The sequence below is a fragment of the Microcaecilia unicolor genome, unplaced genomic scaffold (genome assembly GCF_901765095.1).
Source record: "Microcaecilia unicolor unplaced genomic scaffold, aMicUni1.1, whole genome shotgun sequence".
Classification (NCBI taxonomy): Eukaryota; Metazoa; Chordata; class Amphibia; order Gymnophiona; family Siphonopidae; genus Microcaecilia; species Microcaecilia unicolor.
In genome coordinates this window covers 1,978-71,541 of record NW_021963612.1, presented here as the reverse complement: position 1 = coordinate 71,541, position 69,564 = coordinate 1,978, and the positions used below count along the sequence as shown (strand labels likewise).

The following is a 69,564-nucleotide window of genomic DNA, read 5'->3' as shown; positions in this document are numbered from 1 at the left end:
GCAGAAAGGGCTACAAGTCTCTTTTTAGTCAGAGGATAAGTAGAATTGATATACTGGAGGGCTAATTCATCGCCTCATCCTCTGTGGCAACGGAGGAGGGTAAGACAAGGCCTCTCGCTTAGAGCGGTGCGGGGATGGTGGTTTGAGAAGAGGAATAACTTTAGGAAAATAATTCAAGGTTACCAATACACAAAATCATATGTGGGGGGAAGAATCATGTGGAGGACATTATCACAGAGCCAGTAATGACCAAGGAGAGGGCGACGAAAGTTCCCAATAAATGTAGGCACAGGATGGAGATTAGGATGCCCATAATGCGAGCCCCTATCCCAGGGGGAACGAAGAAGAAATGGAGACTTTGTACACCATAGGTGCCATCCCCAATTGTGACAGACCGCTCATATGATGCAACCCCTTCATACCCCGGGGACTTATGAAAGTATAAAATAGGATGGGACACTATAGTCTTCTCAGTAGTATAGTTAGGAGCCGATAATCACCTGGTCATAATCTGCAGGTATGGTAGTAGGGCACATAGGAGTACCTGGAGAAACTACCCACACAGGTTCCTCCTTCTCTGGGAGAACATTAGTATAGTTACAGGGAATGGGAAGAACAGTTGAGATGTCTCTTGTTAAACAAAACACTCCAGAAGCTGGATAGGGAGACATAAAGACTGGCCTTAGAGAAGAGTCAGAGGGGGAAGTAGCATTATAAAAGGACCACCAAGTATAATCCTGGCTCCAAGGGCCTGAACTCGAAAAGTAGGGAGGTATAAGAGCTGGGAGCTGCACAGGAACAGGAACAGCTGGGACATCTGTAGTATAAGGAGAAAATCGGGAACACACAATACAAGGGGAAGTAATCTTTGCCTGGCTAATTAGTTCCTGGACAGAGTGTAACCAAAGGTTGGAACGAGTTGGGGTTTTAGGAACAAGGAGGCAAGGAGTAGAAAACAACAAAAGCATCCAAACTACTAACATTTCTTTCTTCCTAATCTAAAACAAATACAGCAAACTAATTAAGCAATAATATTTCAACAGTCTGTGCTAATCACAGATTACTCTAATATAGTGTTCTCAGTCTTTGAGTTCTTATACCAGTTGGGATAGACCCTCAACTGACAAGGATCAAGCTTTCAAATTCCAAGAAAGCCAGAATCTGGACAGAAAGAGTCTCAGTGTGAAGCCGAAGTTCAGCAGCTCCTGCAGTATGCAGTTGACCCTTCTTTTCAGCTAGTAGATTCTTTGGTTCGGGTCAAGCGCAACTTCAATGGCTCCGCTGGATCTCTTTCTGCTCTCCACTGTCTAGGCTCCGTCTGATCCTTGCTGGGCTCAGTCTGGTCAGCAGACTTAATTCGAGACCAATGGACCCATGGAGTTATCCCTGCGACCTTCACAGCTGCAGGGGTAGAAAGCAAAACAGTAAAAGGTCCTTTCCATCGGGGCCCCAAAGGCTGGAGCCTCCAGTCTTTCACCCAAACTCTATCCCCTGGCAGGAAGGAATGTACCTGAGCCTGGAAGGGGACAGGGTTTATTTCTCTCACATAAGACTGAAGCTCAGAAATTATCCTGCCCAAGAGGGCTACCTGCTCCTGCACCTGGGCAGACCCTAGAATCCCTATGTCTCCCTTAATTCCCTGCAAAATGGCTGGGGGCTTCCCATACACAATTTCAAAGGGAGAGAGGGCTGTTCCTTTAGTTGGAGTGCATCGGAGGCGGGAGAGGGCTAGTGGCAGTGCCTGTGGCCATTTCAGTTGGGTTTCCTGACAAATCTTTGCTAGGCTATTTTTCAAGGTTCTGTTTGCCCGCTCAACCTGCCCTGAACTCTGGGGACGATAGGCACAATGCAATTTCCAGGTAATGCGCAATGCGCGGGACAGGGCCTGAAGTGTAGCTTCAACAAAGGCGGGACCATTATCTGAACCTATGGCAAGGGGCAGTCCATACCTGGGGATGACATCCCTAAGGAGGGCTCGAGCTACTTCTGTGGCTTTCTCAGTGACTGTAGGATATGCTTCCACCCACCCAGAAAAGGTACAGACCATGACCAAGAGGTATCGGAACCTACCGCTCCTGGGCATTTCTGTGAAGTCTATAACTAAAGACTCAAAGGGTGTTAGTCCCCTAGACTGAACTCCTGGTGGAATACGGGGTCCCTGACGAGCATTATTCTGGGCACAAAGAGTACATCGGGCAGAGGCAGTGGCAACCAGACTATCCAATCCTTCCAGCACCACTACTCGACTGAGTAGGCGGGCTAGTGCTGTTTTCCCTAGTGCGATAGGTCATGAGCTTGAGACACTACAGGCCAAGCTAGGTGGCGTGGGCACCAGAACTCTGGTATCAGGGAGATGTAACCAGCCATCAGGTCTCCTTACTGCACCTTCCTCTTGAGCCCATTTTCTCTCCATTTGGGTATACATAGGCGTCCATTCTTGCAGTCGAATTTGGAACAGGGGAGTCACAGTACTTGCTGGGGGTCCTCGAGCAGCTTCCTTAGCCACCCGATCAGCATGGCGGTTCCCTCGGGCCACTGGAGTATCTATCCTTTGGTGTCCCCTGCAGTGAATGACAGCTACCTTCTTAGGGGCCCACACAGCCTCTAGCAGCTGAAGTATTTCGGGTCCATACTTAACAGGTTGGCCTGCAGCATTTATGAGTCCCTTTCCTTATACAAAGCTCCATGAGCATGTAGAGTTGTAAAGGCATACTTGGAATCAGTATAAATGTTGGTTACCAGTCCTGCTGCTAGCTCCAGAGCTCATATGAGGGCCACAAGTTCTGCTTTCTGGGCTGAAGTTCCTTGGGGCAGGGCTCTTGCTTCTATCACCTTGTCTTCTGTCACCACAGCATAGCCTGCCAATCGCTTGGAGTTCTCCACGTAACTGCTTCCATCTGTGAAATAAATTACATCTGGGTCCCTCCACGGAACATCTTTAAGATCTGGTCGACTGGAGTACACTTCATCCATGGTTTGGATACAATCATGATCCGGTGGTCCCTCAGATGCTGGCAAAAGAGTGGCGGGATTGAATGTAGCCACTGTTTCCAGGTGTATCCGTGGATTCTCACACAAGCTAGCTTGGTACTTAACCATGCGGTTATTTGTAAACCAGTGGTTGCCCTTATACTCCATGAGGGTAAGAACTGCGTGGGGGACTTTAACAACCAGTTCTTGCCCCAAGGTCAGCTTATCAGCTTCCTGGACCAGTAAGGCTGTTGCTGCAATGGCCCTCATGCAGGCTGGCCATCCTTTAGCCACTCCATCCAGCTGTTTAGACAGGTATGCAACAGGCCTCTGCCAGGATCCCATCATCTGGGTCAGCACACCCAGAGCAACCCCCTGTCGCTCATGGACATACAATGAGAAAGGTTTCTCCACATCAGGAAGGCCTAACGCAGGGGCTTGGAGTAGGGCTTTCTTTATGGCAATGAAGGATTGTTGAGCTGTAGGTCCCCATTCAAATGGTTCCTTTTCACCCCCCCTTTGTGGCCTGGTAAAGGGGTTTCGCCATCAATGCAAAATTTGGAATCCAAATTCTGCAGAATCCAGCTGCTCCCAGAAACTCCCTAACTTCCCTTCTGGACTTGGGTTGGGGAATTGCAGCAACTGCTTGCTTCCTACTGACATCCAGTCTCCGACTTCCCTGGGAAATACAAAAACCCAGATACTTCACTTCTGACTGACAAAGTTGGGCCTTTGAGCGTGAGACCTTATAGCCTGCATCCAAGAGTAGCTCCAGCAATTCTCTGGTAGCCTCAAAACACTCTTCCTGAGTCACTGCTGCAATCAGGAGGTCATCTACATACTGGAGTAAAACTCGCCTGGAAGGCTCAGATTTAAAAGTCTTAAGGTCTTGTCCTAGGGCTGTCCCAAAAATAGTGGGGGAATTCTTGAACCCCTGTGGCAGGCGGGTCCATGTATACTGAAGCTTCCTTCCTGTTACTGGGTTTCCCATTGAAAGGCAAAAGCAGTTGACTGGCGGGGGCCACCCGAATACAAAAGAAGGCATCTTTTAGATCTAGTGTCGTGAAATGGGTAGCTCCAGAAGGTATCAATCCTAGCAGGACATATGGGTTAGGCACTACAGGGTGTAATGAGATAGTAGATTTGTTGACCACTCGTAAGTCTTGGACTGGCCGGTAGTCCTCAGTCCCTGGCTTCTGAACTGGCAACAGTGGCGTATTCCATGGAGACTGGCAAGGTCGAATAATTCCATGGGATAACAAACGATTCAGGTGTGCTTGGATCCCTTCCAGAGCCTTTCGGGGAATTGGGTATTGGCGAAGATGGATTGGCCGGGCACTTGGAAGTAAGTCTACATGGACAGGAGGAATATTTCGGGCCAACCCTGGGGGATTATCTTCTGCCCATACCCCTCTGACCTGAAAGCTATCTGCCAGGGGTAGGTCAACTTGGCCCTGTGACTGATGCAGCCGCCATTCTTCTTCAAGGGGGCAGCAGAAACTCAATATACCCTTAGGGCTGGATATCGGGGGCCGAAAGGAGACCGAAGTCTGGCCATCAGAGTCAAAAGAAATTTGGGCCCTAAGCTTGGACAGCAGGTCTCGACCTAACAAAGGGATTGGACAGTCTGGCATATACAAGAATTCATGAGTGACTGTGTGTGAGCCTAATTGGCATCTACGGGTCGTCATGAAGGGCCTCCGGTTCTGCACCCCCGTGGCTCCCACCACTCGGACAGTTTTTCCAGACACAGGCGCTAATCGCTCCGTCACAACAGAATGTTCAGCTCCTGTATCAATCATGAATGGAATTGAGCGGCTCCCTATAGTTAACTTGACCATAGGTTCCTGGGAGCCCAGTTTGTAGGAACCCGGTCTGTCCTATTCGTCCCATTCTGCCATCTCGGCTATCCCGATGATGTCAGATTCAGGAGGCTCATATCTTCCCTCTCGAACTCGGCCTCGGCTTCCTCGATCTCCTGGTCCCCTTCTCAGTCCCTGGCGCCTCTGGGGGCATTCATCTTTCCAGTGCCCTCTTTCCTTACAGTAGGCACACTGATCCCTCTCCAATCTTGGTCTGGGATTCTCCCCCCTTGGCCGGGATTGATTGAAGGAATCTCGGGGCCTGGCTGGTGGTCCGGGGTCCCACTTTGGCTTCCCATTAGCTAGAGGTCGACCTCGATTAAGGGTGGAATTAGTAATGGCTGCCGCTAAAAGGTCGGCCTTCTTCTGCATCTTCCGGTCAGCCTCTCGGCGCACCTCCTGATCTCTATTAATGAAAACCTTGGTTGTGATCTCAATTAGCTGGGTGGTATTCATCCCTGCGAATCCCTCCTGATGCTGCAACTTCTTCCGGATATCTGGCATACTCTGGGCCACCAATGCGCTATTCACCATTCTCTGGTTTTCTAGGGCTTCAGGGTCAAATGGGGTGTATGTTCTGTAGGCTTCAATTAGTCGCTCTAAAAAGGCCCCAGGGGATTCAGTTGCCCCTTGGAGAATTTCAGAGACCTTTGCCAGATTAATGGGCCTCTTTATGCCTTTCCTCATACCTTCCAGCAAGTCCCGGCAATAGCCAGACAACAGTTCATAGTGCTGCCCATCATTTGGATCCCAAACTGGAGCTGTGCGAGGAAACCGAGCTCTAACCCATTCCTCTAGGTTCTGTGTCCCCTCGGGGGCACGTGCTCGCGTGATGGCCTCAGCATTTTGCAAAATCTTCCGCCTCTCCTCAGTTGTGAAGAGGGTCAGGAGAAGTTGTTGACAATCAGTCCAGGTTGGGTTATGGGTGGCCATAATGCTAGCCACTAGGTCCACCACTGCCTGAGGCTTTTCAGTATAAGAGGGGTAATGCGTCTTCCAATTCAGAAGATCGGTGGTTGTGAAGGGTACATACTGATAGGCCTGTGCCTGTATAACCTGACCCTGATTATTAGGATCCGGTCGAGTGGTAGTTACCTGACGGAGTGGCAGAACTCTCGAGGAGGTGGGAATGGAATCTGAGGTAGAGCTAGGAGCTACCCTCCTATCATGCTCAAAAGTGATTGCAGCGGGTCTAACCCATTCAGGGGAGGTAGGTTGAAACCCTGAGGGATGGGGAGGGGTACTCATAGACTGAGAGGTGGTCACAGGTGAGTCAGTCCATTGAAAGGGATGCCGGGCCCCTGATGAGTGGGGAGGGGTATTAGAAGGAGAGGCTGGGCTGTCAGGAGTTGAGGAGTCAGGGAGTGGAGCCCAAAGCGGGTCTTCGGAGGTTAACAGGGAAGGATGTGGCAGAGGAGGGTAGAGACTAGCTGAAAAGTCCAACCTAGGATGTGGTGGGGTTCGCACAGTGGGGGAGGAACTATCCGGAGAAGCCTGTACTGGAGAAGCTTGGGCTGGGCGGCGTGGATCTCTAGGGGCGGCACGGAACCCCAACAATGGGCCATAAGGTGGTGGCTCAAGATCTGAGGGGTCATCAGAGAGTATGGGTTTCTCAGGCAGGGTAGGGGCGGAAGCCACCGATTGGGTGGTAGGCTTCCTGGGGCTCTTTCCCTCTTCTAGTTTAGATTTTCTAATCTTTCTTTGAGCTCGGCCTAACATGAATTTTACTGGGGATCCCATATAAGTTTTCAACCAAGAGGGAGGATCAGTCACAAGGCTGTCCCAGGAATCTATATAAGGGAGTTGTTCAGAATATTCTGGTTCTCCTACAACTATGCTGTAGACCTTCCGGATTACTTCAATATCTAAGCTGCCACTAGGGGGCCACCCCACTCCCATAGATGGCCACTCAACTTCACACAAGGTTCTTAAAGTACTTGAGCTTAAAGTCTGTCCATAGTCATTAATTAAAAATCCTTTTTTGAAATTCTTAAGCATACAATCTAGGGGAGTATCAATTTGTCTAGACGATTTCCCTCCCATAATGCTTACAGTTACAACACACAAAGAGGGGGGGGGAATTTTTGAAAGTGCAGTAAGGGGTCCGCACTCTCGAGACACTAGGTAGACAGACAGCAATCGCTTCCTTCCGTTGCTGGCCAATTGAACTCGCGTTAATTGGAAACGCAGCTATAAGAAGTCCGCACTCAGTTAATCATTCACGCATCACACATTCCATACAGAAAATCCCACCCAACAATTTCAAATTTCTCAGATACAGATAAGCTCAAGCGTTTTCGCTTCTAGTCCCCACGACTAGAAGGTACTAGGGCCTTCGCTGAGAGTTGATCAGGCTCTCCTTCCCCCAATTTTTGAGGGGCTGGTTTACAACTTTCTAGCTAGAATTATAATACAGAATACATACCCGGCGAATGTTCTCCAGTCAGTTGGGTGCTGGGATTAATGCAGGATTCAGGATCCCACCGCTGCCACCAAGAATTGTTGCAGGAATTGATGCATGAATTTATGATACTTCAGGAGTCAGACAGCACACCAGAATGAGAGAGAAATCTTCTTTATTTGCCAGCAAACACAGTAGGACATCAGTTCTAGCTCTTTTCTTCTCTTTCTCAGCTCTCTTTGTCTCTCTCTCAGCTCTCTGTGTCTTTGTGGCTTCTGTCTCAGCTGCTTCTCTTCTTATGCTGTCTTCTCCTTCTTCTGTCTGTTCCTTCTGTCCTTCTCTTTCTTCTGAGCTCCTTCTGACGTAAACTGCTTCTTCTCCCACTTAATACAGTTCTATCTAGCCTAGCCTAGCCCCCTTACTCTCCAATTGGTTAAGGAATAGATTGATTACCTTGCCTCAACCAATCAGCTCCATACAAATATCAGTTACATAGGTTCCAGACATCCTAAACTGACCTGTGACCTGGGGCCCCTTACACCAGACATTTGGGCTCCAGTCTCTTACATGTTATTATGATTGATTTCTCATATTCCTAGTACTAACTGCTAACTAAACTCTGGCATTCATTAAAGGGGTCAAGGGCCAATCTTACTTAATGGCATACATATCGGGTTATTACTTTCAAGACCATTTCTACATTTTACCTATAATTAATCAAGGAGAAGAGAGCTGACTAGTCCTGACCTCTTTCACCTATCAGCTTATACATTGAACCAGCCAGAACTGCAGATAAGTCAAAACACATGTTTGACCTCTTCACTGCAGTCCTTGCTTGACCTCTCAAACAGCAGACAAAGAGTAATACAGAATTTAACAGACATTCTACACAGAATTATTAATTTACACAGAATACAGCATATTCTAAAATAAGCATCCTTATAAGACATATTCTACATACTTATAATGGTCTATACTGTATATCTATATCTAAGCTATCTCCTTATAACAAAATCTACATATCAAGAACTTCTGAAATTATTTCAGCTTTAAACTACAGCATGTCTGGCTCATTCCTTTGTTCATTCATAATAATATCCCCTCAAGATTTAATAGTATACAGATGTGCCAGCTAGCATTGGCAATTCACAAAGGACAGAGTTTCATTTCTCACTGACCTTTCTAACCTTTGGCTCGGCAAGCTAGATCTAAACCATCTGGCATTCCTTCACTTTAGTTGCAAGGTAGAAAATTGAACTTTTTAAACACCAGACCTTTAATATCATTTCTTTGTCCACTGCCTCAGCATAACAGATGCTAGATAGTGTTACAAAAAAAAACCTTAAAATTCTGAGAGGCATTAAATCCCGGGCACCAGTGTGCAATTTCTAGGCCCCATGGTGACCTGGCGCCCGAGATTTGTCAAGCCCTGTCTGTCTGTCTATCTATCTATCTATCTATCTATCTATCTACTGTATCTATCTAAAAGGGGAAACAACAGAGTTGCCCCCCCCCCTCCTTCCTCGAATCTAGAGAACACTCCGGAGGGGGTGTTACACTTACTTGCAGGAAAAGACTTACTAAACATTGCCCTCTATCAATAAGTGTAAGAGTACTCATGTTGTTACCAACATGGGTACTTTTCTCCATGGTTGATAATGGGTGAGGTTAGGTCAGGGGCAGGGCTGGCCCAACCATTAGCCGTGACCAGTCAGTTACCTAGGGCTGCAGCTTCTTGGGAGGGGGCAACAAAGAGCTGCGGGGGGGATTTCATTTGGAAGCCTCATTCCTTTGGGTATATTTGCAGCTGCAAATGTACATGCTGATGAGCAAGTCCTGTTCCTGCGGCTGCCTGCATTTTCAAAGGAAAACGCCACAGCAGGTTGGGGATCTCTCTGAAACTGCGATTGCAGTTTTGCTGGAATTATGTACTCGTTGGACTGCAAACCCTGCAGAGGTTTCAAAATTGCCCTTTCTAATGCATGATGCCTTGAACTATTTGCTTAATGTTTTCCTTGATTTAATTGTTTATAGAGAGCCTTATGGACAAATGCAAATGGTCACCGAAAATAAGGAGGAAATGGGATCTAGTCAAGCTATCCCACTCATTGCAGAGCAGCTGCTTTTGGAGGTGAACATATTGCTTATTTTGCACTTATACCTTATAAAGCTGCTAATACCTGTGTCTAGAAATCCTGTTTATCAATGTAATTACTTTTATTAGGCAGCATAGAAAAGCAGGGTCAGCAAACTATGCCCTATAGATGTAAGGGGGAAATTTTGAATAGCACATATAGGGCCATTTTACTAAATTATGTCAAGCAGTTACCACAGGACCTAGCATGCATTAACCATTAGCACTGGACTGTGCTAACAGTTACTGCATAATAAAAACAGTCAGAGAGCTAAAACTCCCATGCTAACTGCTAAACGTGGGATGGGGTGGAGCCTGGGTGGGGTCTGGGCAGAGATTGGGCTGGATTGCACATTGCAGTTAGCACAAGGTAATTAATGCATGCTAGCTGCCACTTATGCATTATCGCCTCATTCTATAACATGGGATTTAAAATTATGTGTCGATTGCTTGTGTAAATATATAGAGTACTAGCACTAAGAGGCAGATGCAGCAACCAAACGTAAAAAAATCAAAATCGTTAAAGTCCCTAACGATTTTTAAAAAACGAAGAATGCACCAAAAAAAAAAGTCACACATGCTCAGATCGGTATTCAAACGTACAATGTATCAAAGAATCACAATACACATCGGTAATCGGCCCCTAAATCATGCGCAGAGCAGCCAAGCGTTTTGCTGGCTGCTCTGCGCATGCTGCAAACGTAAAAACAAACAAACAAAAAAGCCACAACACATACACGTGGCTACCCGGTCAGCAAAATCCAAAAACAAAGGATCGGGAGGGGGCAAGGGCGCTCATCAGGAGCGTCCTGTATGGACGGCCTTGCCCCCCCCCCCCCCGCTGCTCCCCACTTTCCGCCGCTCCCCCCCCCCGAAAAAGCAAAATGCTAGCTGCCCCGGTCCCCCTCCCTTCCCTTCCTGTTCCTGTGTTCTGCAGAGCTAACTCCGCCTCCCGTCATTCTTTCGCCCCGTGCCCCGCCCCCGCTGCCCCCTGAGGTCGACTACGCCGCTCCCCCCCTCCACCGAGACCCCCCTCCCTATTAACGACCCGAGCAGCGCCTCTCACCTCTTTCTGAAGCGCTGCACGGGCAGGAAGATCTATTGTGTTGGTTGTAGAGTCTCCATGACGTCTCTTCTTCCCTGGCCCAGGCCCCGCCTCCTTCTGACGTAGGTTACTTACGTCAGAAGGAGGCGGGGCCTAGGCCAGGGAAGAAGAGAAGTCATGGAGACTCTACAACCAACACAATAGATCTTCCTGCCCGTGCAGCGCTTCAGAAAGAGGTGAGAGGCGCTGCTCGGGTCGTTAATAGGGAGGGGGGTCTCGGTGGAGGGGGGGAGCGGCGTAGTCGACCTCAGGGGGGGCACGGGGCAGAAGAATGACGGGAGGTGGAGTTAGCTCTGCAGAACACAGGAACAGGAAGGGAAGGGAGGGGGACCGGGGCAGCTAGCATTTTGCTTTTTCGGGGGGGGGGGGGGGGAGCGGCGGAAAGTGGGGAGCAGCGGGGGGGGGCAAGGCCGTCCATACAGGACGCTCCTGATGAGCGCCCTTGCCCCCTCCCGATCCTTTTTTTATTTTTTTTATTTGATGTGTTTTCTGACGTCCTTTGGACCAATCACAGCGCTTTTAGCTCTGCTAATGCGCTGGGATTGGCTCAAAGTTTGTTTATTTTTTCACTTAATGATTTTTCCTGGCACAGAGCTGTCCTAACGAGAGGTCCAGACCTCTCGTTAGATTTCCTGCCTTTTTCCTGCGTAAAGTCAATCGGAAAAGGTTAGTGCATGTCGTTTCAATGGGGTTTTCACACTAATTGCTCATCTCCATTCCGTTTTCGTTAGCTGCTGGCTTCCTCGGTAAAAGCCCTTTGATGCATGCAACGGATCAAATTTTCCTCGTTGGAGGGTCATTAAAGGCTCATTTAGCTTTAGTGCATCTGCCTCTTAGGCTGGTAAATGCTTGCTGAGCATTCAGCACTGGTCTGTAAATGATTAATGCAAGGGCATTCACAGGGGAGCAGCATGGTCTCTATTCTATCCTTATCCTTCTTGATCTATCTGCTGCTTTTGACACTGTTGATCACCACCTAGTCCTTGATATGCTGTCCTCACTTGGATTTCAGAGCTTTGTTCTTTCCTGGTTTTCTTCCCATCTCTCCCATCACACTTTTAGTGTATGCTCTAGTGGATCCTCCTCCACTTCTTTCCCACTATCAGTTGGTGTACTTCAGGGCTCTATCTTGGGACCTTTTCTTTTCTCCATCTATACTTCTTCCCTTGGTGCTCTGATCTCCTCCCATGGTTTTCAGTATCACCTTTATGCTGATGACTCCCAGATCCATCTCTCCACACCAGAAATTTCAGCAGGAATTCGGGCCCAAGTGTCAACCTAACTGTCTAACATTGCTGCTTTGATTTCTCACCACCATGTGAAACTAAACATGACCAATCCTGAGCTTCTTATCTTTCCCCCTAAACACACCTCTCCTCTTCCCCCATTCCCCATCTCTGTGGATAACACTCTCATCCTCTCTGTCTCATGAGCTTGTAACCTTGGGGTCATATTTGACTCCTCTCTCTCTTTCTCTGCACATATCCAACAGACTGCTAAAACCTGTCGTTTCTTTCTCTATAAAATCACCAAAATTCATCCCTTCGTTTCTGAGCACACTACCAAAACCCATATCCACACTCTTTTCACCTCTCGCTTAGACTACTGCAACTTGCTTCTCACAGGTCTCCCATTAACCATTTCTCTCCCCTTCAATCTGTTCAAAATTCTGCTGCACGACTTATATTCCACCAGTGTTGCTATGTTCATTTTAGCCCTCTCTTCAAATCACTTCATTGGCTCCCTTTCCATTTCCGCATACAGTTCAAACTTCTCTTATTGACTTACAAGTGCATTCACTCTGCAGCTCCTCAGTACCTCTCTACTCTCATCTCTCCCTACACTCCTGGGAACTCTGTTCATTGGGTAAATCTCTCTTATCTGTACTCTTCTTCTCCATTGCCAACTCCAGACTCTCTTCCTTTATCTTGTTGCACCATATACCTGGAATAGACTTCCTGAGTCAGTACATCAAACGCCATCTCTGGCTTTCTTGAAATCCTGTTTGTCTGTCCTAATTAGATTGTAAGCTCTGTCGAGCAGGGACTGTCTCTTCATGTTCAAGTGTACAGCGCTGCGTACGTCTAATAGCGCTATAGAAATGATAAGTAGTAGTAGTAGCTAAAAGCCCACCTTTTTAAGGCTACTTTTAACTCCTAAAATAAGAACATAAGCATTGCAATTTTTTGTATTTTGGAATTTCAAAATCATTGCAATCTCATTTGCAATAGCTACAAAATCATTGTGCAGAAAACCAAATATGAGAGGGTCACCTCTTTACACAAGGAGCTTTGCAGGCTGTCAGTTGTTACCAGAGTTGACTTTAAGATTTATCTAGAGTAGATTAACACAGCTACAACATTACTTTATCCTAAATTAAAAATAAAACTCTTTTTTCTACCTTTGCTTTCTGGCCATTTAATTCTTCTAATTGTGGTGGTCCCAGTCCTTGATTTCTGCTTTCCACCTTTCCTTTCTTCTCTTAACTCTCTTAACAGGGATTCCTGTCCTTTTGTCATTTTTTAGCATCCTCCAGTCTTCTTCATCTTCTCCACTATATCCACCTGCAACATTGATCTTTCCATTTATTTTTCTGCCTCTTGGTACAGATTTCATTTATTCTTGCTATCCAGTCTTCAATTTCCCTTTTTTTAATACATCAATCTACAGATTTCTATGTCTTTCCCTCAATCCGGCTCTCTCATTCCCCTTTTTCTTCCTCTTGTTTTCCAGTCTTTCACTTTTCTGTCCCTCTTCCATTCATCATCTCCCCTCTTCTCTCTACTCCACTTTCATCCAGCATCTCTTCTCTCCCCTCAGCATCTTGTCCCCTTCCATCCTACATCTGCTCACTTTCTACCCCCTTCCATCCAGAATTTCTTCTCTCTCTTCCCTCTTCCATCCAGCATCCCACTCTCCCTTCCAGTTTAGATTGTCTCTCTTCTTTCTATTCAGCATCTCCCCTCTCTATCTTCACCTCATCTATCCAACATCAGCCTTCTCTTTCTTCCTTTTCTAGTCATCATTTCTGCTATCCAGCATCTGCCTTCTCTACCCCTTTCTATGCATCATGTCCCCTCCCTACTCTCAATTCCATCCAGTAGCTTCCTCCTCTCTCTCTCCACCCTTTCCATCCAGAATTTTCCCATCTGTTTCCACCCTTTCCAGCTAGTGTCTTCTCCCCCTCTCTCCCCCTTTCTGCCAGTGTCTCTCCTTTTCCAGCAAGCATTTATTTTTTCTTCCCTCTTATATCCAACATCTCCCCTCCCTCCCCCTATCCATGCAGCAAATTCCCCTCTCCAGTCAGGTTTTCTCTCTGTTTCTGCCCCCTTCCAGCCTAAATGTAGGCATGTTGATGCTGATTTATACTAATATTCTATATTGGAATATTAGCATTCAGATTCTGTTAGGGCCCCTTTTACCAAGCTGCGGCAAGGGGGCCGGTGCATGTTTTACATGCGCACCGAGGCCTTCTTTTATCACAGCTGGTAAAAGGGAAGTCTCGCCTTCCTGCAGGAAATGGCCATGCGACAAGTAAAGCACTTGCCGCGCGGCCATTTCGGGGATGGGGGGAGCCCTTACCACCATTGAGGTGATGGTAAGGGTTCCCACGTTAACCCGGTGGTAAATGGGCAGCATGTGGCACTGCCCAATTACCACTGGGTACACTCCGGCACTACAAAAATACATTTTTGTAGCGCCAAAAATGACGGTGCACTAGGGGTGGGAGTTAGGGCTCAGAACCTTCCTGAACCCTTACGCCAAGCCCCCTCCCTGCCCGTTTTCAAGTCTTTGCTTAAAGCCCACCTCTTCAATGCTGCGTTCGGCACCTAACCCTTATCGTTCAGTGAATCCAGACTGCCCCAATTTGACTGCCCCTATCGGACCGACCGTTCACTTGTCTATTAGATTGTAAGCTCTTTCAGCAGGGACTGTCTCTCTTTGTTAAATTGTACAGCGCTGCGTAACCCTAGTAGCGCTCTAGAAATGTTAAGTAGTAGTAGTAGAACACAAAACTTAGGCAATTAAATTGTGGCACCTGGTTATAGAATTGTCTCCTTAACATGGGTGCACTTATATGTCTCCTCAAAAGGTGGCATTAAGTGCATTCATGCTAATTGCAAATGAACTTCATGTGTGATAATGAACTTTTCTGTGCAGTAACTGCAGGGTAAATGCTGATCATGATCCCAACAACTATAAGTGCTAAAATTAACACACAGTCCCCCGGATTCTACATAGTGCAACTTATGTTATGTGCACAAATCCTGTTGTATTCTGGATTTGCGCATGCAAATTAATTAGCTAACAAGCCAATCAGCACAGATAATTGCCAATTAACAAGCAATTATTAACACTAATGGGCATTAATTAGAATTTACGTGCACAACTGTCTAAGCATATTCTGTAAAATAATGCATGCAAATTCTAAGGTGCATAGTTGAAAAAAGGAGCATGGCCATGGGTGTGGAATGTGCAGATCGTGGACATTTCTAAAAAATGTGCATGTTGTTATTGAATACACCCAGTCCGTACCTAATTAAGGCATAGGCATTTACACCAAGTTTTACTTGGCATAACTGCCCATGACTAAATTTAGTCATGCAGATGGGCGCTAGACATATTCTATAAACCGCACCTAAATTTAGGCATACTTTATAGAATACACCTAGGTATATTTTTGGGGCCATTTTTTTTTTACGCGTGATATATAGAATCTATCCCAGTAAGTGCAAAGGTTGGGCAGTTGTTGCTTTTAGAGGTTAAAGCAATAACCTTTGGGATCATGGCTGACATGTCCCCTGAAGCTACTGCCCAGAAAAGTTCCTTACCACACATTAAGTTCATTTGCAATTAGGAGAGGATCCTGCCTGCTTAAATTGCCCTTAGCAGATCGGCCAGTGATGTTCAGTGGCACTGAACTGGACAGTGCTGCTGAATATTGACACGAATCAGCCACTTAAATTCAGACAGGAAAGGGGCATTATGAGGGTGGAGTCGGGGTGGAACTGGCAGTTATGCAAGTACTGGTGGATATTCTGTGCTAGTGCCCGCATAGCTAAGTAGGCAGATAGGACTGCAGAAAAGGCAGCCCTAACTTTGCCCACTTAGCGCGTACTGGCACTGAATATCATCCAGCACCTGCAAAGCTTCTGAGTACTGGCATGTAGTCCTGAATGTGCTCTCCTCCCTCCCAACCCCCCTCCCCCAACATGATCTGACCACCTCCCAACACCTCCCAACCAGAGAAACACCCCCTAAACCAATTCAACCATTCTCCTGACTCCGAACCAGAGAAGCACCCTCCAAACCAATCCAACTCCCCTCCCAACCCTCCTCACCCAGAGATGCCTCCCCTCATTCCAGTAGGCTCCTCTGGGTCTGACAATCCCTGGTCATCCAGTGGCTAAGGCAGGCAGGAGCAAACCCCACTCACTCCTGCCCTTGCTGCTCCAGTTGACCCTAGTGGTACTATCAAGAGACTACAACTAGAGGTTGTAGCCACCATTTTCCACTAGAGCTACGAGGGACAGGATCAAGAGGGGTTCACTCCTTCCCACCTTACCACTAAACCATCAGGGATAGTCAGGCAGGCCGGGGGGGGGGGGGGAGGGTTGACTGGGGTGTGGGCATCACTGGATAGGGAGATCGGGAGGGGGGTTGGATCAGTTTGAGGGGTGCTTCTGCAGTTGGGGTGGTCAGATCATGTTGGGGCAGGGTGGGGGAGCCTGATATCTCCTTTTGCATGTCCTGGCCAATGTTTTGCTGGGATCTGCATAAGTGTCTTATGACCAGGACCTGCATAAATCCCGGGGGGGCAAACTCAGCCCAAATATTCAGTGCCAGTGCCTGGATATATATCTTGAAGGCCAGATTGGCTTGGTGTGTCCTGAGCAGTGCATTTCTTCTAGTGAAAAAGGTACTCAAATGCTAGGCCACCCTTCAGGGGTGGGGTGATCACTGAGGGGCCTACCCCACAATAGCCAGGCCCCCTGCAACCAGTCACAGAATCCATGACAAGGCAGCATTGATATGTAGAGTCTGAACTCTTTCATTAAAACTTGGGGACCATGGGTCAATTTTAGCAGACAATGGAAAAGGTGCCGGCACTCAGTACACCTAAGTACCCCCTCAAAAGAAGCCCTGGTTCTGAGGATTTGGGTGGGGAATCCCTGGCCTAGAAGAATAACTGAACTTGAAGCCTTGGCTGCCTATGAATAATATACTCCGTTTCATCACAATGAGGTAGTTCTACATACTCATCCTAAATTGTTATACTTCCTTTGTTTTGTCACAAGCCATATAAATATCCACATGAGAAGTCCTTTCACATTCTGGACTGCAAGTGGGCTCTCCATTACTATCTTAAAAACTGAACTGACCAGAAAATATATGCAGTTGTTTTTCTCCTTCATCCCCAACACAATTGGTATTTTAGTAGCCTAATGAACTTTGCAAATTTGCTAGGTATCCTGTTCTTTTATAAGCAAACTAGTACCTCTCTAGCCAATATTTATAACTCACCAAATCAGAGCCACTGACGCTAACATTGGTCTCCTAGAATCTGTTTTGCTGGATATAGCAGCCGCATGGTTGCCGCTTCTTATGTTCACTTCACACTACTGTTTGCACCAGTTAACATTCAGAGATATTGCATTTGGCCAAACTTTGCTAGGCAGCATGTCTTTGTAATATCAGCAACTCTCGCATTTTTCTTTGTGATGGGCTGCACCCAGATAATGTAACATAGTAACATAGTAGATGACGGCAGAACAAGACCTGCACGGTCCATCCAGTCTGCCCAACAAGATAACTCATATGTGCTACTTTTTGTGTATACCCTACTTTGATTTGTACCCGTGCTCTTCAGGGTACAGACCGTATAAGTCTGCCCAGCACTATCCCCGCCTCCCAACCACCAGCCCCGCCTCCCAACCACCGGCTCTGGCACAGACCGTATAAGTCTGCCCAGCACTATCCCCGCCTCCCAACCACCAGCCCCGCCTCCCAACCACCGGCTCTGGCACAGACCGTATAAGTCTATCCAGCACTATCCCCGCCTCCCAACCACCAGCCCCGCCTCCCGATCTTGACTAAGCTCCTGAGGATCCATTCCTTCTGCACAGGATTCCTTTATGCTTATCCCACGCATGTTTGAATTCCGTTACCGTTTTCATTTCCACCACCTCCTGCGGGAGGGCATTCCAAGCATCCACTACTCTCTCTGTGAAAAAAATACTTCCTGACATTTTTCTTGAGTCTGCCCCCCTTCAATCTCATTTCATGTCCTCTCGTTCTACCATCTTCCCATCTCCGGAAAAGGTTCATTTGCGAATTAATACCTTTCAAATATTTGAACGTCTGTATCATATCACCCCTGTTTCTCCTTTCCTCCAGAGTATACATGTTTAGTTCAGCAAGTCTCTCCTCATACGTCTTGTAACGCAAATCCCATACCATTCTCGTAGCTTTTCTTTGCACCGCTTCAATTCTTTTTACATACTTAACAAGATACGGCCTCCAAAACTGAACACAATACTCCAGGTGGGGCCTCACCAACGACTTATACAGGGGCATCAACACCCCCTTTCTTCTGCTGGTCACATCTCTCTCTATACAGCCTAGCAATCTTCTAGCTATGGCCACTGCCTTGTCACACTGTTTCGTTGCCTTCAAATCCTCAGATACTATCACCCCAAGATCCCTCTCTCTGCCCGTACCTATCAGACTCTCCCCGCCTAACACAAACGTCTCCCGTGGATTTCTATTCCCTAAGTGCATCACTTTGCATTTCTTCGCATTGAATTTTAATTGCCAAACCTTAGACCATTCTTCTAGGAGCACCTAAGTCACCCATTTGTGTACCTGACTTAATCCTGCTTGTCAATTTGAAAAGCATTGTTTTTCACCTGTAATGGATGTTTTCCATAGACAGAAGGACTGATTGGTCACACACTCCCTCCTACCTCCACAAGACTTGCAGTCCTTCTTGAGCTATAGAGCTAACTGAAGGGACTAAGAAGATTAGTGTGTGGAAAGGGCCCCACATGCTCGAACTTTACACATAGTTCTGAACTCTGGAGAACTGTTTTGTCCCAGCAGCACAGTTGAATGATGGCGCCCATTTTTGTAGGGGTATTCATCAGTTTATAAGTGAGAAATACTACTTTGCTTCTTCTCCCTCTGGAATGTTCTTCCCCTAACCTCTGGTCTGAGGAATCCTTTCCCCAGTTCCGAGCCCTTATTAAAACCCACACTTTCTGTGCTATCCCTGTTTATGTTGTGTTGGAGTGCCTTTCCATTGTCTTAATTTGTAATTTTTTGCTCTCTGTACACCGCTGTATTTTATTTATTTATTTATTAGGATTTCTTGAATGCCTTTTTGAAGGAATTCACTCAAGGTGGTGTACAGTAAGAATAGATCAAACATGAGCAATAGGCAATTACAGCAGTAAAAATATTAACATAACAATACAAAGTATGGTATAGTATACTACTTACAATACAATGTCAACACAATATGTAATAGAACATTATAATTGATAGTGAAGGGTAAAGCAAAGATGGAACATACAGATAGGTAAGAGATTTACCCCTTGAAGGGCAGTATATCAAGTCTAATATGCTAAACTAAACTTCTGGAATGTACTGTGGAGGGAGTTTCTAGATTAGAATTTGGAACTGAGTGGTCCTCCAGTTTTCTTTCAACCTATTACTAAGTAAAATTAGTATTTATTTTATTTTATTTGTTGCATTTGTATCCCACCTTATCCCACCTCTTTGCAGGCTCAAAGTGGCTTACAATACATCATGAGTAGTGGAGGAATGTTAGTAAATGAACATTTAGTATTGCAGGGTTTTGGTCGACATGATGATAATAAAACAAAGTAATAGTATACAAGCAGATATTAAGAGACAGTTCTGAATATAGGTGGGCGAGTTGTGCATATTCACATTGGTTGATCTTTGTGGTACGCTTTATTAAAGTGATGGGTCTTCAGTAATGAGCGGAAGTTCGTTCTTTCGTAGATCGATTTCAAGCTGCGCAGCAGTGCGTTCCATAACTGTGTGCTCAGTTAGGTAAAGTTTGTCGCATGCATTAGTTTGTATTTCATTCCTTTGCAGCTGGGGAAGTGCAGATCAAAGAATGTGCGGGATGATCTTTTGGCGTTCCTAGGTGGTAGGTCTATCAAGTCTGACATGTAAGCTGGTGCGTCTCCATGGATAATAGTATATTTTGTTCTCTAGTTTTCATTTATAGCCCACAACAAATTTATGATAAAAACACAGTATGTTCTACACTCTTCTCCAGAAATACAAATGTCAACAGGTGGAAGCTAAGTGCTAAAGTGAATCTATTTAAAAATATTCTCAAGGAAATCTTTCTAAACAAAACTAAAGGAATCTATAAACAATTTAAACGAAGATATTTTAATATGCTATTTCTTCCTAACCGCTAAGCACACCATAAATGTTTAAAAAATATTTTATGAGTTTGTTATGGCACTGATATATATTACTGGTACAGTTAGGCTGTTTACATGGTAATATAATAAATTGTGACGGAAGACCACCAAATTGGCCCTTCCAATGCCCGGTTATGATTCTTCTGATTTGAATACCTGAGTATATAAATTCTCATACTCAACACCATTTCCCTACCTCCACTGACCTCCACCCCAGCTTCCAACCCCCTTCCCACCACTGCCTTCCATATTATTCTGAGGAGTGAATCAAAAAGTAGTTAAAAGGTAAGGTGAAAGAGGCTATTGGAGCCAAAAGAATATCATTCAGAAATTGAAAAAGGATCCAAATGAAGAAAAAAGGAAGCAACATAAGCATTGCACAGCACAACAAAAAAATTTTTTCGTGTGCTACTGGGCAAAAACCATTTGTCCTATACTAAATTCAGTGTGCGTATTCCAAATCCGAAGTCAGAATTGTTGTAACATGTCAGGAAATTTTGTTATGCATAAGTTTGCCCAAATGAATTAAGCACTTGGAAAGCATTGAATAATTTTTTACAGAACGAGTTTTACTCCAACAATTACCTGATCTACATCAAAATTTTCATAGTGAACAGTATATGAAAATGTAATGGAATAACAAAATTTCAAAAAAGTCTCGTATTCCAGTTTAAAAGTCTTAGTTCAGCAAAGCCCAGTACTGTTAAAAGTGCTTCAGGCATCTACTTTTGCGTTTGTGACTGGTCATATTTTCCCGTTGCAAAAACCAGCAGTAGTCCCCATTATGTTGGGATTCCAGCAGCCTTGATATCTGTTCTCCATTGTAGAAATGTCTTTATGGAACCTCTCTCCATGTTCGTCACTTATGTGTCCCAAATTGGGTGGGAAAAAGTCAAGATGGAAATGTAATAAAAATGCATTTTCAATGACATTCGGCAGCCAAGTTGTTCATATGCTTTAAGCATGTTGTCTACTAGTTCAGCATAGTTTTCAGCTCATCTGTTCCCAAGGAAGTTCTGCTCTACTAGCACAAATGCATCCCAAGCATTAATTTTATAAGTGAATAGGCTTTGCATGTATAACTTAAAATCTAGACATGTCAGGCAAATTCGGAATTCATATTTGGAATCGGCAGGTTCAATTTAGTATAAATCACATGTTTTTCTCTCAGTAGCAAAATCATTGTTGCGTTGTGTTAAGGAAGGCTAATACAGAATTTGAAAAGAAGCTTCCTGTAGAGGCAAAACCTCATCTTTCTCAGGTACACTATAAGCAGGAAGCCTATGAGGGAGTCAGTTGAACATTAGATTGTCAAGAAATAAAAAGGTCATTCAGAGAGGACAAGTCAATGGCAGAGAGACGAAATTAATTCTTTGTTTCAGTCTTTACTGAATAGGATATGAGGGAGCTACCTGTGCCAGAAATGGTATTTAAAGGTGAAAATGCGAAGGAACTGAAACAAATCTTGGTGAACCTGGAAGATGTAATAAGCCAAAACTGACAAGCTAAAGAGCAGTAAACCACCTGTACCAGATGGAATGCATACCAGAGTACTGAAAGAATTCAAAAATGAAATTACAGATCTAATATTAGTCATTTTTAACCTATCATTAATATCATCCAACGACCCTGAAAATTGGAAAGTGGCCAATGTAATACCAATTTTTAAAAAGGACTTCAGGAGTGATCTGGGAAATTACAGACTGGTAATTCTGACGTCAATGCCCAGCAAGATGATAGAAACTATTATAAAACAAAATTACTGAATGCTAGGATAAATATGGTATAATAGGACAAAATCAACATGGATTTAGCCAAGAAAGGTTTTACCTCACCAATTTGCTACATTTTTGTGAGTGTATGAATAAACATGTGGATAAAGGGGAACCAGCTGATGAAATGTATCAATTTTCAGAAAGCTTTTGACAAAATCCCTCATGAAACTGCTGAAGAAATTACAAAGCCATGGGATAGGAGACAATGGTCTGTTATAGACTGGGAACTGGTTAAAAGATAGAAAATACAGAGTAGGGCTAAATGGATAAGTCTCTGAATGGAGGAGGGTGAATAATGGAGTGCCATAGGGTTCTGTACTGGGACCGGTGCTTTTCAACATATAAATGATCTGGAAATGGAAATGCCACATTTGCAGATGGCATGAAATTATTCAATTTTATTGAATAACATTCCAGCTGTGAAAATTGTGGGAGGACCTTATGAAACTGGAAGACTGAGCATCCAAATGTCAGATGATATTTAATGTAGATAAGTACAAATTGATGTCAATTGGGAAGAATAACCCAAATTATAGCTACATGATGCCAGGTTCCACATAGGAGTCACCTCCCAGGAAAAAGATCTTGGTGTCATTGTGGACAATACATTGAAATGTTCTGCTTAGTATGTGACAGCAGTCAAAAACCAACAGAATGTTAGAAATTACTTGGAAAGGAATAGAGATTAAAACAAAAAATATCATAATGCTTCTGTATTATAATGTATTGTATTATGTGACATATTCCTCTTTTATCCAACAGAATGCAAAGCAGATAACAAATAGAGCATCTTCACATTAGAAGGAATCTGCAATTCTCAATAAGCAAATACACAAATGAAATATTAAGGGCCCCTTTTACCAAGCTGTGGCAAAAGGGGGCCCGTGCTTGCGTCGGCATGTGTTTTTGATGTGCGCCGAAGCCCCCTTTTACCGCAGCTGGTAAGAGGTAGGTCTTCCTTTTTTTTAAAAAAATGGCCGATTACCGCCAGGTACACACTGGCACTACAAAAATAAATATATTTTTGTAGCGCCGGATATGACAGCAACTGGAGGTGGGAAGTACTGCCGGGCTGCTGCTGCCCGGCAGTACTTCCTTTTTGACGAGTGGTAAGCCCTCATTGGGCTTACCGCCGCTTTGTAAAAGGGGCCCTGAATAAGCAGGAAGTTAATCATTACCATAAATTCTTTTAGACTACTGTTGTCTAGGGTATAAATAAGCTTTAAGTGCCTTATGAAAAGAGATGTCTAGTACTCTGATAAATAAATGAGTATTCCCAAACCAAACTGTATTTCACATCTAAGTCAGGCTTTGAGCACTCCTTAGATGTAACCTGTTAATTGGAAATAATAATAACCGTGTGATATTTTCAGAACCTAGACCATAAAAACTTTAAAAAACCAAACATGCTATTTTAAAATACTCATGTATCACTCAATGGTGCAACTACACCGTGAGTATTGTGGAAATAAAGTCCATAAACCATAGAATCTTTCTACCTTTTGGGATTCTGTCAGAGGTATAGCTACCATTGAGTGAGCCCAGCAAAATGCCCAGGGTTGCATAATGGTAGGGGCCACCTGCAGTTGAATAACCCTTCAGCAGTTTAAGCATCCCTCCCTTTTTCGACCTTCCCCCATCAGGTCATAAGTACATAAGTATTGCCATACTGGGAAAGACCAAAGGTCCATCGAGCCCAGCATCCTGTTTCCAACAGTGGCCAATCCAGGTCACAAATACCTGGCAAGATCCCAAAAATGTACATAACATTTTATTACTGCTTATCCCAGAAATAGTGGATTTTCCCCAAGTCCATTTAATAACGATCTATGGACTTTTCCTTTAGGAAGCCGTCCAAACCTTTTTAAAACTCCGCTAAGCTAACTGCCTTTACCACATTCTCTGGCAACGAATTCCAGAGTTTAATTAAACATTGAGTGAAGAAATATTTTCTCCGATTCATTTTAAATTTACTACATTGTAGCTTCATCGCATGCCCCCTAGTCCTATTATTTTTGGAAAGCGTGAACAGACGCTTCACATCTACCCATTCAACTCCACTCATTATTTTATAGACCTCTATCATATCTCCCCTCAGTCGCCTTTTCTCCAAGCTGAAGAGTCCTAGTCGCTTTAGCCTTTCCTCATAGGGAAGTCGTCCCATCCCCTTTATCATTTTCGTCGCCCTTCTCTGCACCTTTTCTAATTCCACTATATCTTTTCTGAGATGCGGCGACCAGAATTGAACACAATATTCGAGGTGCGGTCGCACCATGGAACGATACAAAGGCATTATAACATCCTCATTTGTGTTTTCCATTCCTTTCCTAATAATACCTAACATTCTATTTGCTTTCTTAGCCGCAGCAACACACTGAGCAGAAGGTTTCAAAGTATCATCAACGACGACACCTAGATCCCTTTCTTGGTCCGTGACTCCTACTAGTATTCTATAACCCACATGCAGAACTGCCTAACAAGCCCCTGTCCTACCCATGCCCCTCTCAGGTTCACCATCCCCCTCCTTGAAGTTTTGCACTCTGGAATTTAAGCGTGTAACTTCTACCAACTGAAGACAGCTTTAGAACATCCACCGTCTATCTCTTGAACATTTCCACCGAAGAAAGGAGAGAAGACAAAGTTGAGAAATCTCAAATGAAGTCTCCTGGACTGATTTTTCAGGCACTCCAGATGTCTGTGTGTAAAATTCCTATCTTTGATAGAGACCACCTTAAAGTTTTCCAAAGTCTGAACTTTAGATTTCAGTAAATCCAATTCTGAGAACTGTTGACCTGTGACTTGCGCCTGAGTCAAGACCGCTTGAGAAATCATAGTAATTTCTCTAGAATGTTGTCCCATTATAGACACCAGAGATGAGTGTATATTTGAGATAGCATCCCATAGAGACTTCAATGTAACCACAGCTGGTCTACCCAACCCCTGAAAATTCAGTTCGGGAGTGACCTGGCTCCTACCTCTACCTCTGGTTTCACTCAGGTTACTTATAGTCTCCTGCCCTAGGATTCTGACAACAGCCTGGAACTGATGATTTTCTTCAAGGATTAGTGCCACATCTCTACTTGATGAGCCCCCTTGTACTCTGAGGGCTGCATCCTTTAGCTGAACCACCTCCAAAGTGCACTGCATCACTGATGAGCCGCTCCCAGGTTGAGGGGGAGCCGTGCGCTCAACCGGGCTCAATGATGCCCTGGAAGAACTGCCACCCAACACTTCCATGGCGGGGACTGGAGAAGAGAGAAAGATCATTTGGGTCGAAAACGCTCGAAACAGATCCAGTGTCCTCTGTTGTGTTGCAGGGGTCGAGGAGGAGGCTGGGGGAACCCTTTGGTCTTAGCTCTCCTTTTCCCCATTACCAATCCAGAATGGATCTGAACAACCACAGCAGATTAAGTTGGAAGGGCAAGAGTGCTGACCACATGTCCTCTTTCACAGCACCATCTTAGATACTCCCCTGTTTTCTATCTTTTAACTAGTTTTTAATCCACAATAGGACACTGCCTCCTATCCTATGTCTTTCTAATTTACTCAGGAGTTGTTCAGACGCATTATTAAAATATAGATACACAACCATCAACTCGCTCACCTTTATCCATATGTTTATTCACTCCTTGAAAGAAATGTAGCAGATTGGTGAGGCAAGATTTCCCTGGACTAAATCCATATTGGCTTTGTTTCATTAATCTATGTCTATGAATATGTTCAGTAATTTTGTTCTTTATAATAGTCTCTAACATTTTGTCTGGCACCTATGTCAGGCTCACTGATCTATAATTTTTAAAAATTGGCATTACATTTACTACCCTCCAATCTTCTGGTACCATGCTTCATTTTAAAGATAAATTGCATATTACCAACAATAGCTCTGCAAGTTCATTTTTTAGTCCTGTCAGTACTCTGGGATGTATACCATCCAGTCCAAGCAATTTGCTACTCTATAATTTATCAAATTGTACCATTACATCTTCCAAGTTTATAGAGATTTGTTTCAGTTCCTCTGACTTATCACCACTGAATAACATTTCTGGTATTATCTCCCCCACATGTTCCTCAGTGAAGACTGAAACAAAGAATTCATTTAGATGACTTGGGTGGGGGGGGGGGGGGGGGGGGGGAGTGGAGGGAAAAGATTGAAAGAAAGAGAGTGGAGTGGCCTAGTGGTTAGAGCACTGGTCTTGAAATCAAGAGGTGGCCAGTTCAAATCCCACTGCTGCTCCTTGTGATCTTGGGCAAGTCACCTAACCCTCCATTGCCTCAGGTACAAACTTAGATTGTGAGCCCTCCTGGGACAAAGAAATATCCAGTATTCCTGAATGTAATGCACCTTGAGTTACTACTGAAAAAAGTGTGAGCAAAATCTAAATAAAATAAATAGAGACTAGAGGAGGGGAGAGAGTAATATATACAAAAAAATATAAAATCTGCACAATAAAAGCTCCAGATAGCCTGAAAGGAATGAGGACCCTTTAGAGACTAGTTTACTAAGAAAGAGGAGACACATAATAGGCAAATTGGTCATGGCAGTAATCAGTGGGGAGAAATGAAGACAACATTCATGAGTGTGGAAGGGGTGGAACTTAGATCTAAGTGAAATAAATTTGCCTTAGGAGCAGTTGAATTGGAATTTAGGTACATCTTTTATCCCCAGTAACATTATTTTTTTCCAGTAGATTGTGATCAACCATCTCTCTTGCTGAAGTATATCTCCCTGAAATATATCTCCTCAAAAACTGTCAGGTGCACTAATATCCACCTAAACTTTCTTCTCCTGTAACAAAATGCTGCACCTGTAGATAACAGAGGAGATCTTTATTGCTTAAAGTAGAGCCAGTGAGGAAGCAAGGACTGATAATAGCAAGAAATTAGTCAAGTGTGAAAGTTAAGTGTGTCTTTCAGTTTTTTTGGATACACTGTGTTTATTTGGTGGACTTTATTAGAGAATTTTTGATATTATTGAAGAAATTAGTAATTATTTGGAGGTTTTTCAGACCTATGATTACCTTTTGACTGACTACAGTTTTAAGTGGTCATACTAAAGATTTATGCTTTAGCATTATCTGTATCGGTCTTAATGATGTCTTTTCCTCCATGATTTTGAATATTGCTAATTTATGAGTTTCCTATATTTCTCCAAAACTCACCATTTTTCTTTTTAGATTTAGACTGTTTCTAATATGGTGAAATTGATGAAATTGATCTAACTTGTTTTTGCTATCAGACTTAAGACATGTGGAGGGGTATAATCGAACGCGAACACCCATCTCCATGGGCATCTATGTCCGAAAACGGGTATGTGAAGAGGTGGGACAGACCGTATTATCGAAAAAGATGGGTGTCCATCTTTCATTTCGAAAATACAGTTTGGAAGGACCAAATGCCATGGATTTGGTCCCTTCTGAGATGGGCATTTTTTTTTTTTGCGATAATGGAAACTAAAAACGCCCAGCTCAGAAATGTCCCAATCCAAGCCATTTGGTCGTGGGAGGGACAAATGTACAACACTACCATAGCTCTTACGGGTGAAGGGGGCAACTACATGTGGGTACAGTACAGTGGGTTTTAGAGGCCTCCCATTTACCACCACAAGTGTTACGGGTGGGGGGGGGGGATGGGCCTGGGTCTGCCTGCCTGAAGTGCACTGCAGCACCCACTAAATGTGCTCCAGGGACAGGACTTGTTGCTGGTGTATAACCTTGGCACAGCAGTTGACACCTGAAGACTAATCTCGCTGAAAACGTGCTTTATTTGAATAAGCACCTTTACTCACAGTTAACTGCAGATCTGAGGTTGTGCCCCACTGGCAACGAGTCTCGCTGGTACTGAGATTGGCAGTAGGTCCGAGCTGGCAGAATGGTGTACAATGCCCTCTTTCAGCAACATTCAAGGTAAGAACTAAGTGCTGTAACGTGGCTAACACATGAAAGGGATCTAAAAGTGTCTTACACAAATGGCCACTACCTCATGGACTACCGGAAACAAAACAGGGCACACTCTGACCCATTAAGCAGAGGGAAAAGCACCATGGGAGTAGAGCCTACCAACTACAACATCATGAGCATTTAACACAAGCTAGTGGAATCACGGAGCCCAATACCCTACACCCACCACAATGCATTGCTGATGTGACTATGCAGTGCCCTTAACAGATAAGGTGTCACACTCACCCGAGACCCACATCAGAACCAGGGAAAGGCTGTCAGAGGATAGAACACATTCTGCTGTCATGGAGGTGGGTACGGCATTTGAGGCTGGCATAGAGGCTGGAAAAAAAGTTTGTAAAGTGGGTTTTTTTTTGGTAGGAGGGGGTTAGTGACCACTGGGAGAGTCAGGGGAGGTGATCCCCAATTCCCTCCGGTGGTCATCTGGTCAGTTGAGGCACTTTTTTGGGACTTGGACCTGAAAAAAAAAAGGGTCCAAATAAAGCGGACCAAATTCTTGTCAAAAACGCCCTTCTTGTTTCGATTATCAGTTAAAGATGCCCATCTCTCCTCGGCCAATAACCATGCCCCAGTCCTACCTTCGCCACGCCTCTGACACGCCCCTGTGATCTTTGTTCATCTCTGTGAGGGACTGCAGTTGAGGACGCCGAAAATCGGGTTTCGATTATACCGATTTGGGCGCCCACGGGAAACGGACGCCCATCTCCCGATTTGGGTCGAAATATGGGCGTCTTTCTCTTTCGAAAATAAGCTGGATAGCCTCTTATTTTTCCTTTAGTAAGGTTTTAAAGACGTATTTGTTTGATAAATACTTGGAACTTTGTTGTTGTTGCTTGCTTGTTTTTGAAATTGATTTCTTTCTTATTGTTATATTTTCTTGAGATGTTACTTCTTTCTATTTTAGAGTTCTCTTGCTATGTAAACCGCTGTATATCCTTTTCTGGGAAGTGGGCGGTATATAAGACTCCAATAGAACAGAATAGCTCTCTAAGATGTTGAGGCAGGGAGTTCCCAAGGCCAGGGCCTTGAACAATCAGCACTAATTGGCAGTTACGCATGTAACTACCCTTAGTTGATAGAAGTTACACGTTTAAATTCCAGAGTGCATAACTTCAAGGAGGGGGGTGGTGAACCTGAGAGGGGCATGGGTAGGACAGGGGCTTCTTAGGCAGTTCTGCATGTGGGTTATAGAATACTAGTATTTACACAACTAACTGCCACAGTTAGTCACAAGCATTTATGGCAGCCATTGAGCTTGCATAAGTGCTTTACACTAGTAATCTATAATGACAGTTGTGCACACAACTGTCATTTATAGTTTATTTGCACTTTCTATACTTCCCAAGCTAACTTACAGCTCTGGGTGGTATCAGTGGCGTAGCCAAGGGTGGGCTTGGGTGGGCCCAGGCCCACCCACTTTGGGTTCAGGCCCACCCAGTAGCAGCATACCTATGATGTGGCTGGCAGGGATCCCCAAGCCCCACCAGCTGAAAACTCCCAACAAGTGTCCCTCCTGCATACCTTGTAAGTAGCAGATCTTCGCCTGCAGTGAGCAGTGACATACATACTGCTCGCACTGGCCCCACAGCCTTCCCTCTGATGTATTTCTGCCTAGGCAGAAACAGGAAGCTGCATCAGAGGGAAAGGTGTGGGGCCAATATGAGTAGTGTGTATTAGTTGCTGCTCGCTGCTGATGAAAATCTGCTATTTAAAAGGTATATGGGAGAGGGGGGATGTTTGAGAGACCATATGGCATGCAGGCAAGAGGAGAGACCAAATCACCTGTAGGACGGGGCGAGGTTCTTCTGCCCACTCATCTTGGGCCCAGGCCCACCCAAAATTGGGTGTCTGGCTACGCCCCTGGGTGGTATACAGGCTAAAAACAGAAAAATTCAGGGGCCCTTTTACTAAGATGGAGCAGGGCTACCGTGCAGGTAGTGTGTGCCAAATCGACACTACTGCCCGGGTTGCATGCCCATCTGGCGGTAATTTCAAAGTTCTCGTGCACCGTTTCCCATGGTAGAAAATATTTTTCTGTTTTCTACCTTGGGGGCGTTCCCAGTGGTAATCAGCAGTGTGGCCACATGCTGCATGATTACTGTGTGTGCAGCGTGTGAGCCCTTACCGCTAGGTCAATGGATGGTGTACAGGGCTCAGGCAATAAATAGGCGCAAACATTTAATTTTATTGCCCGGCCATTTACTGCTCCCATTATAAAGAGCCTTTTTTTCCCAGCCAAAAACGCGCCCACACTACTGCAGGCCACTTACTACAATATTTGATAGGATAGACAGTATCGCTCAGCAGTCAAAGGTGAAGGGTAAAAAAAAGGAAAAAGGGGAAAGGGAGAGAAACTGTACTTAGAGTAAGAACCGGGGAGAGGGGAGGATTTTAACAGTGGAATGTGACAACCCAACTCTTTCTGTGATTAATTGAAAGCTTGTTTGAAAAAACAGGTTTTCAAAGCTTTTTTTAAAGTTCTTAAAGGAAAGTTCAGACCGTATCAGAAACGGAAGGGAGTTCCATTGGGCAGAAGCTGCAAAAAAAGAATGCGTGATGGTGGGTGGATTCAAGTTGAACTACTTTAGGGTTAGGTAGGACAAGACAATGGTCGTTTATCGAATGGAGAAGGCGTGCTGGGGAATAGGGAATTGTGAGAGCAGAGAGATACGGAGTTAAGGAGAATTCATGCTTAGTGTACATCATCCTGACACCTAACTTTAGGCTATCTGTAAAGATGTACCCCTAATAACACAATAAGATAGAAAAGGGAAGAAGGTAGAATCCTAAATTCATTAGTGCATGTTTAAACTTTTCAAAAAGAGCACACTTTGAGGAACACACATGGTAGGGTACATTGTTACACAGTGTATAGAACCTAAACATGGCAGGTCAGAAAATTAGTCTTCACCTCATTTCAGAACTGGTTAGAGGTTTGCAAGTTTTATTTCACCTTCCTCTGAGGTACCACATGGAGAGAGCTGATAGGAGGTTGGAAGTCTGGATGTGACTTAATTTAAACAGTCTTCTTTTAATTTAAACAGCAATAAAACCATAATTTACTGTTTAGTTTATCCCTGAACAAAATTAGCATCACTCAGACACTTGCGTGCATTTTAGTTCTCTGGTCTTTGTTTATAGCTCAAGTTTAACTTATGTCAACATAGTACATTTTCCCCGGGATTCTATGTAGCGAACCTAGCATTCCACACTGAAATCTATGTGTATTCAATAACAATGCGTGTAACTTTAATTGGCTTAACAAACTAATCAGCATTGTTAACAACACTTACCAAGCAATAATGAGCATTAATTGGCAATAATTATAATTTACACGTACAACTAGCATATTTTGTAAAGCACTGTGCCTAAATTTTAATGTGCGCAGGCAAAAAGGGGCATGGTTATGGGCGGGGAAATGGGCATTTTATTGGCATTCCAAAATTTGTATGCACTATTATAGAATACTAGTAAAAAAGGCCCGTTTCTGTTAGAAATGAAACGAGCACTAGCAAGGTTTTCCTTGGAGTGTATGTTTCAGAAAGAGCGTGTGTGAGAGATGGAGCGTGTGTGTCAGAGAGAGAATGTGAGAGAGAGAGAGAGACAGAGTGTATGTGTTTGTGCGAGAGAGAGAGTGTGTGAGAGACAGTGTTTGTGTTTCTGTGTGACACTGTGTGAGAGAGAGGGACAAAGACAGTGAGTGTGTGAGTGAGAGTGTATGTGGCAGACAGAGAATGAGTGACTGTGTGTGTGGTGTGAGGAACCCCCTCACCCCTCCCTCTCCCCTGCCCCCTTGCAGCCAGGCATGTTCAGTGACCCTCCTCTCCCCGTGTTCCCCCTGCAGCCACCCATGTCCAGCATCCCCCTGCAGCCACCCATGCCCATCAACCCTCCTCTCCCCCTGCTGCGTCCTTCCTGTCTCCCCTGCTTCCCCTGCAGCCACCCATGTGGTCTCAGGCCCCCCCCCCCCCTCAGCATCCCTCCTGTCCCCCTGCAGGCACGCATGTGCAGCGTCCCTCCTCTCTCCCCTGTCCCCCCTGCAGTCAGCCATGTCCAGCGACCCTTCTGTCCCCCAGCCCCCCCTGCAGCTACCCATGTCCAGCGACCCTCCTCTCCTATGCAGCCACCCATGTCTGAGGACACTCCTCTCCTTTTTCCCTGTTCCTCCCCTGTGGCCAGCCATGTCCATTGACCCACCTGTCCCCCCTGATGACCACCAACCCTTCTGTCCCCCTGCCCGCCCTGCAGTGTCCGTCCTGTATCCCCTGTCCCCCTTGCAGGCACCCATGTGGTGTGTGGAGCCCCATCCCTATCTCCCTGTTCCCTGCCCCCCCTGCAGCCACCCATGTGCAGCGACCCTCCCCTCCCCCTGCTTCCTTCCAGCCACCCATGTCCAGCGAGACCCCCCCTTCCCCCCCCCCAGCCGGCACAGCACCCAAAGAAAGCCCCTTGTCCCCCCCTTCGCGCATCACCCGATCCCCCCCACCGTGGCACATTGCCAAGTCCCTCCCCACCTCATCAACCCCCTCGCCACTCGCAACCGCTAATACAAACTGTGTCCGGCGGCTGCTGCTTCTGCTATTCAGCAGCAGCAGCCCGTACATAAAGAAAACCAAAAAAAAAAATCCTCCTAAAACGCACCTCCGTTGAGAAGCATCTCACATTGGCTGAAGTCTCAGCATGCACTCCTCCTCTCCCCTCTGACGTCTCGGCATTTCTCCGGGGTCTTCCGGCAGGGGCACTGACGTTGAGGGGAGAGGAGGAGCGGCTGCAGAGACGTCAGCCAATGTGAGATGGTTCTCCACGGAGGTGCGTTTTAGGAGGTTGTTTTTTTGTTTGTTTGTTTTCTTTATGTACGGGCTGCTGCTGCTGAATAGAAGCAGCAGCAGCCGCCGGACAGAGTTTGTATTAGCGGTCGCGGGTGGCGAGGTGGTCGATGTGGGGGGGAGGGGCTTGGTGAAGCGGCGGGGGAGGGGTTGGGTGATGCGGCGAGGAGGGAAGGGGTTAGGGGCTTTCTGATGCCCCGTTGCATGGGTTGTTGTGGCGATGCGGTGGGGGGGGGCACTTAGAGGTGCACTGTCGAGGCTGTTTGTGTGTGTGTGTGTGTTTGTGTGTGTGTGTTTGTATGTGTGTGTGTTTGTATGTATGTGTGTGTGTGTGTTTGTATGTGTGTGTGTGTGTGTTTGTTTGTGTGTGTTTGTTTGTGTGTGTGTTTGTGTGTTTGTTTGTGTTTGTGTTTCTGTGTGTGTGTGTGTGTGCATTTGTGTGTGTGCATTTGTGTGTGTGTGTTTGTGTGTGCGTGTGTGTTTGTGTGTGTGTTTATGTGTGCGTGTGTGTTTGTGTGTGTGTTTGTGTGTGTGTGTTTGTGTGTGTGTTTGCGTTTGTGTGTGTGTATGTGTGTGTGTGTGTATGTGTTTGTGTGTGTTTGTGTGTGTGTGTTTGTGTGTGTGTATGTGTTTGTGTGTGTGTGTGTGTGTGTTTGTGTGTGTGTGTTTGTGTGTGTGTGTTTGTGTTTCTGTGTGTGTGTGTGTTTGTGTGTGTGTGTGTTTGTGTTTGTGTGTGTGTGTTTGTGTGTGTGTGTGTTTCTGTGTGTTTGTGTGTGTGTGTTTTGTGTGTGTGTGTGTTTGTGTGTTTCTGTGTGTGTGTGCGTTTGTGTGTGCGTTTGCACGTGTGTTTATGTGTGTGTGTGTGTTTGCGTGGGTGTGTGTATTTGTGTGTGTGTTTCTGTGTGTGTTTGCGTGTGTGTGTGTGTTTGTGTGTGTGTGTTTGTGTGTGTGTGTGTGTTTGTGTTTCTGTGTGTGTGTGTTTGTGTTTGTGTGTGTGTTTGTGTGTGTGTGTGTTTCTGTGTGTTTGTGTGTGTGTGTTTTGTGTGTGTGTGTTTCTGTGTGTGTTTGTGCGTTTGTGTGTGCGTTTGCACGTGTGTTTATGTGTGTGTGTGTGTTTGCGTGGGTGTGTGTATTTGTGTGTGTGTTTATGTGTGTGTTTGCGTGTGTGTGTGTGTTTGTGTGTGTGTGTTTGTGTGTGTTATGTGTTTGCATTTGTGTGTATGTGTTTGTGTGTGTTTCTGTGTGTGTGTGTGTTTGTGTGTGTTTATGTGTGTGTGTTTGCATTTGTGTGTGTTTGCGTTTGTGTGTGTGTGTGTGTTTATGTGTGTGTATGTGTTTGCGTTTGTGTGTATGTGTTTGTGTGTGTTTCTGTGTGTGTGTGTGTGTGTTTGTGTGTGTTTATGTGTGTGTGTTTGCGTTTGTGTGTGTGTTTATGTGTGTGTATGTGTGTGTGTTTGCGTTTGTGTGTTTATGTGTGTGTGTGTGTGTGTGCGTTTGTGTGTGTGTTTGCGTTTGTGTGTGTGTATGTGTTTCTGTGTGTGTGTGTGTGTTTGCGTGTGTTTGTGTGTGTGTGTTTGTGTGTGTGTGGGGGGGGGTTGCGGGTGGCTTTTGTGGTCTTGTGGTTTGGGAGTTTGCCAGCAGTCTGTAACGATTCCTAGGCAGGGGGAGGAGTACGGAAACACTCCCCCTGCCTGGGTCGTTGTTTGTTGGAGGGTTTTGCCAGTTGGTAGGGGTGCTTTTATGGATCCCTTTACTCTCTGTGTTCCGCCCTTGAGGGCGGGGCAGAGAGACATGGTGAGTTGGATGGCTTCACCACCATGAACTTACGAACTGTTTAGGGATTTTGCAGATGGCTTCAGCAGGTTGTCTTCAGAATGTTGAGGTAGCGTTTTATGTACAGACTAGTAAAAAAGGCCCGTTTCTGACACAAATGAAACGGGCGCTAGCAAGGTTTTCCTCGGAGTGTGTATGTTTGGGAGAGTGTATGTGAGAGTGACTGTTTGAGAGTCAGAGTGAAAGTGTGAGTGTGTGTGTGAGAGAGAGAGAGTGAGTCTGGGTGTGAGTGTTTGTGAGAGAGTGTGTGTGTGAGAATGTGAGTGTGTGCAAGTGTGTATGTTAGACACAGTGTGAGAGAGAGAGTGTGTGTGTGTGGGCGAGAGAGAGAGTGTGTGTGAGACACAGATTCTCTGTGAGAGTGAATGTATGAGACCAAGCGAGTGTGTGAGTGACTGTGTGGCACATAGAGTGTGAATGTGATACAGTGTGAGACAGAGTGTGTGAGAGTGAGAGTCAGAAAGACATTGTATATGAGAGAGTGTGAGCCCTGCCCTCCCAATCCATGCCCATCTGTCACCTGTCCCCTCCATTCATCCCTATCCAGCAATTCCCCTCTCTCCCTGAGCCCTGCCCTGCAATCCATATCCATCCATGCCCATCTGTCCCCTCCATTCATCCCTATCCAGCAATTTCTCTCTCTCCCTGAGCCCTGCCCTCCCAATCCATGCCCATCCATGCTCCTCTGTCCCCTGCCCCCTCCATTCATCCCTTTCCAGCAATTCCCCTCTCTCCCTGAGCCCTGCCCTCCCAATGCATGCCCATCCATGCTCCTCTGTCACCTGCTCCCTCCATTCATCCCTATCCAGCAATTCCCCTCTCTCCCTGAGCCCTGCCCTGCAATCCATATCCATCCATGGCCATCTGTCCCCTCCATTCATCCCTATCCAGCAATTCCCCTCTCTCCCTGAGCCCTGCCCTCCCAATCCATGCCCATCCATGCTCCTCTGTCCCCTGCCCCCTCCATTCATCCCTTTCCAGCAATTCCCCTCTCTCCCTGAGCCCTGCCCTCCCAATCCATGCCCATCCATGCTCCTCTGTCACCTGCTCCCTCCATTCATCCCTATCCAGCAATTCCCCTCTCTCCCTGAGCCCTGCCCTGCAATCCATATCCATCCATGGCCATCTGTCCCCTCCATTCATCCCTATCCAGCAATTCCCCTCTCTCCCTGAGCCCTGCCCTCCCAATCCATGCCCATCCATGCTCCTCTGTCCCCTGCCCCCTCCATTCATCCCTTTCCAGCAATTCCCCTCTCTCCCTGAGCCCTGCCCTCCCAATCCATGCCCATCCATGCTCCTCTGTCCCCTGCCGCCTCCATTCATCCTTTTCCAGCAAGTCCCCTCTCTCCCTTCCATGACCCCCCCTCGCATCCATGCTCCTCTCTCTCCCATATCCCAGCCTGGCCCGCCCTCTTCTCCCCCCCTTCGCATCCATGCTCCCCCCCTTCGCATCCATGCTGTCGTTTCTCCCCTGCCCTCCCGCTCCCATTGTTCAACTTTACTGCCCATTCTCTTCTCTCTCCCCTATTTCTATTTTTTTTTTCTTCTTCTTTTTAAATTTACCTCCATGGTGGTTCCGGCAGCGCAGCGTCAGGGAAGGAGGCGGCGCTCCCGACGTCTCCAGCCTTTCCTTCGCTGTGTTCCGCCTTCTTCTGACGTCAAGGATGACGTCAGAAGAAGGCGGAACACAGCGAAGAGAAGGCTGGAGACGTCGGGAGCGCCGCCTCCTTCCCTGACGCTGCGCTGCCGGATTTGTTTGTTTTTGTTTCCGCCCTCGATGTCATGACGTTTGACGCGAGGGCGGGGCAGAGACGGCTGGGTGGCTTCACACCACGAACGCCACGAACCCTACAGCCTGGGAGTGACGTCAGATGGCTTCAGAACGTTGTCCTCATTAGAACGTTCACGGTGCGTTTTATTATATTAGATGGGGCGTGGCTGAGGGCGGGTCTATGAGTGAGGGTGACTGGTCCTAGCCTATGAAGACTACAGGATTTTTTTGCTTCTCTGCCTTGGAGTGAGCTTCTCTGCCTTGGAGTGAGCTTCAGAACGTTCAAGGTGGGATTTATTAATATAGATAGTGTCTGTGCCTAAATTTACGCAGTATGATTTATGCCACGTTTTCATTGGTGTAAATGGAGGAATGTAGTTTTAGGTGCTAGGATATCAACCAAGCGTATTCGATATATACCACGCCTAAATCTAGGTGCCGTTTATAGAATACACTTAGGTGAAAATGTTTTCCACATTGATTTTTTTTTAGGCACCATATATAGAATCTGTCTCTTTACACTGAATTCCCGAAATGCAAACACCTGGAGATAAAAACAAAGTGCTAAAATAACTCAATTCAAAAATAATCCCATAGAAACCTTTGTAAATGAAAAACACAACAAAGAATGATATAAATAGCTTAGATATTTTTAGCAAACTATTTTTCCTAACTGTAAAACATACTTATGTCAGATTTTCATTTGTTGTGTTTTTAGAATATATTACTAACACTGTCACGCCATTACAAAACATTACTTTTGCAGTTGCTAGGTTGTTAATTGCCTTCGCTCCTTTCTACAGATAACAGATTTTTTTCTGTCAACTGTTTCCTCCTCTTCAAAACAATCTCAGAAAGTACTTTTCAAAGATTTTATTAGCTCTTGTATTATATAATTGCTCCTGTTGCTTTGTTGCCAGTGCCTTGCAAACACTACAGTTGCTATGTTATCAACTCCATTTATCTAATACATAATCAAGGCTGATGTACAAACCTGCAAACATTTTTGCGAAGAAAACCCTATTAAAATGCATAAAACAGCCCACAGTGTGGCATTCTATAACATAGGTACTAATATTTATGCACCAATTACAAATGTAAATGTTTAGAATAATGGCATTTATGTGTGTATATGTGCACATACCTGCCAAACTTCTGTAAATACTAAACGCTAATCTATACTCATTTAACTTACATGGCATTTATTTGCAAGGTGGGGTGTATACATGAGAAGTGCTTAAACTTATGCACAAAGGGAGAGATTCTATATATGGTGCTTAAAAAATCCATGCATAAAACATTTCCGACTAAGCGGTGCCTAGATTTAGGTGCAATATCTAGAATAGGCTTAGTTGATATCCCAGAGTCTAAAACTATGCGCCTCCATTTACACCAGTGAAAATGTGTCAAAATCCTGGCACGTAGATTTAGGCGCAGAGGACCATATTCTATAAATACATGTGTAAATTTAGGAATACCCACAAAATACCCATTTCCCCACCCATAACTACGCCTTTTTTGCCTGCACACATTAGGCGCACTACGTTATAGAATATGCTTTACGAGTTGTGCACATAAATTCTAATTATTGCTAATTAGTTCTTATTATTACTTAAGTGCTGTTATCAACGCTAAGCTTGTTAAGCCAATTAAGTTACCCGCATCATTATAGAATATGCCTGGATTTCGGCATGGATCTCTAGGTGCGCTGTATAGAATCCAGGGGATAACTCATATGTAGTAACTCATATGTAGCAGCTCCCTCATTGATTGATGTTGAGGGTTACTCCAAAAGTGGGTACATAACAAGTAGTATCTATAGGCAAAGTTGGACTTCTACTCTTCTACCTCTCAGACTCATGACACACAGACGGTATAAGGTCTAGTGAGATCGGGGTTCTCAACCCAGTCCTTAGGACGTATCCAGCCAGTCGGGTTTTCAGGTTATTCACAATAAATATGCATGAGATAAATTTGTATGCAAATCTATCTCATGCATATTCATTGTGGATATCCTGAAAACCTGACTGGCTAAATGTATCCCAAGGAGTGGGAGGAGACCAGCTGATCTCATTAGATGGAAATATAATTAGTCGACACAGTAAGAAAACAGGTGAAAAGAGTACTGGAGATAGTTGTTGGCTTTAAAATAAAAACTCCCTTTAATGGGCACTCCAGTAGTGAACAACTATTTACAAAAGAATAAGGATGAACACGCTGAGACAATTTGTCCATAAAGCAGGATAAAATAACTGTAAAAATGATCCAACAAATTAACTGGGTTAACAGTTTGGAACAGTCTCCTCCACTTCCAACTCCAACATCATGCTCTCTCACTCCCAGAATATAAACTGTAAAATGTGCCTCACTGCTGATGATGGTGCCTATGGCTTTTCTGTCTCCCTCTTCTACTCTCTGTAGCCCTTTTTCTCTCACTCAGTTGGTGTCTCTTAGGGGCCAAGGTTAAGCCCCGTGGTTCTCCTAGTGGATGTGTGTCAAATAACTGTCTCTAGTGTTTCTCTGCGTTTTATTTATTTATTTTGTTGCATTTGTATCCCAAATTTTCCCACCTATTTGCAGGCTCAATGTGGCTTACATAGTACCGTGATGGCGATCGCCAATTCCGGTATGACAAATACAAACTGATATTGTGGTAAAGTTCATGTGTAACAGACAGATAAGGGAATCAAGGAGGAAGAGTTATGTCCAGTTAAAGTATTAGTTTTGTTGTGTTGCTGTCAAGTCCCTTACCTGTGCTGCTCTACCCACAGTGATGCCTCGCTCCGCGAGCAGGAGAGAGCGGGGTATCGCTGGCGACGGGCAGCGTGTTAGGGGAATCTTGCCTGCCTCCTGGACGGTGCCAGTTCGCCGCTATGGATCCGTGGCGGCTGGAGAGCGCCGGCCATTTTGGCAGCGCCGGCGCTCACAAGCTGGAGAGTCTCTTCTGGGCGCAGGAACCGGGAGCATGGAGAACGCCCCTTCTGGGTCCGGATTGGCTGGTCGCGGCTGGACTCCGCCCTCTCTCTGTGACCAGCCTATCCAGAGCCCTTGGGCTGGTTGTAGGCTCCACCCCCCGGACAGCTGATGGTTGTCTCTCTGATGGAGGGGGCTATTTAAGTACAGACGCTGGCAGAACTCTTTGCTTCGGCTTCTGCTTGTGTGTTTTCCTGAGTACTGTGTTGTTGGATTGCTTACCGGCTTTGAACCTCTGTTTGGACCTGGACTTTGCTTTTGCCTGCCGCCTGCCTTGAACCTCTGTTTGGACCTGGACTTTGCTTTTGCCTGCCGCCTGCCTTGAACCTCTGTTTGGACCTGGACAGTTGCAGGGTTCAGGCATTTACGTTAGATCATTAGGGTATGCCTTTTTGAACAATTTGGTTGTAATTATTTCTGGAAGTTTGATGGGTCATGCATTGTTTTCACAGCGTTTAGTAATGCATTCCATAGTTGCGTGCTTATATAGGAGAAGCTGGATGCATAGGTTGATTTGTATTTGAATCCTTTGCAGCTTGGGTAGTGGAGATTTAGGTATGTGCGTGTTGATCTTTTTGTGTTTCTGGTTGGTAAGTCTATGAGGTCTGTCATGTATCCCGGTGCCTCTCCGTAGATAATTTTATGAACCAGAGTGCAGATTTTGAACGCGATACGTTCTTTGATTGGGAGCCAGTGCAGTTTTTCTCGTAGGGGTTTGGCGCTTTCGAATCTCGTTTTTCCAAATATAAGTCTAGCTGCGGTGTTTTGAGCAGTTTGGAGTTTCTTTATGATTTGTTCTTTGCATCCCACATAGATTCCATTGCAGTAATCTAGGTGGCTTAGTATCATTGATTGTACCAAGTTGCGGAATATTTCCCTTGGGAAGAAAGGTTTTACTCGTTTGAGTTTCCACATTGAGTGGAACATTTTCTTTGTTGTAGTTTTCGCTTGGCTTTCTAGCATGAAGTTTCAGTCGATTGTAACTCCGAGAATTTTTAGGCTGTCTGAAACAGGAAGAGTGTAGTCTGGGGTGTTTATATTGGTTGGTTTGTTCATGTTGTATTGGGATGAGAGGATGAGGCAGTGTGTTTTTTCTGTGTTGAGTTTTAGTTGAAATGCATCCGCCCATGAGTTCATGATTTGCAGGCTGAGTTTGATTTCGTTGGTGATTTCTGTTAAATCATGTTTGTAAGGGATGTATATCATGACATCATCTGCGTAAATGTAAGGGTTAAGGCCTTGGTTGGATAAGGATTTGGCTAGTGGGGTCATCATTAGGTTGAAAAGGGTCGGTGATAGTGATGATCCTTGGGGTACTCCACAAACTGTTTTCCATGGTGTTGATATGTTTGAATTTGATATCACTTGGTATGTTCTTGTGGTTAGGAAACCCTTGATCTAACTAAGTACACTTCCACCAATCCCGAAGTATTTTACCCCAATCTAACCACCCTATCAGATTAACTGTTCACTCGTCCTCTAGATTGTTCACTTGTCCTTAGTTTGTTCTCTTGTCTTTTAGATTGTAAGCTCTTTGAGCAGGGACTGTCCTTCTATGTTTGAATTGTACAGCGCTGCGTAACCCTAGTAGCGCTTTAGAAATGATTGTTGTTGTTGTTGTTATGTTTAGTACTATTTTATGGTTTACCATGTCAAATGCACTAGACATGTCAAATTGTAGGAGAAGTATACTTTTGCCAGTTGCAATTTCTTGTTTGAATTTGGTTAAGAGAGTAATTAGTACTGTTTCGGTGCTGTGGTTGGAGCGAAATCCTGATTGTGATTCGTGTAGTATTGAGAATTTGTTTAAGTAGTCGGTAAGTTGCTTGGTTACCATGCTTTCCAACAGTTTGACTACCAGTTGCATCGATGCTACCGAGCGGTAGTTGGTGATTTCTTTTGCTTTTTTCTTTGTATCTTTTGGTATTGGGTGAGTAGGATGTTGCCTTTTTCCTTAGGGAAGAGTCCATGTTGCAACATGTAGTTTAGGTGGGATGTGAGGTCTGCTATGAAGCGTTGAGGGGCGGATTTTATTAGGTAGCTGGGGCAGGTGTCTAATTTACAGTGAGTCTTGGCGAACCTGTTAATTGCTTGGATGACAATTTTATCAGTGAGGAGAGCGAAGTTTGTCCAGATTCGGTCTGCTGGGTATTCACTGAGGATTGGGTCCAGACACTCAATGAATTTTTCGATGTTGGTGGTTTTCTGTGTTCCCTGAGTGCTGTAAGTTTTGTCCTTGTTAAACAGAGTAAGAATAAGTCTCTGGGTGAGTACAATTATATTTTGTTACTTGAGGTGGTAGACAGATAGTCGCTTCACCATTTGGGAATGTCTGTGGCCAACAGCTTCACTCTGTATTCTTTCTGACTAAGGTTCAGGGTCCAGACTCCCACTGACCAGATCTTATTCCATAGGGCTTGCTGTGCCTCAGAGGGGCAGCTCTGAGTCAGGTTGACCTACCCTGATTAGTTCACTTAATATAGTAACAGTTTTCTCCTTTCTTAGTGCATTAGAGGACAGCTGAGTGGATTCCTGGCAGCCCCTGTGCTTGATTCATTCCCTTCTTTTCCTGTAGTCCCCCCAGGCAGGGAATTAAGGCTCTGATGGGCCCCTGGGTGGGGTTTCCTACTACTGCTCCTCTACATGCTTCTTGTTGAATATCCTCTGAGAGAGGTTTTTATATTATCCTCCAAAAGCTTAAGCTCAAATGTTATTGGGCCACTTTTTAGAACAGACCTTCTAGTATTCAGGTTTGATTGACACCCTCTCTGGAGCAGGGGCCCAGAATGTTCTAATGCATAAGAAAGAGCTTTTGGCAAGCCTGTCATGTATACAGCTCCATTTTAGAAAGAACACAAAAGTCAGACTTGAGACATCCAGGTCAGAATGTTGCAAATTTCAGTAATATTTTAGAACAGAATTACTTACAGAAGTTGTTCTGTAATTCAGGAAAAATGAAGGCTTATGTTCCTTGAGTGTGTGGAATAAGCATCTATTTTTGTAAAAAAACAAATGTAGAAAATTTCAACAAGTTGAAAACCAGCACATACACATTTATCGTAGCCTGTTCAGAAATATAAATGTGTATTTTGCCTGACATGTCATAGAGCTCAGTATCCCTTGCCAGTTTGGATTTTTATTTCGGGGGGGGGGGGGGGGGAGGACAAAAACCACTGGGGGATTAAGGGGGCAAACTTCTCTAATCCCTCCAGTGAAGTGTTGCTCAATCGGAGCAATCTGCCAAAACTTAAACCTGCTTCATATTAGGAGTAAATCCTGATATCACTCTGTTAGGACTTTGACATTTATTCCCCTTCTGAAATGGGGAATAAATATATATCTTCTAGAAATGCCCAAAACATGCCCCTTGCCATTTGTATGCACTTGGGTTTCAGGTGTACATATCCCAGTTTTGTAAAATGGGAACATAGATGTTTATGGAAGATAAACGTTTAAGTAATGGGTTATGAACGTCTCAAATGCGAATAGCACTTCTAAAGTGACAACCATAGAATACTGTATGTTACTATAGCAATTAGATGGTATCACTTACACCAGCTCTATGGCTGGCTTAAGTGCTCTATCTTTTAAGTGCATATATACCCAATTAGGCTACTATTTTTTTTTTAATTCTCAACAAATCATTTCATGTCCTTCCCATCAATAAAAAAAAGATTTGTTTATTCATTAATCCCTTTCAAGTATTTACATGTCTGTATCATATCTCCCTGTATCATATCTCCTCTCCTCTAGGGTATACATTTTCAAGCCTTCAATCTCTTCTTATACATTTTCTGTCGCAGATACCTTACCATTTTGGTTACCTTCCTATGAAACTGTTTTGTCTTTTTATATTCTTAGCAAGAATGGGTGGTGGATATGTGGTGGAATGGCCTCCCGGTGGGGGTGGTGGAGACAAAGATTGTATCTGAATTTAAGAAAGCATAACATAAGAACATAAGAATAGCCATACTGGGTCAAACCAATGACCACTGTTTCCAATAGTGGCCAATCCAAGTCACAAATACCTGGCAGAAACCCAATTAGTAGCAACATTCTATGCTACCAATCCCAGGGCAAGCAGTGGCTTTCCCATGTCCATCTCAATAACAGACTATGGACTCCTCCAAGAGATTGTCCAAACCTTTTTAAAACCCAGATACGTTAACCGCTGTTACCACATCCACTGACAGAGAGTTCCAGAGCTTAACTATTCTTTGAGTGAAAAAATATTTCCTCCTATTTGTTTTAAAAGTATTTCCTTATAATTTCATCGAATGTCCCCTGGTCTTTGAACTTTTTGAAAGAGTGAAAAATTGATTCACTTCTACCTGTTGTACACCACTCAGGATTTTATAGACCTCAATCATATCCCCCCTTAGCCATCTCTTTTCCAAGCTGAATAACCTCTTTAGCCTTTCCTCATATAAGAGGAGTTCCATCCCCTTTATCATTTTGGTCGCTGTTCTTTGAACATTTTCTAACTGCTATATTTTTTTGAGATACGACCACTAGAATTGAACCAATACTCAAGGCGAGGTCGCACCATGGAGCCATAAGTACATAAGTACATAAGTAGTGCCATACTGGGAAAGACCAAAGGTCCATCTAGCCCAGCATCCTGTCACCGACAGTGGCCAATCCAGGTCAAGGGCACCTGGCACGCTCCCCAAACGTAAAAACATTCCAGACAAGTTATACCTAAAAATGCGGAATTTTTCCAAGTCCATTTAATAGCGGTCTATGGACTTGTCCTTTAGGAATCTATCTAACCCCTTTTTAAACTCCGTCAAGCTAACCGCCCGTACCACGTTCTCCGGCAACGAATTCCAGAGTCTAATTACACGTTGGGTGAAGAAAAATTTTCTCCGATTCGTTTTAAATTTACCACACTGTAGCTTCAACTCATGCCCTCTAGTCCTAGTATTTTTGGATAGCGTGAACAGTCGCTTCACATCCACCCGATCCATTCCACTCATTATTTTATACACTTCTATCATATCTCCCCTCAGCCGTCTCTTCTCCAAGCTGAAAAGCCCTAGCCTTCTCAGCCTCTCTTCATAGGAAAGTCGTCCCATCCCCACTATCATTTTCGTCGCCCTTCGCTGTACCTTTTCCAATTCTACTATATCTTTTTTGAGATACGGAGACCAGTACTGAACACAATACTCCAGGTGCGGTCGCACCATGGAGCGATACAACGGCATTATAACATCCGCACACCTGGACTCCATACCCTTCCTAATAACACCCAACATTCTATTCGCTTTCCTAGCCGCAGCAGCACACTGAGCAGAAGGTTTCAGCGTATCATCGACGATGACACCCAGATCCCTTTCTTGATCCGTAACTCCTAACGCGGAACCTTGCAAGACGTAGCTATAATTCGGGTTCCTCTTACCCACATGCATCACTTTGCACTTGTCAACATTGAACTTCATCTGCCACTTGCACGCCCATTCTCCCAGTCTCGCAAGGTCCTCCTGTAATCGTTCACATTCCTCCTGCGACTTGACGACCCTGAATAATTTTGTGTCATCGGCGAATTTAATTACCTCACTAGTTATTCCCATCTCTAGGTCATTTATAAATACATTAAAAAGCAACGGACCCAGCACAGACCCCTGCGGGACCCCACTAACTACCCTCCTCCACTGAGAATACTGGCCATGCAATCCTACTCTCTGCTTCCTATCTTTCAACCAGTTCTTAATCCATAATAATACCCTACCTCCGATTCCATGACTCAGCAATTTCTTCAGGAGTCTTTCGTGCGGCACTTTGTCAAACGCCTTCTGAAAATCCAGATATACAATATCAACCGGCTCCCCATTGTCCACATGTTTGCTTACCCCCTCAAAAAAATGCATTAGATTGGTGAGGCAAGACTTCCCTTCACTAAATCCGTGCTGACTTTGTCTTATCAGTCCATGTTTTTGTATATGCTCTGCAATTTTATTCTTAATAATAGCCTCCACCATCTTGCCCGGCACCGACGTCAGACTCACCGGTCTATAATTTCCCGGATCTCCTCTGGAACCCTTCTTAAAAATCGGAGTAACATTGGCTACCCTCCAGTCTTCCGGTACTACACTCGATTTTAGGGACAGATTGCATATTTCTAACAGTAGCTCCGCAAGTTCATTTTTAGTTCTATTAATACTCTGGGATGAATACCATCAGGTCCCGGTGATTTACTACTCTTCAGCTTGCTGAACTGACCCATTACATCCTCCAAGGTTACAGAGAATTTGTTTAGTTTCTCCGACTCCCCCGCTTCAAATATTCTTTCCGGCACCGGTGTCCCCCCCAAATCCTCCTCGGTGAAGACCGAAGCAAAGAATTCATTTAATTTCTCCGCTACGGCTTTGTCCTCCTTGATCGCCCCTTTAACACCATTTTCGTCCAGCGGCCCAACCGACTCTTTGGCCGGTTTCCTGCTTTTAATGTATCTAAAAAAATTTTTACTATGTATTTTTGCTTCCAACGCTAATTTCTTCTCAAAGTCCTTTTTTGCCCTCCTTATCTCCGCTTTGCATTTGGCTTGGCATTCCTTATGATCTATCCTGTTACTTTCAGTTGGTTCTCTTCTCCACTTTCTGAAGGATTGTTTTTTGGCTCTAATGATTTCCTTTATCTTACTGTTTAGCCACGCCGGCTGACGTTTAGTCTTTTTTCCCTTTTTTCTAATACGTGGAATATATTTGTCCTGAACCTCCAGGATGGTGTTTTTAAACAGCATCCACGCCTGATGCAAGTTTTTTACTCTGCGAGCTGCTCCTTTCAGTCTTTTTTTTACCATTTTTCTCATTTTGTCGTAATCACCTTTTCTATAGTTAAACGCTAGCGTACTTGATTTCCTAGTTTCACTTCCTTCAATGCCAATATCAAAACCGATCATATTATGATCACTGTTATCAAGCGGCCCTCGTATCGTTACCCCCTGCACTAGATCATGAGCACCACTAAGGACTAAGTCTAGTATTTTTCCTTCTCTTGTCGGCTCCTGAACTAGCTGTTCCATGAAGCTGTCCTTGATTTCATCAAGAAATCTTATGTCCCTTGCGTGTACAGATGTTACATTAACCCAATCTATATGCGGGTAATTGAAATCCCCCATTATTATTGTGTTGCCCAGTTTGTTTGCGTCCCTGATTTCCTTTAACATTTCCGCATCCGTCTGTTCGTCCTGGCCAGGCGGACGGTAGTACACTCCTATCACTATCCTTTTCCCCTTTGCACATGGAATTTCAATCCACAGTGATTCCAAGGAGTGTTTTGTTTCCTGCAGAATTTTCAATCTATTTGATTCAAGGCTCTCGTTAATATACAATGCTACCCCTCCACCAATCCGATTCACCCTATCACTACGATATAATTTGTACCCCGGTATGACAGTGTCCCACTGGTTATCCTCCTTCCACCAGGTCTCAGAGATGCCTATTATATCTAATTTTTCATTTAGTGCAATATATTCCAACTCCCCCATCTTATTTCTTAGGCTCCTGGCATTCGCATATAGACATTTCAAACTATGTTTGTTGTTCCTAAGTACATCATGCTTAGTACTTGACAGTATTAATTGGCAATCTTTCGTCTGATTTTTATTGTTATTTAAAGATACCCGATCTACTACAATCTCTTTTGCAACCTCACTATCAGGATACTCTATCTTCCCTGTTATGGTGATATCTTTGAAAGATACCTTATCCCGAACCATGCTTTTTTGAGCGACTGTCGGCCTTCCCCCCATTTCTAGTTTAAAAGCTGCTCTATCTCCTTCTTAAACGCCGATGCCAGCAGCCTGGTCCCACTCTGGTTAAGATGGAGCCCATCCTTTCGGAATAGGCTCCCCCTTCCCCAGAATGTTGCCCAGTTCCTAACAAATCTAAAGCCCTCCTCCCTGCACCATCGTCTCATCCACGCATTGAGACTCTGGAGCTCTGCCTGTCTCTTGGGCCCTGCGCGTGGCACAGGTAGCATTTCAGAAAATGCTACCCTGGAGGATCTGGATTTCAGCTTTCTACCTAAGAGCCTAAATTTTGCTTCCAGAACCTCTCTCCCACATTTTCCTATGTCATTAGTACCCACATGTACCAAGACAGCCGTCTCCTCCCCAGCACTATCTAAAATCCTATCTAGGTGACGCGTGAGGTCCGCCACCTTCGCACCAGGCAGGCAAGTCACCAGGCGATCCTCACGTCCACCAGCCACCCAGCTATCTATATGCCTAATGATCGAATCACCCAGTACAACAGCTGTCCTAACCTTTCCCTCCCGGGCAACATTTGGAGATATATCCTCGGTGCGAAAGGATAATACATCCCCTGGTGGGCAGGTCCTGGCTACAGGAGTACTTCCTACTTCACCAGGGTGATGCTCTCCTTCTAGGAGACCTCCCTCCTCCAAGGTAGCACAGGGGCTACCTGACTGGAGGTGGGACTTCTCTACAACATCCCTGTAGGTCTCCTCTATGTACCTCTCTGTCTCCCTCAGCTCCATCAAGTCTGCTACTCTAGCCTCAAGAGAACGGACACGTTCTCTGAGAGCTAGGAGCTCTTTGCATCGGGCACACACATATGACACCTCACTAATTGGGAGATAATCATACATATGACACTCAATGCAAAAGACTGGATAGCACCCCTCTCGCTGCTGGACTGCTGACTCCATCCTAGTGTTTTTTGAGTTTTTCCGTAATTTAAAACTTGCTAAAGTATCAAGGATATCAGCCTATCACTAACTTACAGTTCCTCCTTTAAACCCCAATCTTCAAGTTCCGAAAGCACAAGCAAAATTTGTTCACTTACCAGAGAAATATCCTCTTCTCCCAGAACTTATTAGAAGGAAAGCTTTCACGCGCCGTTAGGCGCGCGGCACCTTGAGCAGAGGCCCCGAGTGGATCGGAACGGACCTGGGAGTCACTCCGGCGAAGGCTCCGAGGATATGCAGATGAGCTGCAAGTCCTCCACGGCACCTGAGAAGGCAACCGGTGGGAGAGCTGGGCACCTCTCAACCAAGAAAAGGCTTACCAGGGGTTAGGCCGAAGCCAGCATTCCTCCCCCTGAGGGTCACCTGATCCTGGCTAAGAAGTACCTGGTAGCTCTGGGTAGGTGGAGCGAAAGCCCTGGGTAACTGTGGCGAAGGCCCTGGGAAGGTCGGGGTGGATTTGGGAGTCACCCCGGATGCAGCTGTGAGGATATGCAGAACGCTGCAAGTCCTCCACAGCACCTGGTAGGAGCACTGTGCACCTTGAGCAGAGGCATTATAATATTCTTGGTCTTATTTTGCATCCCTTTCATAATAATTCCTAGCATCCTGTTTGCTTTTTTAGCTGCCGCCACCACACACTAGGCAGAAGATTTTAGTGTATTGTCTACCTAGATCTTTTTCTTGAGTGCTGACTCCTAAGGTGGACCCTAGCATCAAATAACTATGATTTGGATTATTCTTCCCAATGTGCACACTTTGCTTTTGTCCACATTAAATTTTATCTGCCATTTGGATGCCCAGTCTTCCAGTTTCCTAAGGCCTTCCTGCAAGTTTTCACAATTCATATGCGTTTTGACAACTTTGAATAATTTTGGGTCATTTGCTTGGGGCAAGCATGTGGAATCTCTTAGGGAGATGGAGATAGAGTGTATGGTGTGGATGGGCAGACTGGGTGAGCCATTTGGCCTTTATCTCACATCATGTTTCTATGTTTCCAAGGCAAACAGGAAACAGAGAAATAGAACATTAGCTTCCCTTCATCATACAGAACTCACCTAGAGCAAATTACAGATGTAAAGTGATACAACAATCCTCCTCATTCTTGACTTGAAATAATTACTTCCCCAAAATTCAATATAACTCCTATTTTGCAAATAAAAAGAGATGATTGAACCTCAGTCCACGTGGGTGTTGTCTACAGACCCCTGACACAACTGGAGGAACTAGATAGGGATCTGATTGTGGATATTCAGAAGTTAGGGAAGAAGAGGGAGGTGCTGTTGCTGGGAGATTTCAATCTGCCAGATGTATTTTTATTTTTGTTACATTTGTACCCTGCGCTTTCCCACTCATGGCAGGCTCAATGCAGCGGGCAATGGAGGGTTAAGTGACTTGCCCATAGTCACAAGGAGCTGCCTGTGCCGGGAATTGAACTCAGTTCCTCAGTTCCCCAGGACCAAAGTCCACCACCCTAACCACTAGGCCACTCCTCCACTCCATTGCAGTAATCTAGGTAGATTGGAAGGTTCTGTTGGCGGAATCGGGGAGAAGTAGATAGATCGTGGATGCTTTCCAAAGTGTTTTGCTCAGACAAATGGTGACGGAACCCACGAGGGAGGGAGCGACGCTGGATCTGATGCTCACAAATGGGGATAGCGTGTCAAATGTCCGAGTGGGTGCCCACCTGGGCAGCAGTGACCATCAAACGGTTTGGTTTGATATGACTGCTGTAGTGGAGGGCAGCCACTCAAAACTCAAAGTCCTGGATTTCAAGCGTGCTGACTTTACTTGGGAACTATAGGACTGGTGAATGCCAGATCAGCTGCAAAAGAAATCCTCGGCAATCCATGATGTCATACATGAACAGCAGCTTGACATCCTAGGATTAAGTAAAACCTGGCTACATTAAAGTGGAGGTTTACCACTGGCTGAACTTTGCCCAACAGGTTTCAACATCCAACATCAACCAAGGCCAGGAAGATGGGGTGGAGAGGTAGCGGTCTTGATTTGGGATACAATCAAACTGCGCAGAATCTCCATTCCCCAACTACATGAATCATAATCTCTTTTAATCCAACTTGAAGAGGAGAAACCAATCTGGCTGCTCATGGTATACCGAGCATCTCATAACAACACATTATCTGTGCAAGAACTCCTAGACCCAATTACTCAAGTGACCCTGAATTACCCTAGACTGGTGATCATGGGAGATTTCAATCTACACATCAAAACCCCAGATACCACCACAACTGCCTTTCTGGCAGGGGCGTAGCCACGGGTGGGCCTGCATGGGCCTAGGCCCACCCAGTTTGGGTTCAGGCCCACCCAGCAGCGGAGCGGAGGGAGCAGGCAGCACTGATCCTGCAACTGCCTCCTCTCTGACGGCAGCGCTTTCCAGACGCTGCCTACCGCCGCCACGATCTACTTCCTCCCTCTGTCTCACTCTCAGTCTCAACAGCAGCGGTAGCATCGCGATTCAAACACGCTGCCTCCTGCTTCTAACCCGGAAGTGTCTCCTCTGCAGAGGAGACACTTCTGGGTTAGAAGCAGGAGGCAGCGTGTTTGAATCGCTACCGCTGCTGTTGAGAGTGAGACAGAGGGAGGACTCGGAGGTAGATCGTGGCGGCGGTAGGCAGCGTCTGGGAAGCGCTGCCATCAGAGAGAGGGCGGGCAGGTGGAATGGGAGGGAAGGATGCATGGGGGTGAAGGAGAATCGCTGGACACATGGATGGGAGAGAGGAGAGTCACGGGATGGAGGTGGGGGTCAGGGGAGAGAGGAGAATTGCTGGGGATGATGGATGGATGGATGAGGTGGGGGGGCAGGGGAGAGAGGAGAATTGCTGGGGATGATGGATGGAGGTGGGGGGCAAGGGAGAGAGGAGAATTTCTGAGGATGGATGGATGGATGGAGGTGGGGGTCAGGGGAGAGAGGAGAATTGCTGGGGATGATGGATGGATGGATGGAGGTGGGGGGCAGGGGAGAGAGGAGAATTGCTGGGGATGATGGATGGATGGATGGATGGAGGTGGGGGGGGTAGGGGAGAGAGGAGAATTGCTGGGGATGGATGGAGGTGGGGGGCAGGGGAGAGAGGAGAATTTCTGGGGATGGATGGATGGTTGGAGGTGGGGGGCAGGGGAGAGGAGAATTGCTGAGAATGGATGGAGGGAACAGGGGCAAGAACAGAATTGCTGGGGATGGATGGATAGGGGCAGGGGACAGAAGAGAATTGCTGGGGATGGATAGAGGGAAGAGGAGAGTTGCTGGACATGGGTGGATGGAGGGGAGGGAAGAGGAGAGATGAAGGTTGCTGGACATGGGTGGATGGAGGGGAGGGCAGGGGGCAGAGGAGGGTTGCTGGACATGGATGGATGGAGGGAAGGGCAGGAGAGAGGAGGCTGCTGGATATGGATGGAGGAGAGGGAAGGGAGAGAGAAGGAATGCTGGACATGGATGGAGGGGAGGGAAGAGTGAGGAAGGAGATGAGATGAGGGAAAAGGAAGAGAGGAGAAAATTGCACATGGATGAAGAAAATAGGCAGAAGCTGGATCCACTGGACAGTCAAGTCTGCGGAGGACCCAGAGCAAGAAATGAAGAAGAAAGGCGGAAAGTAAAGAAATAAATGGAAAGGAAGCCCTGGAAACGGAGTAAAGAGGACAGATAGCAGCAGAATCAGATACTGGGCCAGTATGATCAGAAAAACAAAGTCACCAGACAGCAAAGGTAGAAAAAAAAATCATTTTATTTTCATTATAATGATTGGAACATGTCCACTTTGAGAATCAGGTGCTCAACATTAAAAGTTTATATTTATTTATTTACTTATTTATGGCATTTTATCCCACATTAAACATGAATGAGATTGGAACCTGGGATCATTTAATGTTTTTTTTCCTGGAGAGAGTAATGCATTGCCTCCCCCACCCCCCAGGCTCTCTCCCCGTCTATAGCCAGCTCTGCAATTTTGAGGGGAGGTGCACAGGTGGACGGGGGGGGGGGGGCGCAGAGGTGCACTGGGGAGAGAGCCTGTTGTTAAACATTTACCAGCACACCACTGTCTAGTGCCCACCCATCCAACCTGTTGGCCCACCCAAAAATTGACTTCTGGCTACGCCACTGCTTTCTGGACACAATGACAGGACTTGGATTTACACAGGTGATCAATTCTCCAACCCACAAAAAGGGTCACATACTAGACCTGGTATTCTATCATTCATTTCATTTAAGTATTTATATACTGCTTAGACCTTAGTGGTTTACAGTTTCATTTTACAGGTACTGGGTCTGTCCCTAATGGGCTCACAGTCTAAGCAGCACATTGTACTACTGTTGTATATGGAGCAACGGAGGGTTAGCGACTTGCCCATGGACACACGGAGTTGTAGAGGGAATTGAACCTAGTTCTCCAGGATCTCAACCCACTGCTGACAGTCAGGCAGCAGCAGGAATCAAACCCAGTTCCCCAGGTCCACAATCTACTACACTAACCATTAGGCCACTTCTCCACTCCACTTGAAATAATTGGGCAAATGAAATTGGTGGAGAGGTAGTGGTATAGGTTATGGATAGCTTAGAGTCAAACTTTTGAGCTGAAAGATGGAAAGGTTAAGGTCTTCCTCTGAGAATTCAAAAGATTAATGTGTGACAATCCAATGGGGGATGGGGGGATTACTTTGCTAATTATAAAGTTACAAATGAGTGGTTGCATGCAATCATGTCACAGTAAAATGCTCCCAGTGGTGTGTGAGCTGATATAAATACCTCAATGTAAGCAGCCCAAAATAGATGCAACTCATACACAGGCAGTTTTCATGCACAAGGGTAAAAAATAGCCCATTTAGACACAAAATAGCCCATTCTGGAAACACTGGGCCTAAACAGTCTCTTTAAAGTGCACAGCCAAGAAATCTCTTTGAAGTAAGGAAAAATCCAGCACAGGGCTGCAAGCAGAGGAAAACTGACTCCACCTAGTGGGCTCTCCTAGCAATTAAGAAGATCTATTTACTAAGGGATGGAAAACTATTTAAATGACCCTTCATACACTAAAGCCAGCTCAATTTGCATTATTTGCAATAGTGTGCACTATTTTGGCATTTAGAGGGTAATTCAATAAAGAGCCATCTAGATGTACGCAGCAAGAATGCATGCAAATGCTGGTATTCTAGTCATTCATGCACATATGTGGACATTTCGAAAGAAATGTCTAAGTTGGGATTTGGACGTCTTTGTAAAACGTCCAAATCCGGAGTTAGGGAAAAGCGTATTTTCAAAAAAAGATGAACGTCCATCTTTCGTTTCGAAAATACCAAGGACGTCCTTAGATTTGGATGTCTTTGACTTTCAGCGATTTTCGAAACCAAAAACATCCAAGTCAAAAACGTCCAAATGCAAGCCATTTCGACGTGGGAGGAGCTAGCATTTCTAGTGCACTGGTCCCCCTGACATGCCAGGACAGCAGTTGGGCACCCTAGGGGCACTGCAGTGGACTTCATAGAATGCTCCAAGGTACATAGCTCCCTTACCTTGTGTGCTGAGCCCCCCAAAACCCACTACCCCCAACTGTACACCACTACCATAGCCCTTACGGGTAAAGGGGGGCGCCTATATGTGGGTACAGAGGGTTTCTGGTGGGTTTTGGAGGTCTCGCTGTTTTTTCCACAAATGTAACAGGTAGGGGCGGTATGGGCCTGGGTCCGCCTATCTGAAATGCACTGCACCCACTAAAACTGCTCCAGGGACCTGCATGTGCTGTCATGGACCTGAGAATGGCATCTGAGGCTGGCACGTAATATTTTTAATGATGTTTTTTGAGGGTGGGAGGGGTTAGTGACCACTGGGGGAGTAAGGGGAGGTCATCCCCCATCCCCTCCGGTGGCCATTGGTCATTTCGGGCACCTTTTGTGCCTTATTCATAATAAAAACATGTCCAGGTGAAAATGTCCAAGTTGTAGTCATGGACTTCTCTGCTTTTCTCGATTATGGGTCAAAGACGTCCAGGTCTTAGGAACGCCCAAGTCCCGCCTTCACCATGCCTCCATTATGCCCCCTTGAAATTTGGACGTCCTTGCGACAAACTTCAGTTAGAGACGTCCAAAATCGGGTTTCGAAAATGAGCCTGATAGTGATGTTGGTCTGTGCCAAATTCTTGTCCTGAAGTCACTTTCTGGATCAGAAAGGTATCATTTTATTTTATTTTCTATGTTTTATTTTATTTCTATTGATTACCTTGGATCAGAAACCAATCTCAAACTTAGGGTCAGTGGATATCCTGTTTCAACTGCAGTGTTTTAGTGCTGAAGCAGTCCAAGAAGCTGAAGGGGCTTCTGTCCCTCTTTGGAGGAAGGGACTGCCAAGGGTACATGGATTGCAAGGGAGTGCTGATAGCAGAAGGTGCCTCTGTTGGTGAGTGAACAGGACTTGTGGATTATAGTGTGTCTTGAAACTTAGAAGAAAAAAATAGTGTTTTTGAAAGCTTAAAAGAGAGAGAGAACAATTGTGAGCTAGGTTAATTCTCTGTGTGTGGATTGCTACAGTGTTTGCTAAGTGAAATAGAGTTTGAAAAAGGGAGAAGGTGGGAGAGAGCGAGAGAGCTGTTCTTATAAATTAGTGATAAGTGATCCCACCCTCCTCCCCGGCACATTCTTTGGTTTATAGATCTTTACCCCGCATTAAGAGTTTAGGAAGGATATGTGTTTTAACAAGTCAGTTAAGTGAGTAATCCTGATTTTAGCAGTAGACTAACTGTAGTCTTTTTACAAAGGATGGGATTGGAGTGGTCTCCCTCTGCTCCCAACCGTCTGGCTCCAATGACTCCTAGTAGTAGACTTGCAGAACTACAGCTAAGAGTCACCCTTCCATATAAAGGCAGTCACTGCCTATATGGAGGGATATCCTCTAGTGGTAGCACTGCTGTAGGTTAGCTGCCACAACTGGTCACACTTCTGCTATGTTTCTGTTATGCCATTGACCTGCTGTTACCTGCATTATGCAGCTAGCACAAGTTTTTTTGTTTTTTTTTTACTGTGCTGGCTGGTTTTAAGGTGTGGTAGCTGTTAACACAGGTCTGTGCTAATGTCCACCACATGGTAAATCCACACTAGCTGCAGTAAAAGGGCCTTATATTGATCCTTGACCTTACAGTTCTTATCTGCCAAATTATTTTCTGTTTCTAAGGGAGGAGGAAGGAAAATCAATATTTCCCTAATAAATCTGAATCATAGTAGAGATCCACAAATATGATCCACTGAACTTTCTTTTATTCCACACAACATGGATTAAGTTTCTTTTCTTATTTTTTGTTTGTTTGTTGACTTCTACGGTCTGTGCCCTGAAAATGGCAGATACAAATCAAAGTCAGGTATACACATAAAGTAGCACATATGAGTTTACCTTGTTGGGCAGACTAGATGGACCGTACAGGTCTTTCTCTGCCATCATCTACTATGTTACTGTTTTACTGGATCTAGAAGTATAAACAAGGATGAAAAACCTTGAAACCATTTTTGTAATAGTTTTATATGGCAGTTTAGATGTCCAAGATGGCGCCTGAGGCTGACATGTGTTCCTGAACTCCTGAACGCCACTGCCTCTTGGCGTATCGGAACTTTTCTGGGCCCCGTTATGGGTAAAAGAAAGGGGAAGCCCTCCAAACTTACCTCCTCGAGTCGGACGGAGACTTCCGCGATGCGCCAGGGGACTCTTGACGCAATGATCCTGCGGACACCGGGACCTTCGACGAGCGCTTCGATGAATCCGGCAAGAGAACCGGAACATAGTATTGAGGGAGCCTCCTTGAGTCCTCCCTCTCATGCAGCTCCTCCGAGACCCGGGGGCGGAATGAGGACGCCGGAGGAACAACGCCATAGGACGTCCGAAGCTGGAATGTCCGTGGTGGTTGGTGTAGGAGGCCCCATCGCTACCTCATCTCCAGCGGAGACATCGGACCAGCAGGGGTTGATTCAACGAGCTTTCCCCCTTCTCGTCAACACGCAGGGGACGCCTCCAGTTGGTCCTGGAGATATGTTTAAACCAGCTGTTGTGACCCTCGATAATCTGTGGGATGCTATCCAGGGCCTAAACGCTACCTTGAAACAAGTGATAACAACGAGATGACGGAGATAAGAGCCACTCAAGAAACTTTTTCAACTAGGCTCGGAGCTCATGACACTAAACTGGAGGCCTTGGAAACTGAGGTACAAACTTTGAAAAACGTTTCTTCACTATTCTCCAAAGAAAAACTGATTCAATTTAGGAAAATCAAGTATTTAGAAAATCAGCTTCGTAGAAATCACTTAAGAATATTGAATTTTCCTAAGTCACCTTTATTTTCACCTTTGGAGATATTTAAAAAATATTTGAAGGAGATATTGCTTATCCCACAGGAGAATCTCCCACCTATCACCAGGATACAATATATTGCTGGTGTTAGAGATGGGAGAACTCCTGCACAGGTTAATTTAACTGAATTTCTTTAAGATTCCCTTGAGATAATTACAGAGAGAACCACCATGCTAGTGACATTTGCCTTCGAGATGGACCGAAATAATGTGTTCAAGTTATATTTCCGTCATATAAATGAAAATTTCTTAGGAGCAAAGGTACAAATTTTTCCGGACTTATCCAGAGATACGCAAAAGCGGAGGAAAGTATTTTTACAGCTTAAATCTAGATTGTTAGCTATAGGAGGAACTTTTCTGCTTAAGTATCCCTGTCGATGTGTTGTGGTTTTTAATTCCCAAAATTATGTGTTCTTTGAACCTGAGAAACTTCTTGAATTTGTTACTAGTAAGGAAGAGTGAATTAGCCCCTGTATACTGTACTATGCATCGGCTACGTTCTAAGAAGAAGCCTTCAGCCTCTGATATTTCTTAATTTCCATCTTTTTTAAATTTTATTTAATTTCCTTGATCTTGGACAAAAATTGTTGTGGACTTAGAATTGGATAACTATTTCTTTATTAATATTGTAATCATATGACTGTTTTCTTATTTTCCAAATTTATGTATATGCATGAATGAAAAATGAAAATTCATAAATAAATTTTTTTTTAAAAAATAGTTTTATATGGCACTTCTGTATTGGACATTTCATTTATGATTATTAACAATTGATATTTTCTAGGTTACACTTGAGATTACAAAGCAGGCAGCTAATGAAGTGTTCCTCATTAACAACATGGGTCACACTTTAGGACATGGCCTAATCTTCTGTTCAGTTCAGGTAAGCAGCATGTGCTAGAGGTATTTGTTTTTCTTTAAGAAAACATTGTATGGCTGATAATTTTGCACCTTACACATCCACTACAGAAGTATCTGTTTTGCAGATTGTGGACTTTGTAGAGAGTTTTTTCAAAACTGGTTATAAAATCAACCAGGAGAAGTTGAAAGTACTTCCTTCAAATGTGTATAGTACCTGAGAGATGTTGAATACCTTTCTTTTTAAGTGGACTTCTTCATTAGTGAAGTATTGGGGGGGGGGGGGGGGGAGAGAGAATGGTGTTTTGTAGCAGATGTGGAATAAAATCAATGCTTTCATATAATACTAATAAAACTATATCCCAGATGTGAGGCATTGTGGCACTGTCACCCAATGGTCCCATCTCTATTTTCCTTGGTGGGCTAGATTGAGTGCCATGAAAATGACAACTTCTCCTCACATTAAGTATATGCTCTACATTTTACCACTCCCATTCTGTAAGTCATTGTTTGTTAAAATAGTGTGTATCCTTAACACTTTTTTAAAGAAGGCATAAACTACCAAAAATTACTCTCTGGAAACTCAAGGAAACCAAGCAATATGGTACAGTTACATTCCAAGATTTCCAAAGGAACTACTAAGCTTCCCTTTCTTCATCAAGGGTGTTATTGAGTGTACTAAGAAGAGAATAAGGAGCTTCCCCATTGGCTAGAAATAGTATCTGAGCTGATTAAACCTCAGCAGCTAGACAGGCTTATAGGTATACCCCTATGAAGACAATTCTTGATTTTATCTTATATCCAAGTCATTCATGAAGCCTTATGAGTTTTAGATGATAGGTTAGGAGTTTCCTGGTTCTCCTCTTCCAGAAGTCTTTTATGGCTTAATCCTCATTTTCAAATAGACTAAGGTCATAACTTGGAGGCCGTGGCAAAAGGCACATATCTAGGATGTTGGGGATTTATTTTGTAAGGATACGTTTTTCGTTTTCCAGAAACTGTTCTAAATTTCATCTTCCTCAAACCCAGTTTTTCTATTAGTTGCAAATTACTCATCATATAAGGATAAGTTATAATGGGCTCCATACTTTTATTAATGCACCAGATCTGATGGGCATAATGAGGAAAATTGTAAGTTCACGTCATGAAGCTTCTGCATTTTATAAATGTGGACAGATGCAAGGTGATACACATTGGAAAGAATAATCTGAATCATAGTTACCTGATGCTAGGGTCCACATTGGGGGTCAGCAACCAAGAAAAAGATCTAGGTGTTATTGTAGATAATTTTCTGAAATCATCTGCTCAATGTGCAGCGGCGGCCTAAAGAACAAGCAGGGTGCTAGGAATTATTAGGAAAGGGATGGTGAATAAGACCGAAAATACTATAATGCCTCTGTAACGCTCCATGGTGCGACCTCACCTTGAGTACTGCATTCAGTTCTGGTCGCCATATCTCAAAAAGATATAGCAGAATTAGAAAAGGTTCAAAGAAGAGCGACCAAAATGATAAAGGGGGATGGAACTGCTCCCATATGAGGAAAGGCTAAAGAGGTTAGGGTTCTTCAGCTTGGAAAAGAGATGGATGAGGGGAGATATGATTGAGGTCTACAAAATCCTGAGTGGTGTAGAACGAGTAGAAGTAAATCAATTTTGTACTCATTCCAAAAGTACAAAGACTAGGGACACTCGAGGAAGTTACAGGAAATACTTTTAAAACAAATTGGAGGAAATATTTTTTCACTCAATGAATAGTTAAGCTCTGGAACTCTTTGCTATTGTAACAGCAGTTAGCGTATCTGAGTTTAAAAAAGGTTTGGACAACTTTCTGGAGGAAAAGTCCATAGTCTGCTATTGAGACAGACATGAGAAGCAACTGCTTACCCTGGGATTGGTAGCATGGAGTGTTGCCATGATTTGGGTTTCTGCCAGGTACTTGTGACCAGGTTTGGCCACTGTTGGAAACAGGATACTGGGCTAGAAGGACCATTGGTCTGATCCAGTTTGGCTACTCTTATGTTCTTATGTTATTAGAGCATATGTTTGCATCTCCTCCAGCTGTTACATAAATATGGGAAGACTTATTTTAGATGTTGAATTAATCTATTTAAGACCACTGGCCTGCCAGTCTGACACAAACCTTGTATTTTACAACATACAGAATGTATTGGACTCCAAATGCATCGGGCCTGCCTGACATCCAGTAATGTGTGTTGATCCTGTGGCACAGCAGCAGGGACTGTTGAATATATGCTTCTTGCATGTTCTTATCTGAAGACATCATTTTGCCAAGGATTTGTAACTGTTTTTCACATTTCCACACTTTTTGAATGTCTTGTTTTTGTAGTTTTTACTGTCTTGATCAAAAATCAATAAAAATACTGACACTAAAAAAAAGAAAATATTACACTGCAGCTTTTCAACTGGTGACCAACATTGAATATCTAGTTAATTTTTGGCCAGTTTGAACTTAACCAGCCAAGTCAATATTCAGCGCTGGCTGGTTACGTTTGAACCAGCCAAAGATATAACATCTATTGATGAGGCCAAATATGGCTGCCAAACTTAACCAGCTATCTGCCAGGCACTAACTGGCGATATTCAGCGGGAGATAGTCAGCTATCTCCTGCTAAATATCACCAGATTGCCGGCTAAGTACCATTTAACTGGCCAGGTACCATTCCTGGCTGGGTAAATGGTTTTGAATATCAGGGGGTATGTTTCTATGTATTTTCTATATATGTATGGCCCAGGACTTTTTTTGAAGAGGCCCATATAAAATTACCCCTATGACATGAGGTAAAAACTCCTTAATGCAGCCTCAGCAGTAACTAACATTTGTATAATAATAGCAATACAGATCATTGTCTGCTAAACCGAATCAGGTCTGTTCATTACATAATCTGGGCCGGCTACTGAATATGTGCTTGCCACACTGACAAATTGCTAGTGTATGAAATTATAGACCTGCTTTATCAACTGTTTTCCCCATGGAAATGGCATAGGAGAGAACGCTTGATAAATTAGATCCTATGTTTGTTATTTTTAGCTAGCTAGGAATATCTGTGGAGCCTGTAGCAACTGCTCTGTAATTACATCCAGATGTTCATAAGCAAGCCCGGTTTTCTGAATGTATTGTAGAATTTAGTGGCTATGTTTACTTTGCTCTCCTCTATCGTAACTGCAATTCACACTGGTCCTAGAATTCACACTGGCCCTATGCTGTCTCTGAACCATATAACATTTCTAAAAGAGAGTTAAAAAAAAATTAGCTTCCACAGCTTCTTGTGAGCATTTGCATGTTTCTGGTTATTGATAATGAAAGATATTTTCTTCATTCCCACAGTTTATTAGCAGCTAGATTTTTCTAACAGAGGGGGAAATGTGCTAGTCTGGATCACAAAAAATGATAGAAGCAAAAAAGATCCGCTTGGTTCACCCAATTTGTCCCTTTATACCTGGCTACTGTACTGACACAGATCTTATTGATCACTGAGGGGCCCTTTTACTAAGGCACGTAGGCGCCTATGCACGTCCAATGCGCGTCAAGTTAGAACTGTTGCCGGCTACTGTGTGCGCCGGGTGGTAATTCTGTTTTGACTTGCATCCAAAACGCACGGTAGAAAATATTTTCTATTTTTTTACCGCGTGGCACTAACCGGGTGGTAATCGGCAGTGTTCCACATGCTGACGATTACCGCCCGGTTAACGCGTGAGACCTTACCGCTAAGTCAATGAGTGGTGGTAAGATCTCAGGCTCAAAATGGACGCGTGCTCATTTTAATTTTGCTGCCCATCCATTTTCAGCCACAAAAAAACAAGGCCTTTTTTATAGGTGCGCTGAAAAATGGACCTGTGCGCGTCCAAAACATGCGCCTACACCAGCGCAGGCCATTTTTCGGTGCACCTTAGTAAAAGGGCCCCTGAACTCCTTCCACTAAGATCCCATGTATGTTGAATACTGTCAATTGTTTCAGTTTTTTCCACCTCCGCTGGGTGTTTATTCCAAGCTGTTGACCAGCCTCACAGTGAAAAAGTATTTTCTCAGAGTCTTTCTCCCTTCAGCTGCATATCATGACCCCTAGTCACTGAGCTTCTCAATATATAAAATATGCTACATTCTGGTACCTTATTGAATATTACTATATATTTGAATGCTTGTATCGAATCTTTTCTGTCCCTCCTTTTATCTAAAGAATATATATTTAGCTCTTCAGAGCTCTTCATATATGGATTAATCACAGGACATGTACCATTATCGGGATCCATTGTGGAAATGTCTCCATTTTATTAGTGTCCTTTGAAGATGTGGTCTCTAAAAGGGGTCTCGCAATAAATTCATAAAGAAGTAGTATTATGTCTACCTTCCTATTACCGGTAATACTATTTATATACCAAAGCATATGCCCAGACGATCGAAAGCCCCACGCTGTTCCAAACAGTGCTCTAAAAATATCGCTGGAACATCGTGGGGCTTTACCACCCCTATGATCAGAGATAATTAGCATGCAAATTTATGCACACTATTTTCTCTGATCATAGGGTAAAGTGCAGGAGGGAGGGCACGAGGTGGGGGGGGGGGAATAGGGATACAAAAGAATTATGTTGGACAGAGCAAGAATAGGGACACAGAAATGGGAGATGCTCAACATGGCGGAAAGACAGGGGTGTTTCTGGTTCAGATAGATAGGGATGCAGAGAGAAGAAGGATGGTGGAAAGGGAATGGGACTCATATACCACCTTTCTGTGGTTTTTCCAACTACATTAAAAGCGGTTTACGTATTATATACAGGTACTTATTTGTACCTGGGACAATGGAGGGTTAAGTGACTTGCCCAGAGTCAGAAGGAGCTGCAGTGGGAATTGAACCCAGTTCCCCGGGAACAGAGTCTGCTGCACTAGCCACTAGGCTACTCCTGCCAAATGGATAAGGAGACTCTGGCAAAACAATTAAGAGAAGAAAGAGGAAAGCAGAAACCAGAGTTTAGGACCAACACAATACGAAAAATAAAATTACCAGACAACAAAGGTAAAAAAAATATATATATTTTTTTATTGATTGATTGGAATACTACTACTACTACTACTTAAAAAGCGCTACTAGGGTTACGCAGCGCTGTACAATTTAACATGGAAGGACAGTCCCTGCTCAAGGAGCTTACAATCTAAAAGACAAATGTAGAGTCAATCTGATAGGTCAGACTGATTGGGGCAGCCTATATGTTCGAAAGGTTAGGTTCCGAAAGCAGCATTGAAGAGGTGAGCTTTAAGCATGACGTCATAAGCAAGAGTTGCTATGGTTACATAGAGATAGTGCTGGGTCAGCTACACCCCGGGTGAGAATATCCAAAGGGGGGGCTACAGGAAGGTTTGGGAACATGTGAAGTCATTCTGATCAACTGATAAGGACTGGGAGCCCAGTTGAGACAGCTGGGGTCCATTGAAATGAATAGGGCCAAAATTGTATATAAGCAGCAGTTTGAGGAGTATTAGTTCAGACGAGACGAGACGAGAAGAGAAGAAGAAGGAGATGAGAGGAGAAGACGAACAGAGAAGGGAGACTCCAGAAGGCTAGAGAGAGAGGACATGCCATGATATGCGGTTCCATTATGTGAATGCTTAACCTACCTGTATTACCATTGGTAAGATTGTAATAAACTATCTTATTATATCTACTACATACTGGGTTCCTTTCTAATTACAAGAGTCCATACTGCCTGATGGTGTAAGCCTGTCATGAGCAGATTCAAAGTTGGGAAAGCTAGATATTTGGAGGGCATATGTAACTTTGCCCAGAGAGAGATGAGACGGGCGACTGCTTCCGCTGCTTGATTAGCAAAGGCAGATTCGGAGAAAATAAACAGTAGGGAGGGGGCTTCGCGTAGGGATTCAGGAAGATTGTTCCAGGCATAGGGTGAGGCAAGGCAAAATGAGCGGAGCCTGGAGTTGGCAGTCAGTTTTAAGAGAAAAATCTCATTCATTGGCCTTCAATCTCCAGCATAGCGGTGGTAAATCTCCAGCATTGGGATTGTCTACCCTTGGCATCTCTGCTGACCTAAAACCCTGCATACTTAGAGGCCCTTTTACTAAAATATGGTAACTTTAGTACTTACCACACATTAATAGCAAAGATTAGCCTATGGTAAGTGCAACACTTCTGCTGTAAATACAGGGGGCATATACAGCATCTGTCCTGTATTTACCGCACAGGTCAGACAATTATTACACAGCACAGAAATGCATCACATGTAGTGGTAGGTAGTACAGGAGCCCTCTGCATGTAATGCACTATAGGCTTAGAAAAATAAACACTTTCTTTCAAAGTCTGAATTTAGAGAAGGCAGGTTTTGCAGTTGGCTTTACATGATTCTTAAATGTCAATTTGTCATCTATAATTACATCTAAATATTTCACTTCCTCCACAATCTGAATATTAAAATTTTTAGTAGATACAGAGGGACATTTTCAATATGGTGTCTAAAGTTCGACTTTGGATGTTTTGCTCAAAATATCCAGAATAGTGCGCATGCCAAATCAGCATTACCGCCTGGCTACTGCGTGACCCTGGTGGTAATGCTGAATTTGGCATATGACAAAAACATGTGATAGAAAACATTTTCTATTTTCTACCGTGTGGCGCTTACCTGGAGGTAAACAGCAGTGGACGAACGCTGCACGCCTACTGACTGGGTAGCATGTGAGACCTTACCGCTAGGTCAATGGGTTGCAGTAAGATCTCAGGCCGAAAATGGACGTACAGTGGTTTTTATTTTGCCGCAAGTCCATTTTCCGGCCCCTTAAAAAAAGCCCTCTTTCCAGGATGCGGCTTTTCTGGCCCCTTCAAAAAGTCCCTTTTTTTATGACGCAGCAAAAACTGACCCAGCACATGCCCAAAAGATGTGCTCGCACTGCCGCAGGCCACTTTTTACCACAGCTTATTTATTTATTTATTTATTTATTTACTAGTAAAAAAGGCCCGTTTCTGACACAAATGAAACGGGCGCTAGCAAGGTTTTCCTCGGAGTGTGTATGTTTGGGAGAGTGTATGTGAGAGTGAATGTTTGAGAGTCAGAGTGAAAGTGTGAGTCCAATCCATGCTCCTCTGTCACCTGGCCCCTCCATTCATCCCTCTCCAGCAATTCCGCTCTCTCCCTGAGGCCTGCCCTGCAATCCATATGCATCCATGGCCATCTGTCCCCTCCATTCATCCCTATCCAGCAATTCCCCTCTCCCTGAGTCCTGCCCTTCCAATCCATGCCCATCCATGCTCCTTTGTCACCTGGCCCCTCCATTCATCCCTATCCAGCAATACCCCTCTCTCCCTGAGGCCTGCCCTGCAATCCATATCCATCCATGCCTATCTGTCCCCTCCATTCATCCCTATCCAGCAATTCCCCTCTCTCCCTGAGTCTTGCCCTCCCAATCCATGCCCATCCATGGTCCTCTGTCCCCTGCCGCCTCCATTCATCCTTTTCCAGCAAGTCCCCTCTCTCCCTTCCATGACCCCCCCTCGCATCCATGCTCCTCTCTCTCCCATGAGCCAGCCTGGCCCGCCCTCTTCTCCCCCCCCCCCCCCCCTTCGCATCCATGCTGTCGTTTCTTCCCTGCCTTCCCGCTCCCATTGTTGTACTTTACTGGCCACCCTCTTCTCTCCCCCCAACATGCGTGGTTTTTTTTTTTTTCTTGTTTTTAAATTTACCTCCGTGGCGGTTCCGGCAGCAAAGCGTCAGGGAAGGAGGCGGTGCTCCCGATGTGAAGGTTTCCCTTCGCTGTGTTCCGCCTTCTTTTGACGTCATCCTTGACGTCAGAAGAAGGCGGAACACATGGAAGGGAAGGCTAGACGTCGGGAGCGCCGCCTCCTTCCCTGACGCTTCGCTGCCGAGCGATGCGATTGGTTGAGTGTCATTGCTCCGCCCTCGACGTCATCACGTTTGACGCGTGGGCGGGGCAGACACAATGCGATCTCACCCCTTCACTTTGCTAAGAGAGGCTTCATTAGAACGTTGGAGGTGCGTTTTATATAGAGAGATTTGTTGCATCTGTATCCCACATTTTCCCACCTTTTTGCAGGCTTAATATGGCTTACAATGTACCGTTATGGCATTCGCCATTCCAGGTTAGATGATAACAATTGGTGTTACATAGATAACATGGATGACATAATAAAATTAAGCAAACAGATATAAGAAGAAAACAGTTCCGAATATAGGTAAAGTGGAGATGTGTTACATTAGCTTAGTAAAAGGGCCCCATGGTGATTTTTGAAACAGCAAAACGCCTTTTTTTTTTTTTTTTTCCAAAAATGGCCACTTGTTAGATGTTTTTGTGCTCTGCATGCTCATCTTTTTGGTCCATTTTTGAAAAAAAAAAAAAAAACCCCAGTCCAAATAATGCACAAAATAAAGCCATTGGGATGTAGGAGGAGCCAGCATTCTTAGTTGACTGGCAACATAGACATCCCAGCAGAGCAGTGCGGCATCCTCGGAGGTACTGCAGTGGATTTCACCTAAAAGCTCCAAGGTACACATCTCACCCTTGCTCCATTATATTGTAGAATGAGCCCTCCAAAAACCGCCAAAAACCTACTATACTAATCTGTACACCACTACAATAGACCTTATGGCTGCAGGTGTCACCTATATGTGGGTACAGTAGGCTTTTGGTGGGTTTTGGAGGGCTCACACTTTCCACCACATGTGTAACATTTAGAGTAGATTATTGGCCTGGGTCCCCTTCTCCACAGTGCACTGCACTGACCACTAGGCTATTCCAGAGGACCTGCTTGCTGCTGTAATAGGACTGGCCATAACATCTGAGGCTATCATAGAGGCTGGTATGTACTGTTTCTTTCACATCTTTGGGGGTTGGAAGGGGGTCAGTGACCACTGAGGGAGTAAGGGGGTCATTCCTTTATTCCTCCAGTGGTCATCTGATCATTTAGGACACTTTTTTGTGACTTAGTCGTTATTAAAACAGGTCTAGACCAAAACATCTAGTCCTGGATGTTTTTGTTTTGTTTCATTATGGCTGTAAAATGTCCAACATGCCTTCCTGAGATTTGGATGCACTGAAAAATGGGTTTTGAAAATACCAATATGGACGTTTTGGAGAGAAAAACGCCCAACTGCTGCTTTATGCTACTTTTTAAATTTCATTCTCTTTTGAAAATGAGCCCCACAGTCTCTGGAATTGTTAGAGTTGCCAATCTAGATATAATAATAATGTTTGTTTTAAATATAGTTTAATTGCAGTCAGTTATCATTCAACCAATCAGAACAGCAATTAGTAATCAAAGAACGTTTTCTTAAAGAAACATCAATGGACCTGATATTCAGCCTGTGGCAGTCAGTGTTTTTTCAGCCCCTGACAGCAGTGGGCTGAAATAAGCCCAGATATTCAATGCAGGCTATGTCCAAGCTCCGACATTGAATGTCCGGGTAAGTGTGGTCACTGGAAAGTTACTGGCACCGATATTCAGCTGGTCAGCTCAGTGGATAAATTAGGCCAGTTTTTATGCTGTCCTAAATTTATGAGCTTACTTAACCAGTTAGCAGACTGAATATTTATTTATGAACATTTATACCCCACTTTTTTCCACATTAAGCAGACTCAAAGTGGCTTACAATGTACAGGAATCAATTACAATTACATTAGATAGGGTAAAAGGAACAGGGTAGGAAGAGAAAGGGTAAGAGAGTCTAAAATGGACTGTAGAAGACCAGATGCTGAGATGGAACAAAGTGGCTGGAACAGCTCCTCGGCAAGGCAATCCAAAATTGGGAAGTGTAGTATCGCCCAGGAAGCGCAGGTGAGGTGCAGCAGAAGAAGCAGCAGCAGTATGTGGCCTGAAGAGTGGAAGAGGTTTCCGGAGGCAGACGACATCAGCTGGATCCGGTGACACAAAAAGAAGCAAGTCCCCAGCAAGGTGTAGCCATACTCGAGAAGACTCTCCAACATGAAGTAGCTGGCAACGCGCAACAGCCGGGACTGGCAATGTAAAAGATGACCCTGGCCTGGTCCGGTGACTAAGACAAGTGGCAAGTGGCTCAGGCGGAGCTCGCAGGAAGAAGGCCCACAATGCAGAGACGCCAATGGCTCGGTGAAAAGGCTGGAAGAAAAACTGAACCAGCCGGCCACCAGCCCAGCCCGCTCCCAGAACTGCATCGCTCCCGATCAAGAACTGGTCTATGCACTCCGGCACCCGCCACCGCACCGCCGATGCAATCGGGCTCACCGCCGACCAACCGACAAGCTGATGATCAGGAGCACACAGCTGGGAGGCCTGTAATATACTCCCTTTCCAGACAGGACTGTTGATAGGGTAGACCGAGCTGAGTGGGAGTATCCCAAAAGACAAGCAGCTGACCTCTCCCAAATCTCCGCCCCTGCAGCACAGGTGGATTGCAAAACGGTGGCGGTCCAGTAGCAACGTTTCGGGCCCTAGTCGGGTACAGGCTGTGCCCCAGAGGTAAACACTGTCGTGTGACATCTGGAGCAGAATTAGGGTGATATTGTGATGCATCGCGACCTAAAGGATCCGCAACTGAAAGTCAGACGAATGGTCGCTCCCAATGAAGTTACCGGACCCAAACAAATATGGAGATAAGCAGTTATCTGCGGTAACCAGTGAAGACGGTTTGCTGCAAAAATGGTCTAAATCACAGCCAAACAACGGAGGAGATCGGCCACGGTATTTGGAGCTAACAGCTCTTGTGCCTCTCCTGCCTGGTTAATTCCTTTTGAATCAGACGCAGTGTCTTCTGAGCATGTCATATGAAGAAAGGCTAAAAGGTTAGCGCTCTTCAGCTTAGAAAAGAGACAGATGAGGGGAGATATGATGGAGGTCTACAAATTCCTGAGTGGTGTAGATGAGTAGAAGTAAATCGATTTTGTACTCGTTCCAAAGGTACAAAGACTAGGGGATACTCGAGGAAGTTACATGGAAATACTTTAAACAAATAGGAGAAATAGTTTTTCACTCAATGAATAGTTTAAGCTTTGGAACTCTTTGCTGGAGGAGGTGGTTACAGTGGTTAGCGTATCTGGATTTAAAAAAGGTTTGGACAAGTTCCTGAAGAAAAGTCCATTGTTATTGAGACAGACATGGGAAGCAACTGCTTGCCCTGGGATTTGTATTATGGAGTGTTGCCACGATTTGGGTTTCTGCCCAGTGGCGTACCAAGGGGGGGAGCGGTGGGGGGCGGTCCGCCCCGGGTACACACGCTGGGGGTGCCGCGGCACGCGCCTGCTCCTCCGAGTCGCTAAACTTCGTTCGTTTGCTGCAGCTCCCTCTGCCCCGGAACAGGTTCCTGTTCCGGGGCAGAGGGAGCTGCAGCGAACGAACGAAGTTTAGCAAACTCAGAGGAGCAGGCGCACGCCGCGGCACCCCCCCCAGCGGCGTGCACCCAGGGGGGTGGTGTCATCTAGCGGGGGTGGGCGCATTGGCGCTCCGCCCCGGGTGCCATTCAGGCCAGGAACGCCACTGTTTCTGCCAGGTACTTGTGACCTGGCTTGGCCACTGTTTGGAAAACAGGATACTGGGCTAGATGGACCATTGGTCTGACCTAGTATGGCTACTCTTATGTTCTTATATGTTCATGTCAAATGCAAAATGATGTCATCTGCATATATGCACATGGTTAAACATAATTGTAAAAATGGCTACAAATGTAAATTAATAATATAGAAAGTGGGAGAAAACCTTAGTAATTAGGCTCTAAAAATTTGTAACATGCTATTATTCCTATTTTGGGTACATTAGTGAAATATTCTCTACCGATTCACTAGAACCTTCAACATTTTCAGTGTGAACACACACATTCATCAAACACCGTGCTCAGTTATCATGATTCTGGTCAGTGTTTGACCAGATATGTAAAGAAGTCCATCATAGTCAGATGTTGCTCGTAACTACTGCTCACAGATCCTTTTTTATAGGCACTTTTGGTAATTGCAATGCAATGAATAAAGAACCACTTGCCTATAATAAGGGAATGGAATTATAGGGTTACAAGAAACAATGCAGTATTCAGAACTGTTAATAATATACTTTGTGAACTTGTTGTTTTAGAATGGCTCAGAACCTTTAACCAGCATAACAATTTAAACACACTGTCCTCAGGGACACTAATCAAGTTGTGCAATCCTACAATTTACCTTCAAATAGGCAAACAGTAGAGGGTAAACAAGCATGTATAAGATTTTCCTGGTACCCTGATGTTAATAGATGCTTGCAGAGGTCAATAAAAAGTAGGTTGTTTGCTAAAGAAGAGTGAAATGGTTCAGAATCAGAACCATTTCTCCACACACTCTTGTGCTAGCTCATGAATAAGGTCACGTTCTAGCAGAAAGATATTTTTGTTACTAGGAATCTATTCACTAAAGGCACCTCACTTTGATTCAATATTCTGTCTCAGTTGCTGAAAAATATTGTGTCTTGAATCTGCTGCATTTTTGTGTTCTTAGCTACAATTAAGTATGAAGTATGACGTTGCCGGAGGATATGGTAACAGTGGTAAGTGTATCTGGGTTTTAAAAAGGTTTGGACAAGTTCCTGGAGGAAAGGTCCATAGTCTGTTATTGAGA

At 44.7% G+C, this 69,564-nt stretch overlaps 1 long non-coding RNA gene across 1 annotated transcript; it reads left to right on the top strand.

Moving 5' to 3' along the window:
- The first annotated feature begins 9,280 nt into the window (after positions 1-9,280).
- LOC115459505 lies at positions 9,281-59,401 on the top strand. Its single transcript, XR_003940286.1, has 3 exons — positions 9,281-9,364; positions 56,905-57,003; positions 59,140-59,401. It is a non-coding gene; the product is annotated as an uncharacterized LOC115459505 (long non-coding RNA).
- The last annotated feature ends 10,163 nt before the right edge of the window (positions 59,402-69,564 follow it).